The sequence below is a fragment of the Carassius gibelio genome, chromosome B4 (assembly GCF_023724105.1).
Source record: "Carassius gibelio isolate Cgi1373 ecotype wild population from Czech Republic chromosome B4, carGib1.2-hapl.c, whole genome shotgun sequence".
NCBI classification, from domain to species: Eukaryota; Metazoa; Chordata; class Actinopteri; order Cypriniformes; family Cyprinidae; genus Carassius; species Carassius gibelio.
In genome coordinates, this window is record NC_068399.1 from 2,937,464 (window position 1) to 3,009,552 (window position 72,089).

At 37.3% G+C, this 72,089-nt stretch overlaps 3 protein-coding genes across 3 annotated transcripts in view; all 3 read left to right on the forward strand.

The window, feature by feature from the left end:
• The first annotated feature begins 12,108 nt into the window (after positions 1 to 12,108).
• Positions 12,109 to 18,447, forward strand: LOC127955951 (gastrula zinc finger protein XlCGF57.1). The gene is made up of 3 exons (XM_052553645.1): positions 12,109 to 12,187; positions 13,289 to 13,442; positions 16,648 to 18,447. Exons 2-3 carry the CDS (start codon positions 13,358 to 13,360, stop codon positions 18,225 to 18,227), a joined length of 1,665 nt encoding a protein of 554 aa, XP_052409605.1. The 5' UTR covers positions 12,109 to 12,187; positions 13,289 to 13,357; the 3' UTR covers positions 18,228 to 18,447.
• A 14,187-nt stretch (positions 18,448 to 32,634) lies between these two features.
• Positions 32,635 to 35,027, forward strand: LOC127956322 (uncharacterized). Its single transcript, XM_052554162.1, has 9 exons — positions 32,635 to 32,698; positions 32,783 to 32,817; positions 32,969 to 33,313; positions 33,403 to 33,667; positions 33,793 to 34,026; positions 34,115 to 34,206; positions 34,350 to 34,454; positions 34,558 to 34,751; positions 34,846 to 35,027. The coding sequence occupies exons 1-9, from the start codon at positions 32,635 to 32,637 to the stop codon at positions 34,919 to 34,921; spliced, it is 1,410 nt and encodes a 469-aa protein (XP_052410122.1). The 3' UTR covers positions 34,922 to 35,027.
• Positions 35,028 to 70,592: 35,565 nt separating this feature from the next.
• Positions 70,593 to 72,089, forward strand: part of LOC127956028 (gastrula zinc finger protein XlCGF8.2DB-like) — an 8,123-nt gene continuing 6,626 nt past the window's right edge. The window contains exon 1 of the mRNA XM_052553784.1: positions 70,593 to 70,672. The gene's annotated coding sequence lies outside the window, so the exon portion shown is untranslated. The remainder of the gene's footprint in view (positions 70,673 to 72,089) is intronic.

The window sequence follows — 72,089 nt, forward strand, 5'->3', positions numbered from 1 at the left end:
GACAGAATAAATAATCATTAGTTGCAACTCTCTCACGTATGGATCAGCATTTTCTATAATCTCTAAATTTAAATTAAAATACATATCTGATATGACTTAATATATAATTAGTATAAAACAATATAATATACATTCTGAAGGATTAAAGATTAAATGGAAAAAAATAAAAATGATTGCACAGCCATCAGTTAGGTGGCGATATGCACTAAGCATGTAAACAACTAATGAACAGAAGAAGAAGAAAGAAACAGCTTGGCACGCTTTTTCGTAGCGTCCGTTTCTATAGTGATTCGTCGCTTTGTTGAGAATGTCTTGAGTCTTAACCAGGAACATACTCTGAGTTGTTCCTTACTGAACTTACTCCCGGACACGTTTTTGGAACCACATACCTCGAGTCAGCAAGGTTTGGGGTTAATCAACCGAAAGTTCAGGGTTTAGTTCACGGTAAGTTAACCCTGATTTCTGGAATACACCCGTCTTTCTGTCACTGTCTTCTGTGAGTGTTGTGTTTGTTTGGTGGCATGTGCTCTCTCTCTCTCTCCTGTCTTTTTCTGACACTGCCCACCTTGTCACCTCATTATTGTTTAGTTGCTCCACCTGTGTTTCTCCCTTGCTCCCGGACACATTACCTTCACTCCGCACACCTGTTTCACCCACTCACACACACACTCTGTTTGGCTGGATTAATGTTAATTGTTACTCGCAGTTGCTTCTGATTCATATCTTGTCCTGGATGTCTGTTCGGTTTTGTTCTTGTCTTGTTTGCTTTTTGTTTCATTTATATTAAAGTAATTTCTTCCCTGCATTTGGAGCCAGACCCTGTTTTTTCTTTGCCGGCCCGTGACACATATTAGTGCTTCTCAATAAATTAGAATGTCATGAAAAAAATCATTTATTTCAGTAATTCAACTCAAATTGTGAAACTTGTGTATTAAATAAATTTATTGCTAACCGATTTAAGTAGTTTAAGTCTTTGGTTCTTTTCATCGTGATGATTTAGGCTCACATTTAACAAAAACCCATCAAATCACAATCTCAACAATTTAGAATACATCATAAGACCAATAAAAAATAACATTTTATCGAATTGTTGTCCTTCTGGAAAGTATGTTCATTTACTGTACATGTCCTCGATTCTTGGTAGGGGCTCCTTTTGGTTTAATTACTGTCTCAATTCAGCGTGGCATGGAGTTGATCAGTTTGTGCCTCTGCTGAGGTGGTCTGGAAGCCCAAGTTTCTTTGACAGTGGCTTTCAGCTCATCTGTATTGTTTGGTCTCTTTTTTTTTTCCTCTGTCTTAGCAGTAGCCCATAGATTCTCTCTGAGGTTCAGGTCTGGTGAGTTTGCTGGCCAGTCAAGCACACCAACACAATGTTCATTTAGCCAACTTTTGGTGCTTTTGGCAGTGTGGTCAGAGGCCAAATCCTACTGGAAAATGATGTTGGTTGTGCATAATGATTGTGTAGCCTAGTGAACCAAACTGAGAGACCATTTTGAAGGTTCAGGAAACAATTGTCGGTGTTTTGAACTAATTAGTTGATTGACATGTCACCATATTCTAATTTGTTGAGATGTGAATTGTGAATTGGTGGGTTTTTGTTAAATGTGAGCCGAATCATTACAATTAAATGAACCAAAGACTTAGGGGGGTTTCACACTGGCAGTTTAGTGTGGAACTGGGAACAGTTCGCATGAAAATCGGTAATGTGAACGCTGTCATCGGACCCTGGTGCGCACAACTAGACTAGAGAGCCAAGGTTGATTCCACACACTCCTAAAAGTCAAAATTAAATTAAAATGAAATAATTAAAATTAATTATTATGTTGTGCATAATAGCACTAAAATAACAAATTACAACTATGCTCAGTCGCGTTGTGTTCTCCATGCGTTTTACGTGTGCGTTTGCGATGACGTAAGGTGACTGCAAATGCTTCTGGGTTTGAGTGTGAAAAGCAGACCAACATTGTGGGTGGCACAGAGAATAATCACGTTCTGTCTCGGACCGCAGCAAACGAGCACAGTGTAAAAGCACCCTTAAACTACTTCAGTCTGTGTGCAATGAATTTATTTAATACCAGAGTTTCATAATTTGAGTTGATTACTGATATGAACTTTTTCAAGACATCCTAATTTATTGAGAAGCACCTGTAAAAGGAAAAGCTTGAGGATCAATTTGCAACTTATTAGGTAAATTGGTAACGTGATTGGGTATAAAAGAGCCTCTCAGTGTGTGTCTCTCAGAAGTCAAGATGGGCAGAGGATCACCAACTCCCCCAATGCTGCGGCTAAAAATAGTGGAGCAATATCAGAAAGGAGTTTCTCAAAGAAAATTGCAAAGTTTTGTTATCATCATCCAAAGATTCAGAGACCCTGGAACAATCTCTGTGCATAAGGGTCAAGGCCGGAAAACCATATTGGATGCCTTTGAGCTTCAGCCCCTTAGATGACACTGCATCACATACAGGAATGATACTGTAATGGAAATCACAACATGGGCTCAGGAATAATTCCAGAAAACATTCTCGATGAACACAATCCACCGTGCCATACACCGTTGCTGGTTAAACTCTATAGGTCAAAAAAATAATCCCATATCTTAACATGCTCCAGAAGCGCAGGCATTTTCTCTTGGCTAAGGCTCATTTAAAAATGGACTGTGGCAAAGGGGAAAACTGTTCTGTGGTCAGACGAATCAAACTTTGAAGTTCTTTTTGGAAAACTGGGACGCCAAGTCAAGTCAAGTCAGCTTTTGTTTATATAGCGCTTTAAACAAAAACCATTGCATCAAAGCAACTGAACAACATTCATTAGGAAAACGGTGTCAATAATGCAAAATGACAGTTAAAGGCAGTTCATCATTGAATTCAGTGATGTCACCATCTCAGTTCAAGTTTAGTATCCGTGCAATCATTTGCATCAAGTCAACGATATCGCAGTAAACGAAGTGACCCCCACTAAGCAAGCCAGAGGCGACAGCGGCAAGGAACCGAAACTCCATCACTGACAGAATGGAGAAAAAAACCTTGGGAGAAACCAGGCTCAGTTGGGGGCCAGTTCTCCTCTGACCAGACGAAACCAGTAGTTCAATTCCAGGCTGCAGCAAAGTCAGATTGTGCAGAAGAATCATCTGTTTCCTGTGGTCTTGTCCTGGTGCTCCTCTGAGACAAGGTCTTTACAGGGGATCTGTATCTGGGGCTTCACCCATGTCATTCGGTTTAAAGAGGACAAGGACAACCCAAGTTGTTATCAGCGCTCAGTTCAGAAGCCTGCATCTCTGATGGTCTGGGGTTGCATGCGAGCAACTAGAAGCCTGTATTAGACAAGAATGGAACAACATTCCTGTTCCTAAACTTGAGAACCTTGTCTCCTCAGTCCCCAGACATTTGCATACTGTTATAAAAAGAAGAGGGGATGCCACACAGTGGTAAACGTGGCCTTGTCCCAACTTTTTTGAGATGTGTTGATGCCATGAAATTTAAAATCAACTTATGTTTCCCTCAAAATTATACATTTTCTCAGTTTAAACATTTGATATGCCATCCATGTTCAAATTCACTGAAAACAATGCACTGTTACTTTAATTCAGCTCTTGCAGCGCAGCAATAGACTCGGTGCGGAGACGATCTCTACATTACTGCAAATGCACTGTGTACAGTGTGTCCAGTGTGAATGCTTCCAGTTAACAATCAGTTAACATCAGTGCGGAAAAATTATGCACTGCAAATAGATTAATGTGAACCTGGCATGCGCTTTACGAGTGTGCATGAGTGCATGGTCTTCAGAACAAGCGCTAAATGCTTAAACAGTAATTAAGTAAATAAACTTTAGTGAAGATGTGACACTGCCTCAATTTTATGATACTGACAATTCCTGTGTCACTTGTGCAGCTCGCTTATGGACAGACATGATGTGTGGTGATTTGAAGCCATTTGTTAGAGAGAAAGAGAGAGCATGCGGTGATACCCTCCTACTGTTTGTGAAGTTACATCTCACACAAGGTTTTCAAATTACTTTATAATTTATTTAGTAAAAAAACATAGCATTATAATAATTTCACCTGCACCAGATAGCGACTGCGATTGGTTTTTAGAGAACAGCCTTTTCAGTGACCACCGGTCAATCATCCCATCATGATTATCGGCTGATAGTGATCGGTAGCCAGTAAACTGGAGCACCCCTAATTTTGGTAAGCCTTTTCTGCAAGTGTCTGAGAAGTGTTTGGGAACATGCCATGATAGCTTACCGGAACCTATTTTTGTGAAATCATACTCAAAATGTAAAAATACTGCAGGACTTTGAGACCATCTATACTTTATTTTTATGAAATAAAGATATTTTATTATATTTACAATATTTCAATTACACTACATTTGAACAATAACTTTTTTACTTCTTAGCAGTTGGACAAAAACAAGTGTTATATGAGTATACAGATTACATATACAGTAATTTTATACAACATAAATTTTATGGAAATATATCAATAAAACCTAAATCAATGTACTTACACGTTTTTAATATTTTCAAGATCAAAGTGAGATTTTTTTTATCAATTTCCAAACAAACATTTTCGGTTTTCCTTGCAGGCCACAAATCTTTGAGAATTTTTTTTTCTCTCTAATTGATAATTTTTCCTTGTGTAAATGACACACAGCAACACTATTCGGCCTCGTTTGTGTCATGTTTCTACGAAGCCATGTTTTTAGCCTTCTGAGACCACTGAAACTTCTCTCAGCTTCTGCTGAGGACAGGAGAGGGACAAGAAGCATTCCCAATTTAAACAAACCAACACATCTTTCACCACCTTTGCAAGATTCTCTCCTGTATCCACAGATACCTCATAAAAGCCAATAAACTCTTCATGAATCATCAAATCATTATCTACATATTGGAGACAAATTGCTTCTTGCTCTTTGCCTGAAACATCTTGCATTCAGTCCATCATTACAGAAAACTGCAACAGAGGGAGTGATCTTATGTTGTCTGTGATATCTCTGATGATAGAACTGCTCAACAAACTAATGAGCTCATTCTGAATTTGAGCAGAAGTATAGTACTTTCTACCTGACAACCACTTACTGAGACATAGATCTTCTTCTGCCTTGTATTTCAGCACCTGATGAGGATTTCCCTCACTATTATCAGGCTCTCTTAGGGCCAAGCCCTGCCTTGCCAACAGCTGCACAGCACCAATGATTTTTAACAGATTTGCTCTCGAAATTATTGTGATTCCCGAACACTACACAGCTGTGCCTTAACTGATCTGTCTTCATATACATATGTTGTTACTGCTGTCTTGTGACAATCAGATTTTTCATGTGAACTGAATCTTTCAAGAGCTTTCTTCCAGTTCTTTAAACCAGTTGAAACAAATGCTGGTTCTGTATTTTTCGCAACACTACAGGGAACGAGTCAATCGTTCGTTCGTTCGTTATCTGGCTCGGCTCGGTGTTCATCTTCAGTTCTCTCTTCACAGCAGTTCAGTCAGTGTACTGTTTGAGTAAATGAATTACTGATATTGTATTTGTTTGAACTCAGAGGGAGTGTCAGCCACATTAAACAAGTTAACAGCTTAAGTCATTTGTGGATTAATGCTTGTTGGAGATGCGACCATTTGCAACGATCCAGTTCGATTTGGTGAACTGGTTCAAGAAGATCCGGTTACATCAAATGATTCGGTCGCGAACCAGATATGACAAACTGCTTTGTTTTGAACTCTCTCTCACAACAGACACGGAAGAGAAGACAATGATGAATAAAAGCATAGTTTTTGCTATTTTTGAACCAAAATGTATTTTCGATGCTTCAAAACATTCTAACGGACCCTCTGATGTCACATGGACTACTTTGATGATGTTTTTCTTACCTTTCTGGACATGGACAGCAGATCGTATACACAGCTTTAATGGAGGGACTGAGAGCTCTCGGACTAAATCTAAAATATCTTAAACTGTGTTCTGAAGAAAAAAGGTCTTACGGGTTTGGAACGACATGAGGGTAAGTTATTAATGACATGATTTTGATTATTGGGTAAACTAACCCTTTAAAGTCACTACTAGGAAATGTAATCGTAGATCATATAGGCAAACTTGTATGATAACCGTCTTGGGTGAAAGTGCTTTTAAAAGTTTTTGATTGCAGAATCAGCTCAAATTTGATTATTTACCAACAATATCACAATTTAAAATGAGGATAAAAGACTATTTGAGTACTAAATGCACGTGCTGTTACTGAGTGTTACTAACTGTAACCTGACTACCATGCCCAACTTTTTCCTATATCAGTACTATTCAGTTCAAATAATGGCTATTCTTGAGAGGTAAGTAGTTCAACTAAAAACTGTCTGGAAGTAGTATATTTATCCATTAGAAGGAATTCTTAAAAGACCATTATGCTATAAGGATCTCACCTCGATCTAGTTATTTTGCCAGTCAAAGTCAGTGAAATCTCTCATGAAGACAACAACACGTGGGTTCATATATGATGTCTTATAATGTATTTTTTTTTTTCCCACTGTTCCTGCTCGTCTGGACCTTGCTACTGCACTTGCTGGACTCAGGATTAACATTGGATCAACAGAAGACCTATTGTGTGCTGCGATCTCTGCTAGTGTCATATACATTGATAAAATCTTACGTTTGTTTCTGCCAGATCCTAGAGGATTAGCAACTTCAAATTAATCTTGATACAATCTTGATCTGAGGATGGTGATTCCTGTAACAATGTATTGTTTTTGATGACTTTACCATCTCTGAGGTCTTCCGGCACATCTGGGGTTGTTGGTGTGTCTGATTTTGCCAAGAGATATTGCTCTTGAACTGAGGTCTGAGAGAGTAATCCCTTCACTGTGTCTTTAAATGGACACATACTGGCAAAACCTCTCTTTTCCATTTGCACTAATTCCCATATAAACTGAGGTTGGATCAACATAATTGAATTTACACTTGAATAATGATTTTCGTGTCTGATCAGTTCAGAATACTCCCTCATTGCATCTTTTCAGGAGGTCATTTTTTAAAAGATCATCAAGGGGATGCCTGATATTATTTTCAGGGACATTTAACTTTGTTAATTCCTGATCCATTTTAGACCAAAGATGGTTGTGTTGTCACCTCCTGGAACTCTCCAGTTAGCTTCTGAATCATACTAGCTGGCAACAGCATTTTAGCTTGCGTTTGAATATAAAACATGGCCAGGTTGTTCATAAAATCATTCCCATCTGCTAACTCATTACTTGCATGATCTCCATCCAACTCCTCCTATGCTTTCGAAGAGCACATAGCTACTAGGGGTGGCACGGTTCCACTTTTTCACGGTTCGGTTTGTTTCACGGTTTTAGAGTCATGGTTTTAGAGTTATGGTTTTCGGTATGCTATGTTTATGGAGAAACCATACTTTAAAAAAAATCTAACTACAAGCAACAGCACAAATAAATAGAGTAAAGATGAAAAAAAAAACAGTGAATTTCAAGTTTTTTTTTTTTTTTGGGAGGTCTAATATTAGTTTTTAGGTACAGAAATTGAATTAAACAAGCAAATGTAAAACAGCACCGCATATTTTACTGTGTAAATTAAAGATGGTTCTTTATTAAAATGACAAATGCTTTTTAATCAAGGGCAGTGAGTGATTTCTTTGTTGATGCTGTTCGATTAAAATAAGACTGTCACTTTAAGAGAATGCACTGATATAGTTGGTCTACGTTCATCCGGCTATGTCTTCTGTAGGATACTTAACAAGACGGGCATTTTAACATCATTTTTGTGTGAATTTGTCCATCTAAGCAATACTTCAGAGCTTAATATTGGTTCTGCATGTCCACATTGAAATGTAGTGTTTTTGTGAATTTTAAAATGCAAAATGAATGCCGAAATCGAAGCCGTGCTGAATTGGCAAAGCTTACACATTTAAAACATTTTGACCTATTTGCGATCAAGTTTAACAGCTTGACTTCACTACATGTTGATCACTGCAACATAAATGAGCCAACCGGGTAGGATTTAGTTAGAATAGCAATGCCTGTTTGTTTGTTTTTCTTTAGTTTTTTAAAGAACTTACAGATATCGATGCTGTCTGCGCCGTTGTTCTGAAATATTCGGTTTCAGAGATTTTCGTTGACGCTGGGCGGAGCATACATGAAAATTCATGAGTTTCCTGTTTCGCGTTAAAGCGACTCTGAAAATATCAGTGCACTCTAGAATCATCACCGCACAGAAGTTTGTAGTTTGTATTATACGTTGTTTGATTTCATTATTACAGCCATTGATTTGCCTTCCTATCATTAGGATACACTCCTGGTAAATGAGCAGACAGCCATTAAGTAGATATATACAAGCGTTTTAAACCCTTTCCAGGGTCTTTTAAACTTTTGTTTGATAACTTGTATACAAATACCTGTGGTGGCATAAAGATCTAATACAATATCTATTTTTTCTTGTTATGCTGTTTCACATAAGTAACTAAGAAACATACCACATATGTGACCCTGGATCACAAAATCTTAAGTGTCAATTTTTTGAATTTGAGATTTGCTTAGACAGTGTCCAGTGGTCACCCTCATTTACAGAGCCCACCAGCAAAACAGATTTGTCTACAGGTAAACAGACAATTACAGATGAAATATGAACATTATCGATAATCATATCAAAATAAACAAGCTTCTTTACCTTCTTAATTTCATTGGCCTTGCCATTCCACAGATTTGTCGTTTGAAATGAATCAATGACAAATGCATCTCCTGCACACCTGCTTGCCATGCAAGTGAAGTAGGCATTGATAACCTGAACAAGAAAATGGTTCAATCATTTGTCTGTTCCACAAATAAAAAGAAATAAAAAAAAAAAAACATTATGATGAAGTCTAAATTAATGAATTATTAGGAATTGTGTGAAAACTTTCTCACCTTGCTCTCAATTTTCTCTCCAGGTTGGAGGTGCTCAAAATCCCAGGTAAATATTTTATATGGACCTATTTTGCTCCAGTCTTCCTCCTACTTTTCATGCCCACATGTCTTGTTATACTGAAAATATTAAGAAATTAAGAAACACATACACACAACACTAGTGATAATAGAGTGGTGTGGTGTGGTAGCAGAGGAGGGCGCAGACTTGGGGGCAGCAGAGGAGGGTGTGGTTGTGACGGGTGAAGTGACCTGTTAAATACATTCAAAAATGTGCTCCTCTGCAGTCATTTCCTCCACACATTCATTGATCTACAATAAAGAGGAACCTTACTTGTTGGAAAAAAAAATACTGCTAAAGAAAATGTATAGTGCCTACCTCATAGGTGTCTGGTACCTCACATTGGTACTGAGTCTAATGACCAAATAGCAGAAAGTATGGCGAGAATTTGTTTGTTATCTGCTTTTTGGTTCACCGCCCAAACATTGTGGCCTCCAAGTAATCAGCCCACAAGCTTGGCCTGTTCTCTACCAAACTTGCTCAAACATATGTAAATCAGAAAACAAATCAATAAGATTATATTGCCATATACAACTGGTCTCATTGTAAAAATATGGAGTGTGTGTGTTAGCTCTGAATTGTGCCATCGAGTCTCTAAACCAGTCCATTTGTTTGTGGATGGTATAGCACACACAGACTTCTCTTAATGCCCAGAGTTTGGCACACACCCAGATTGATATGTGTACAGATCAACACAAATCTCCTTTACAAATTAGTGAGAATAAGGGATTTCCTTACAGAGAACAATTAATGGAATAAAAGACCAAAGAATTTACAAATTCAGTGCCTTGATCTGTTAGGAGACTTGTAGGGTCACCAAATTTGTAGAACAATTTTATTATGCAGGCCTTTACCTCCTCTGTTGGTTTTCAGTGGGAAAGCCTCACACCACTTTGTAAAGTAATCTACCATGACACAGATGTACTTGTAGCCTTCTTTTGTTGGTGTGAGCTTTCCAATTAAATCCATCCCCACAATATCCCAAGGCTGTGCCACCTAGTAAGCATTCATGTTTAATATAAAATTGCGGTTATAAAATATTCCTTGTGTTTTTCATAAAAAACATGAATTACCATGATGGGGGTATATTCCATAGGGTTCTTCAGAGGACATTGCTTTTTCTGACAAGCGGCACAGTGTTGGACCTAAAATGTATTATCAAAATCAGTTTTGATGGACTTAATTAGAAATGAAAAAGCATTCACATTAAACTCAGACATACCAGGCCAATAAAAGTGCTTCCTTACCTATTGGGCTGCTGTGGAGCTCTTCAAAAATGTCTTGGGCTCTTTTTGTCGTGCTGACCACTTCCTTCCTTCCAAAGTTCATTCTTTTTTAATATAATATAAAGCTTCATCTAAAAAGTATAAAAGTCATTATAAACGACCAGTGAAACCACTAAATCCAGGTATACATTTTACATTACTTACTTTCAAAAACAAAGCTTTTAGCCCTTCTAAGAAAAATGAATTTTTCTTGTCTGGAAAGGCCCCGAGGTATCTTTCCAAGTCTTTTAAAGTCAGTCAGTGCTTTGATTTTAGCCTCATCCATCTTCAGCATAGTGCAAAATCTAATAAATGAGTCTTATGTTGAATTGGTGATTACATGTTATTGTGCACCACTGGTCTCTGTCATCTTGCTATTGAACCATTTACACTGACTGGACTTTATTTTATTATCTATAATTATGGTAACATGGAATTAGATAGATTTTGTTTTTCAATCTGAATGAAAGAAATACAATTTATCTCATGATCACTGTTGCTTAATTTTGAATGAAGGTTGAGAGTTTAATGTAGGTCAACAAAAGGTAAAGAAAAGTTATTAACTTAGCTTATGAATTAAAGCCTGTTATTTACATAAATAGCCCATGAATAATCACAACATTGTGTGCTGTATAAGCGTTTTGCCAGTTATGTTATGTCTTCTCCATACACACATTTAAAAGTAACACCAGCTTATATATTATATATATATATATATATAAGCTGTTTCTTGCTACTGTGGTTCTCTACAGGACATGCCTGTGTACTGTGAATGTTACAATGCTTCTGTTTTTACTGCTACTTAGACTGAATATACAGTATTGTTCAGTATTGTTCTGTGAACTTCTATACAGTGCACTAACACAGTAAATCACTGTAGATTTCACATCAGTTTTTTATGTGTGCTTCATCCTTGTAACACACCGAAAAGATATTTCAAATACTCCAACAAATTTTGAGCTTTTGTGGATTTTCACTCATTGCAGCACCACTGCTCTGTAACTCATCAGGAAATGAAGCAAGTAAAGAACTCACCCTTTTTAATTTCTAAAGACTACGCATCTCCATGTTTTTAACTGCTCATGTTTCCATACGCAGCTGGCGAATAAAACAAAACGCATACATTTATTGTTGGGTCAACTAACTAACTGGTTTTGTGACGATCGATCCAGAGCCACTTAAAAAAAATCATCCTAAATACAAAATCATGTCAGAATGCTATCAACAATACCATAATATAGTATAATAATCAAATAATAGAAATACGTGTGTGTGTATAGAAACACTTTAAATCACACTGAGATTATATATTTTCACTTGTAAATACCACTGTTTGCATTTTAATATTATAGTGTTTTTAACCGTTATCTTAAAGTGTATTAAACTGTATATTTTATAGTATATACAACACTTTGTTAATAAATGCTACAGCATACTGTACAGTGAACTGATAAACTGTAATAAATTCAGTAGTATACTTTTACTATAGCAAACCGTGTTGTATTGTGGTATAATATACCCTATAGTTGTAGAAAACTTGTTAATATTGGTCAGTAATTTGTTTATCTTACTATAGTTGTTATATTACTGCAGCAACAATATAATTAACACAACAGATTAATGAAAGTATTTCCAATACTATGATTCAAAAACACCATAGAATTTCCTATAAATTACTATAGTATTTATCCATTGGGAAACATATTAAAGTTCTGTCTTTAAGACAGAATCTCATATTCTTTCATTTGTAATCCTTAATATGTTCAACACATCATTGGATAACATTTGTTTAAATATCCATTTCACCAATTAATCAATTCTGAAAAACTCTAGAATTTAAATGATAATTTATGTAGTTGAGACAGCTGAGTGATAAGAGGACTTTTATTTTGGTGTCGTAGTGTGACGTCATAAGACTGCGCCGTGCATTGCTCTCTGCGTCTGTTGAGATCGGCCTGAAGAAAGGTTTGTGTGTTTATAAGCTTTGAAAGCATTTAAATCGATGCAAAAAGTAAAGAAAACGTCATAGTTTTTTTTTTTTACAAACAACGTAAAATAGCTTAATTATAGATTAAGTAAAACTGTGATGCTTTATCTTTATAAATAAACCGTATTGTAATGAGTAAACAGCACTCACACACAAGTAACAAAAGCTAGGTCTCATTCTGCTCCCTATGTAGTGAATCAGTTTATCGTGAAGACTAGTTCACTCACTGGGAAGTACTGACGAGAGAAACCAAGCTTGAGGAAACAAAACAGTGTGGATGCTTCACAAAATGATTCAGTGTTTACACTGTTACAAACCAGAAGCAATTATTTTCCTGAAACCGTTACCTATTAAATATAATGTGTTAAATGTGTAGATAATAATAAAAATAATAACATAATAACAACAACTTATATACGGAAATATATAAGGTATGTATAACATATAAGGAAAATAAAAGACGTTACCATTTTTATGTTTTGCTTTTTACACTACGCTTAACCTTTGCTTAATATTTTAGCTATAAAACAGCATTCATCTGATTATTATGATGTGTTTTCGCTGCTTTGACTTTTACATTTTATTAAATGCTTATTTCAGAGATTAAATTCTGTTAATGAAAATGTCAAATTTCATCATTAGAGTAATCTCTCTGCTGGTCATCACTCTGCAATATTTTTATTCCTTTACATGGTTATGAAAATAAAACTAAAAATTACTTGCAGGGAAGGATCTGGGAAGGTTCCTATGATTTGGTTCCCAAAAATAACCAAAAGGGAACCACAGAGGATCGTTCTGCGTTTGTTGAGTATGGTGTTTCACTGAAAATATGGGAAAAACTGCATTTCATATGGCTTTCATAAACGCTTCTGTGATGATTTAAATACGAGACGGTTCAGTATCATAGGGAAAGATTGGCAACACTAATCTAATATCAAATACAAAGCATGCTGATGTTTTTTTGTTTACTTAGATGATTTAAGGCCATTAACTCTGACTTGGGAGCAGAATGAGAGGCAGCCAAAGAGATTTAGTTTGCATTTATTGTTGCGTTTCCTAATTATTCTGATCTTAAACAGGATGGTGTGACCAAACACACAGAAAACTCCTGCTGAAGCAGCTGAGATCCACGTGACACTGTTATAAAGATGGCGTTTATTAAAGAGGAGAGAGAAAACTTGAGGATTGAAGAAACATTTAGTCTGAAACATGACCAAACTGAGGAACAAACAGGTTAGTTTCTATTTTCAAAGCTGAACTCACTCATTTGATCCTTATTACAATGTCCAGCTCTACAGAAATACATGATGTTTCTGAAGAATGTCATATGAGCATTAGGCCTGTGTTATCTCCAGCAAAGTCACCAAATCAATAAATTCATGGCCCTGTGTGAAAAACACTGTGGGTTATCACACCTTACTTCAATTTCTCTAGCCACACGCAGGCCTGATTAGTGCCACACCTTTTTGCAATAAAGAAATCTCTAAAATAGGACCTGCCTGACAAATTGTAGTAGACTAAAAGATCCTCAAAGATGCAAATAAATTCAGAAACAAATTAGAAAGAAAGTAATTGAAATCTATCAGTCTGGGAAAGGTTATAAAGCCATTTCTAAAGCTTTGGGCCTTCAGTGAACCGAAATGAGAGCCATTATTCACAAATGTCAAGAACATGGAACAGTGGAGAACCTTCCTAGGAGTGGCCGGCCGACCTAAATTACCCCAAGAGCACAGCGACAACTCATCCAAGAGGTCACAAAAGACCCACAATAACATCCAAAGAACGGCAGGCCTCACTTGGCTTGGTTAAGATCAGTTTTCATGACTCCACCATAAGAAAGAGACTGGACAAAAATGGTCTGCATGACAGAGTTCCAAGACAAAAACCGCTGCTGAGAAAAAAGGACATAAAAGCTTGTCTCATTTTGCCAGAAAACATCTTGATCCCCAAGACTTTTGGGAAATTACTCTGTGGACTGACCAGACAAAAGAACTTTTGGACTGGTGTCCCATTCGGACTGGTGTAAAAGTAACACCGTATTTCAGAAAAAGAACATTATACCAGCAGTAAAATATGGTGGTGGTTATGTGATGGTCTGGGGCTGTTTTGCTGCTTCAGGACCTGGAAGACTTGCTGTGATTATCTTGCTTTATAATGTGATTGTGCCCTTTGTGAGGCTTGACAATAACACAGTATAGTATATACAAAATATTGGATCTGGATCTGGCAGAAAAGGGCAGTATCAGAGCCAATTTGAATGCTAAGTCTGTGGGATGATGGACGGAGTGGACAAAAGGAAATGGTGCTGATGGGTGAACTGATCAAGGTGGAGGCAAGGAATCCAAGCACCTAGACTGAGCTCATGACGGGAAAGCAGGGTCTATCCAGTGTAAGGAAGGAGCCAGGGAGCTGGATGGAAGGATAATGGGGCTATGTATGACTTCCCACTGCTGGGCAACAGGAATCAGGATGCTGAGCAGAAGCAGTAGAGAAAAAAGACTAGGTGGTACCATTGGAGATTAAACTTTTTTTGGGCAAGACCAGTGGAAATGAAGGAAGGGGGTGGTCCATTCTAGAGTGTGTAGATTCATGAGTGCTAGCTTCGTAGCCACTGGATTTGGGAGCTCTGGGAAAACAGAGGCCTCTTTTCCAACCAGTAGGAAACCTGGTGCTAGTTCAGAGCTAGTGCGAATACTGATTGAGTTGCTTTCACACAGGAAGCGTTTGCAGTCCGCTACTGATCCGCGGCTGTTTAAGCCACAAAACACAAGCTTTGTCCATATGATATCAAATCATGTAAAAAAAAAGCATTGTGGTACTCTTTCATCACAGCACAGTAACAATCTTTCATAAACGTATTTAAATTAAAATATAAACAACGTATTATTCATGCATTTCACTTCTAGGTTTTTATAATAAGTTGCTGAAACAAGCTGCAACACATTTAAACACAACATTAGCCTACTTTTCTTGTTAGGATATCACAAACATTTAAAATTAAAACTTTGCATTTAAATCTTTATTACACGCAATCAAACGGGTCTTAAATAACTTTGTTTTTCTGCCTCTATAAAAGTGCATATATAATGTTGCCTTGTTTCCCTAAAGTTGCTCTTTTTCTTGTTTTAAATCTAGACAAAACCCATGTGTTGCGTGTGAAACACAGTAGGCTTTAATTAGTATACATATATTGTGAAATGACTGCATTTCCGTGTCAATCCATGTTCATTTATACCGCAAACAATGCGTTGTCACTTTAATTCAGCGCATGCAGCACAGCAAAAATAGACTCGGTACGTAAACGATCGCTGTACTGCTGGAGACGTACTACTCCTGGAACGGACTGACCGCAACCGCGTGCAGTGTGAATGCTGGAATCCATTAACAACGGCTATTCTACTAATAGCAGATGCAGTTCTTCTTCATAATGCATTTTATCAATCATTTACGTAAGGTCGTGAAAAAATATTTTGTTGTAGTAAGACTTTGGATAAAAGTGGGGTAAATGGTTACTGAGATTGAAGCCTTTTATGAGCCTTCTCTAAAAACACACAAAATTGTGCACAGTTACAAGAGTAGATTGTGAAATTATATTCTGAAATATCAAAATGAAGTATTAGTAGACTTGTGGCTTTAGCTTCATTAGGTATCTAAAATCATGTCCTACATCATAATTTTAGTTTTATATATGTAAAAAATGTTTTTAATATTTTACATTTTGTTTTAATGTTTGAGCTTATATATCTGTATTATCACAACAGTCGGAGTAATTATGTTTCCTGAACTGTAAACTTTGATATGTCAGTTTTGTGAAAATATTATGTATCTAAAATCAGAGAAAATCACAGGTAGGTGAGTTTGATCAAGGTTGGAGTTAAACTCTGCAGCGCATTGGCTCTCCAGGACAAGATTTTGAGGAACCCTGTACTAAGAGAAAAGCAGAGGACCTAATACTGAGCCCTGATGAACTCCATACTTGTACTTGACAAAATGTCTATTTGTTTAAACATTTTTAGGAGTCGGATAGATTTAAGACCTTATTTGTGCTAGAGCTTATTGTCAAATTTAAATAAAGTTTTAAAAAATGATTGGCAGATACATGATTAGTCTGTAACAGTGGTTTTCAGTCCTAGTTCTGGGGACCCACCACTCTGCACCTTTTTTTATTCAATGTTTCCCTTTTCCGATACACTGAGTTAATGGTGCTCTCACCTAAAGAGCTGGTGATCTGAATCAGGTGTGTCAAAATGGAGACATAAAATGAGCCGAGCAATGGTGTCCCTAAGACCAGGAGTGACTGGTCTATAATATCAACAAATCCCAGTTTTGTTGGACATTTTTTGGTTTTGATGTTTCAATGATTTTATCTTGGTTTTGAGTTCTGTTGCTTCAAGTCTTTGAAGTGCCACTAATCTGTATTTGTGTTTTTTCACTTTAGACCTGATGGTGGTGAAAGAAGAGAGGCAAGATCAATATGAGAGACTTGAATTCAAAACTGGGGAAACATCCATGCAGTCTGAAACAACTTCATCACCAAAAAAAGTTCAGAAAACCGAATCTAGCAGTTGCTTCATCTGCCATCAATGTGAAAAGAGTTTCAAACATAAATATACCCTTCAAATGCACATGAACGTTCATACTGGAGTGAAGCCTTTCAAATGCCATGAGTGTGGAAAGAGATTCTCACGTAAAACAAACCTTAAATGCCACATGAACGTTCATACTGGAATGAAGCCTTTCATATGCCAACTGTGTGGACAATGTTTAGCACATAAACAAAGCCTTGATTTCCACATGAAACGTCACACTGGAGAAAAGTCATTCACATGTGATCAGTGTGGAATGAGTTTCATACAGAAAGTATCCTTCGATTACCACACGAAGAAAAAAAACTCAGGAGATAATGGTTTTACATGTAAACGGTGTGGAGAGAGTTTCAGTTGTAGAGGAAATCTCAAAAATCATACAAGACTTCACGCTGGAGAGAATCCTTTTATCTGTAGTGTGTGTGGGAATAGCTTCACATATAAAACACACTTCGATACCCACATGAGAACTCATACTGGAGAGAAGCCTTTTACCTGCAAACTGTGTGGGAAAAGCTTCTCATGCAACGGATCTCTGAAGACTCACATGATCGTTCACACTCAAGAGAAGCCGTTTCCATGTGTTCAGTGTGGAAAGTGTTTCAGGCATAAAACAACCCTTGATTTACACCTGAAATGTCACACTGGAGAGAGTCCTTACATCTGCACATTTTGTGGGAAGAACTTCTCCGGTAAATCAACCCTTAATGCCCACATTAGAAGTCACACAGGAGAGAAGCCCTTTAACTGCAAACTGTGTGAGAAGAGCTTCACACAAAAGGGACATCTTAAGATTCACATGAAAACTCACACAGGAGAGAAGCCTTTTGTGTGTGGTCAGTGTGGAAAATGTTTTTCATGTGAAACAAACCTTACTTACCACATGAGGATTCACTCAAAAGAGTATAATTGTCAGCATTGTGGACAGAGATTCCCAGACAAGAGACGCCTTAGCTGGCATGAAAAAGTTCATTCTCGAGAGTCTTTCATCTGCACTCACTGTGGAGAGAGTTTCAGACTGAAAGGAAAATTTAAGGCCCATATGAGAATCCACACTGGAGGGAAACCATTTGCCTGTCTTCAGTGTAAGAGGAGCTTCAAATATAAAAGAGACCTGAAACGTCATTTGCAAACACATACTGGAAAGAAGCTGCAGTGCTCTGTGAGCGGAAAGAGGCTTAGAAAAAGGAGCAGTTTGAAAGATCAAAAGCACGATCGCTCTGGAGGAAGGCAGTTTAATTGTGATCAGTGTAATAAAACATTTATTTTGCCATTACACTTACAAATACACCTGAAAAGTCATGCAGATGTGAAACCATATTTGTGTTCTTCGTGTGGAAAGCGTTTTAAATGGCTCAGTAGCTTAAAATGGCACCAGCAAATACGTATCTGTGTGAAATTAAAGCTACGTTCTCACCGCAGCCGAAAGTGACCCAAATCTGATCATCCACCTTTATGACAATTTGCGTTGTTCTCCTCTAGATAGACTCTTCAAAATTTTTAACCGCTGTGTATGTGACCATCTGCTTTGCTAGAAGTCAGTTGTCTTGTATAACTCAGTATAATTCAATTCCTTATTTTGTGGCTGGTCAAGCAAATATTAATGCTTGTTTGTATGTATATCTATTAAAATACTGATATTCTGGTCTACATCTCATCCTCCAACTTCCCTTTGTCATGCCCCTATTCTCTTATTGGCTGTAGGTTGTTCCCAATATAGTTTTCAGTCATCATTGAAATCCAACAAATCATTGCATAGAGCGCGATTGTAAATCGCCAACAGCTCCAGATATTTAAAATGGCAAAAAAATTGTGGGCGTCGGCTACCTGTCTGCAATTCCCTCAGATTTCATCTTTAACAATTCACACTGTGTGATTGTCAGTCGTGTGAAAAAGCACCTATCTGCCTCCGATTTCAGCCATTTGTTTGTGATTTATCAAAACATGTCTGCGAGTGAAAAATTGGGCTAAAATCGTCCAGTATGAACACTGCGTAAGATCGCTACTTTTAATGAAGATGATTGTGTGTTAAGCATCCGCAAGGTATTTTCAGTTTCATTTGCGGAAGTTTTTGTGTTGGCTTGCTTTAGAGATACTCTTGATGCATGTTTAGTTCCAAATAATATGAATTTAGTTTTATGCAAATTCAACATTATTTTCAGAAAGCCAGTCTTTTACCTTACATTAGTTTGTATCCTATCAACCACCTTGTCTGAAATTAATAAAGCTGAATCATAAAATAAAATTACAATCACAAACTGCTAGTATGTCATTAATATATAAAAGAAACAAAAGAGGGTCTGAAACACTTCCTTGAGGGACACCATGTTTAACCATTTTTTCCTCAGAAAGAACCCCATCAATTTACTTACATATTCATACGTCTGTTTATACACAATCTTTTCTAAAATGTTTTAAGCCACGATACAAATGGAGATTGGTCGATAATTTCCAGGATCCTGTTTATTTGCTTTTTTGGATAATGCAATTATTTTGGCTAGCTTCATATCAAAAGGAACTAAACAATTTTCCAAGGAAAGATAAAAAAAATTAATAGTTGAAGCTATAATGTCTGCAGGAATATCAGTCCTTCCCAGTTGACTCTTCTAGCATTTTAATCATTTAATTTACATAAATTTTAGTGAAAGAAGAACCAAAAAATTGTAACACCCCCTGTTTATATATATATATATATATATATAGAATCTCTTAAAATCAATCCCATAACTTCCCTTGGACAGAGGAAGCTTAATCCACTTGATGATAATTTTTTTTTTTTAATTGGTTAGCAAATTTATATTTATCAAATTCTATCTTACCATCAATATATAAATTAGGACTGTCATGATATTAGATTTTCCACACCACCGTTATTAAGGCCATATTGTCTACATCTATATATCGAGATATCTATAGAAACCTTGGGGGTTAAGAAAATAAGTAATCAAATTAATGTTTACTTAGTTTCTTTTCAGTTTCTTTTTATCCAATGAACACAAGGATATTGATAAACCGGTCATAAGGCTCTGGCTTTCTCTGACTTCTTTGAAGTCCACTAAGAAATAACAAGACATGATGATGATGAATAAATATTAACATCAAATCTGATACTTTAACCTGACAGCTTGCAAACCTGGAGTTTAAGCTCTTTAACCTATATTTGCGCTGGCGTTAATGGTAGTCATGAAGTTAACTTGCTGCTAATTCAGTTTTAATGTGCACCTAAAATGGCCGCAGATGAGGCACCTACTGAACCTTTTACAGAGTTTAATGTAGCAATGTGGTTGCTCAGTTTTCTAGATTTGTTTTAATCATGTAATATATTTGAACAAAGAAATCAAGTGCTATGCATAGGCTGTATTGGGCATTACTTGATTACAAATAAAAATACAAAATATACAGTCATGTGAAAAAAATATGGACACCCTATGGAAGCCTGTGTGTTTTTTTTCAATATTTGAATACTAAGATATTATGAAGATTAGACCTTCCAAAACGTTCTTTAAAATCTGTTTAAAAAAAACAACAATTTGTGGTGAGGAAAATTTAGGATAATTATTCCCACTGAAATTGGCTAAAATCACACACAGGTGTATCATATCAGGTGCACATGAATAGAACATTGTTTTAGGAGGAGGCTTGTCCTATTTAAATCTCACACATTTGGTTTGGTGTGCTCTTGGCTATTGAAGTGAGAGTGGACACCATGGTGAAGTCAAATAAGATATCTGGGGCCTTCAGAAAGAAGATTGTGGAAGCTTATGAGAGCGGAAAGGGGTTTAAAAAGATCTCCAAAGATTTTGAAATCAGCCATTCCACTGTCCGGAAAATAGTCTACAAGTGGAGGACATTCATAACAACTGTCAACATGCCCAGGTCTGGCTGTCCAAGCAAGTTCACCCTGAAGTCATCAAAAAAACCTAAAATTCATCACAGGACCTACTGCAAGCTCTTGCTACTGTTGATGTGAAAGTGCATGTCTCTACAATCACAAAGAGACTACGGTAGTTTAACTTTCATGGGAGGTGTGCAAGGAGGAAACCCCTGCTCTCTCTAAAAAAAAAAAAACAAAGGCCAGACTGAAGTTTGCCAGAGAGAATGTAGCCAAAGACCAGGACTTCTGGAATAATGTTATTTGGACAGATGAGTCTAAAATTTGATTTTGAAACCGCAACAGAGGACATGTTTGGTGTAAATCAAATACAGAATTCCAGGAAAGGAACCTCATACCAGCTGCAAAACATGGAGGTGGAAGTGTCCTGGTTTGGGGGTGTTTTGCTGTAGCAGGACCTGGCCAGTTCACCTTCATAGAATTCACCATTAATTCTACTGTGTATCAGGGTGCTTGAGGAACATGTGAGACCATCTGTAAAAATAAACGTAAGCTGAAGCAGAACTGGATCCTGCAACAGGACAATGACTCAAAACATACCAGTAAATAAAGCAAATGGAATAGCAGAGTCAAAGCCTTGATCTGAATCCCATTGAAATGCTGTGGGCTGACTTGAAACGTGCTGTACATGCCACAAACCCATCAAATATCTCACAGCTGAAACAATTTTGCATTGAGGAGTGGGGCAAACTTTCCTCTGACTGATGTCAGAGACTGGTAGATTTTTAGAAATCTTGTCCAACTGAAAACTATGAACATGAAAAGTGTGAGCATGTACAGCACTCAATACTTAGTTTGGGCTACTTTTCCCTGAATTACTGCTGCAATGTGGCGTGGGATGGAGTCGATCGTTCTGTGGCACTGCTCCGGCGTTATGAGAGCCCAGGTTGCTCTGATAGTGGCCTTCAGCTCTTCTGCATTGTTGGGTCTGGCATATCGCATCTTCCTCTTCACAATACCCCATATATTTTCTATAGCTTTGGCACTAGGTGCAGGTGCCAAGTCCTGTTGGAAAATGAAATCTGGATCTCCATAAAGTTGTTCAGCAGCAGGAAACATGAAGTGCTCTTAAACTTCCTGGTATACGGCTACGTTGACCTTGGACCTCAGAAAACAGAGTGGACCAACACCAGCAAATGACATGGCACCCCAAACCATCACTGACTGTGGAAACTTTACACTGGACCTCAAGCAACGTGGATTGTGTGCCTCTCTTCCTACAAACTCTGGGACCCTGATTTCCAAAGGAAATGCAAAATTAACTTTCATCAGAGAACATAATTTTGGACCACTCAACAGCAGTCCAGTCCTTTATGTATTTAGACGCTTCTGACGCTGTCTGTTGTTCAAAAGCGGCTTGACAAAAGGAATGCAACAGCTGACACTCATGTCTTGCATGCGTCTGTGTGTAGTGTTTCTTGAATCACTGACTCCAGCTGCAGTCCACTCTTTGTGAATCTCCCCCACATTTTTGAATGGGTTTTGTTTCACAATCCTCTCCAGGGTGCGGTTATCCGTATTGCTTGTACACTTTTTTTCTACCACATCTTTTCCTTCCCTTCGCCTTTCTATTAATGTGCTTAGACATAGAGCTCTGTGAACAGTTAGCCTCTTTTGCAATTATGTTTTGTGTCTTGCCCTCCTAGTGTAAGGTGTCAATGATTGTCTTTTGGACAACTGTCAAGTCAGCAGTCTTCCCCATGATTGTGTAGCCTACAGAACTAGACTGAGAGACCATTTAAAGGCCTTTGCAGGTGTTTTGAGTTAAGTAACTGATTCGAGTGTGGCACCAGGTGTCTTCATTATTGAACCTTTTCACAATATTGTAATTTTCTGAGATACTAAATTTGAGATTTTCCTTAGTTGTTAGTTATAATCATCATAATTAAAAGAAATAAACATTTGAAATATATCAATCTGTGTGTAATGAATATAATATACAAGTTTCACTTTTTGAATGGAATTAGTGAAAAATACATTTTTATAGATTATTGATATTCTAATTATTTGACCAGCACCTGTATATGATCTTCAGTTCTTGTACTATATGCAAAAACAGATTTCAAGACAATGAAACCAACCGATATGCACTACATATATTCATCATCAGCTAACTTTAAGATCAAAGAGGGTAATAGGAGAGAGCACAGGCATCAGCACGTAAAATCGTTAAGTCTCCTTTTTCATGATGCATGTTGGATTAGTCATTTCTTACTTTATATCATAGCCCAAAAAATGCAGTTTATTACTATAACATTTCGGGGTTTATTACTATAACATTTCTTCTTTTTTAACAAGAAGATGCATTTACACTTATCCAGTTACATCTGGAATGCGGTCCAGACCACCTCCTAAAGTGGTTTGAGCATTCACATTAAAATCTGTCTCGAAAGCATTTCGAATTGCATTTATAAGTAGTCTTTTCACGATTGGATATCTATCCAATCAGAGAAAACACATAAGGTGGCCAGTTGTAAACAGTGTCAGTGCAGCCTAATTGATTATTTCTGAATATAACTTTATGAATATAACTGAGCAGGCCAAAGGTGACAATGGCAGGGAACACAAAATCAGGTGTAGTGGAATAAAAAACTTGAGATACTAGACTTAGTTGGGGGACCAGTTCTCCTCTGGCCTCAATGAAAAAACACTACAATTTAAGATTGAAGGCTGCCTCACGAAAACAATTGTTTCACAAGTAATTTCTATGCAGGGCCGTATTAAGACAGTGTGGTGCCCCTGAGCACTATACCTCAAACCACTATACCACTATATACCACTATACCTAAATCCAGTGCAATGTATGAAATGTGAATTTTATGTTAAAAATTGTGCATGGTCCCTTTATAAATAAATAAATGAATGATGAATGAATGAAGTCGCATCAGTCCAAAAATACGTCATGATGAGGAAAAAAACATATAAGTCACACTGGACTATAAGTCTATTTATTTAGAACCAAGAACCAAGAGAAAACATTACCGTCTACAGCTGCGAGAGGGCGCTCTATGTCTTTAGTGTAGACTACAGGAGCACTGAGCAGCATAGAGCGCCCCCTTGCGGCGGTAATAGACGGTAATGTTTTAACTTTAACGGCAAACAAGGAGAGTGCAGTCAATTGCTTCTGTGTCATTGTAGTCCTGAGCTCATTCTTCACTCGTTTAAAAAAAACTTTCGATCCCTGGAACATTTTGAATTGTATCTAAACATCTAGCGTCCTTGTCTTTCTTTAACTTTCTTTTTGCAAAACCACTCAATTGACGTCAGTCCATTTTGATTAATTTTCTGTAGCTGTTAAAAAAATTACACATTTGAGCGTACTTGTTGTGGACCAACTCAACTCTGACAGATTGGGGACGGAAGGGGGGGACTGATAGTGGTCATGTAATCTTTATTTATTTATAATTTATTATTATTGTTAAGTTAGTGTTCATAAAAGTTATGTATGGTCTTTCAAGAATTTCAAGTTTATATAAATCAATTTACGAAAAATATTTTTAAAGCTTGTGTCATGTGGTACCCCCCTAGTTGTTGTGAATGATTGGTGCCCCTGAGCACTGGCCCAAGTGCCCTTATGGATAATCCAACTCTGTTTCTATGACTGACAGTGATAACTAGCAATAAACGGAACAAAATAACTGACTCGGATTGCGATCGAATTGCGATCGGATCTCAGTGTAATGTAAACGCAGTACAGAATGCGTGTCTGCATTCGCAAAGTCAACATCACGCAAAAAGCCACTCTCTCTCTAGTGAACTATCAGAAAAAAAGATGGAGAACACCCGCGTGGAAACTAGTGAGACTTATACACTTATCTTTGATTTGTATAATGTCCCACAACTGAAAATGGTTTTCAAAAGAAAACCCACTGCTTCAGGTTGACTTTGCACTAGAGGTCTACACAGGTCCAAAAATTTGTACCCTAACCAGAAGAGACAAGTGTAAACATGCTATGTTCTTATTGACTGATGATTCGATCTGCTTGATCAGATCACAGTGATGGCTTGTTAATGCCAAGTGTAAACACAGCCTCTGAGCAACATTATGGTGTTTGTTCCTGAATGAATCAACCATTTAAAAGTTTTGGTTCATTTGCCATGACTTACTTATCAACCTCACTTATTAACCGTAGTTTACATTTTATTCAAAATTAAAAGTATCAAATAACAAAACATTTATGCATTTGAAACTGCAGGTTAAAGCATTCCATGTACCTCTAAGCTACACTGTGTAAATAGCCTACCTCTAAATGCCACTTCATAAGCAACTTCTGCAAAGATTGTGTCGATACTTTTTGTTTAATAACAGGCTTAACTTATTATTATAACTGAGTGTTTAAACTTGAGAATTAGACTCAAGTGATGAAGCACACTGGCTTTATAAAGGTAAAAATCGATTTAAACTTACTGGAAAATATCAATTTCTATCACTGCTGTGAACTGAGCACACAGAATACGAAATATGTCAAAAACGTTAGGAGTCAGCTGTCCACAGTCTTAAGATATCATCACAATAACACACTTAGCAAAGTATTATCAAAATATCTTTAATAATAAATTTCCAGAAAATATTAATGGTCGCTTTGTCACGTTCACCTCAAGCTTTTGGTTTATTTCTGGGTGTTGGCTAGTAGAAGTTATGAATGGCCAGTACCTTAAAAGTTTAGTAGCCAAATTGGCTGGTGAGTGGAAAAGCGAATTTAAATCCCTGGTTGCAGGTAAAACGTTAAAATTGTTGGTTTTAAACTAAAGGCGGGGTAGGTGATCTGGTTCAAAAACATTTGTTGTTATTCATTGGGCTAGGTGCACAAGATGGCGCCAGTGAGCTTCAGCAACGCGAGTCTGTGCATACATACTTTCGGTCTTGCAATGCTTGCATTTCCTGTAAGGGAAACTTACATATTAAACTTGGCTAGATGGATATAATTAATGTTTTTCAAATTTAACAGTGAATAGTGGTATATCGAAGTCACGAGGAAACATCCTCCCTACATTTTTGCGTACCTCTGTGTGGAAATTCATCAAGATACAATGCTGAGATTGCTTTATTCTTCTGTTGATTATGCGGTTCAGCGTCAGGTTAATCAGTCCACAGGGATTTCTTCTTTCAAACACAAACCACTCAAATATGCAATACTTTACATTTTCGGAGAGCTGATTTTGTTCTGACTGTTATCTATAAGATCATAAGGTTTCTGTCAAACGAGACAGATATTTCTGATAACGAATGTATGTTTTATTAACTTTATTTGATAACAGTTTATAACGGTGTACAATTTAACGTAATGCTATTATGGTAGGTTTGCATTAATTAAAAGACCGCTGTTTGCATTCAAGTGTGTTTTTATTAATGTTTATCTGTTTTGTGAAATATCTGCAGCATAAATAATTTTGTCTATGAGCAGCACATGTATTTTGTTACGAATTCTTCAGACAAAACATATTAAATTTAGTCATGTATTAGTTGTATTATTTTACATCGTGTTTTTATTCATTTAAAAATGTTTGATGCAAAGTTAACTATGTAAAATAATAAAGAAATGTTGTGAAAATGATGTTGAAACAAACTAATGTGCACAATTGAGAAATGTGAACATAAATCACAGCCCACATCTCACAAGGTGAATATTTAATTAAACAAAAACAAAAAAATAAATGTAATACAAACATTTTCGAGAAATAAGTAATTTTTACATTTACATAATTGTTAAGGTAAAAATAAATTATGTATCTGTGTGTACACATCATGAGTTAAATTTTCATTTCGTGAACAGTAGGTAACATTAATGTATTTAATTCATTCACCAGACCCAAACATACGCAAGTTTCATATGCACTGGCTAAGTTAACATTTATAGCATAGTAATAATAGCAGTGTAGATCTTATTTGCATTTGAAGTAATATTATAAATCCTGTAAACATACTGAAGGTAATATTTGGATTTCTCCGGTTCTCTGCACTGGCGTTTAACACAACCAGAAGTATCTTTGCACACACTCGCAAGACTGGAAATCCAAGATGGCGGAGATATGTAACTAGCCCATTCAGTTTAAGTTTATATGTATAGCGCTTTTTACGATACAAATCATTACAAAGCAACATTACAGAAAAATTATGTTTCTACAATATTTAGTAGTAGCTTATAAGTGGTGACTTTCAGTTTGTGCGCATATGACAGGATTTTTCAAAAAAATTAATACAAGACATAGTCAGCCAGACGATGAACATTATAACAGCAATTATTATATGATGTAGTCACACTTGTAGCAATATTTGTTAGTTCTGTTTGTTGATTTAGGGATAGCATCATCTGAGGTCCTCTGAGGGTCAGCATCATCTTTTCTCAGGTGTTCTGGATCCAGACTGGAGCTTGTGTAAATCCTAATTACAAAACATAGAAACAAATAGAGTAATCATTAGCATAGCTGCTGTTCAAACAAAGTAAAATTAATTAGTTTAACCCAAGCTAAAGAATATGAATGCGCATTTAATCAGATGCAACCACACTCACAATTTAAGAGATACATTATTCGAATGCTTGGTGAAAGAGATGCATTTTTTATCTAGATTTAAACAGAGAGAGTGTGTCTGAACCCCGAACATTATCAGAAAGGCTATTCCAGAGTTTTTTGACCTTAGGGAGCGTGATGGGTTGTAGCGTGGTAGAAGGCTAGTTAGGTATGCAGGAGCTAAACCATTTAGGGCTTTATAGGTAAGTACTGATAATGTGTTACTGATATGGAACTTAATAGGTAGCCAGTGCAGAGACTGTAAAATTGGGGTAATATGATCATATTTTCTTGACCTGGTAAGGACTCTTCTTTTGGACTATTTGTAGCTTGTTTATTGAAGAAGGACAACCACCTAGAAGTGCATTACAATAGTCCAGTCTAGAGGTCATGAATGCATGAACCAGCTTTTCTGCATCAGAAACAGGTAACATGTTTCTTAGCTTGGCAAAGTTGCTGTCTAATATAACACCCAGATTTTTGACTGAAGAGGAAGTAACAGTACATTCGTCTAGATTGTGTGTACTGTTTTTTTTTTTTTTGTCCTATAATTAATATCTCTATCTTATCCGAATTTAATAGAAGAAAATTATTGGTCATCCAATCTTTTACATTTTTAACACACTCTGTTAGCTTAGATAATTTAGAAGTTTCATCTGGTCTCGTTGATATATATAGCTAAGTATCATCAGCATAACAGTGGAAACTAATCCCATATTTTTTTTTTATATTACCAAGGGGCAACATGTTGTCATGGTTCATGAATGCACTGTCTCCTGCTGTGTTCATGTAACGTCATGTTAATTGTTTCATGTGGGTGTTACCGCTGATCAGGGGCAGCTCATTCCAACAGCCTACTTAATGCCCTGTCTTTCGTCTCTTGTTTGTCAGATCGTTGTTTGAGGTCCTCGTGGTTCATGTCTGTTTGTCCTTCAGTGTTCCTGCTATTGCTGTGTTTCCTGTTTGGTCGATTCTGGATTATCACCACCTTTCACGGATCTACTACCACCATCATCTCTACCATCGTACTCAAATCACCTACTCATCTGTCTGTGCTGCCGTCGAGGTCCCTGCGTCACTCTCCAGCATCCATTCATCACTACCTCCATTCAATAAACATCATTTACTTGCATTTGCCTCCTGTCCTCCATTAATAGCGTCACACATGTATATTGAAAATAGAAGGGGACCTAGGACGGATCCTTGTGGCACTCCACATTCTACTGCTGATAAATGAGATGACTCCCCATTTAAATAAACAAAATGGTAGCAATCGGACAGGTTGGATCTAAATCATCTTAGATTTTGTGCAGGAAGGTACTCAATTGAGCAGACACAACTTTTTCAAAAATTTAAGACATAAATAGAAGATTTGAAATAGGCCTATAATTTGCTAGTTGACTAGCATCTAGTTTTGGTTTCTTAATAACCACCAGGCGTGACCTAAAGATAACGTTGAGTTAATAATATTGAGAAGCGGTTCTTCGGCTACAGGTAACAACTCTTTCAGTAATTTAGTTGGTACAGGATCTAATAAACATGTTGGTTTAGATACAGTGATAAGTTTATTTAGCTCTTCCTGATGGATGAAACTGAAGTGTTAGATGCTGTAGAATCTACATTCGTTATTGTATTTCTAATCTATTTTATCAGTGAAAAAATTAATGAAGTCATTACTATTAATGGCTGATGGAATATTTGAATATTTGGGTTTCCGCGGCGTTGTAAAAGGTAGTAAATTAAATTATGCCAAATTAAGGCCAGAAAAAAGTAGTAAAAAGTAGTGAACGTCATCTGATGAGGTAGTACATTTTCGAAGCTCCATCTAACTGGGTCTATATCAATGGTGTCCAAACTACGGCCCGCGGGCCAACTGTGTGCAGGCTTATTTCCTTACTAAACTTCCATGAATTTATTTTTATTTTGAGTCGGACCCAAAGACAGAGAAAAGAAAGGTCGGACCTGAGTGAACGGAATGACTTCACGCGATGTGTACGTTGGGCGGTTCAAGCTGGTAGCTTGGCGGTAAACCTCTGCTCCGTGCAAGTTTACCAAGTAAATATGGGCAAGTGCATGTTTTCGGACCTCTGGCTGGAGGATGCTCGGTTTAAAGACTGGCTTAGGCCAGTAGTTGGAAACAGCCGAGAAGCTTTTTGCAACGTTTGCAAGAAAACAATAAATATTACTTGGGGATGGGGGTGAAGGCGGTTAATTCCCACAGGGAGTCTACAAGCCACCAAGCCAGGATGCGGGGACGTAACACCCAGCTACCGCTGTCGCTGTTTTGCGCTGGACCAACGGCTACATCGCCATCAACCTTGCTCGCTCCTCGCAGTCCACTGCCAGTAATCCTACCACCAGCATACAGACGATCTGCACCACCACCGCTACGCTACAGGCTGAATCTACAATATACATCTTATTCATATTTTATTCTTATATTTTGTATTGTTTACTTTTATTTCATTCTTACATAGCTATATTTATGTATATTTTCATCTGTGTTGTTTTCTTTAACAATTGCACTGTCCATGGAGCGGACCTGACTCACATTTCACTGCTGGTTATATATGCTATATATAATCTTGTATGTGACAAATAAAAATCTTGAATCTTGAATGTACTATGGTGTTTAGACTTGGCAGTGAAACACCACTCGTTCAAGTCCAATGATGGCATAGGAGAGCTGCTTAGCATGATGTTCCCGGATTTCCAAATCGTCCGCGTTGGCCAAAGACAAGACCAGCTACATGATCAAATTTGGCATCGCCCCAATTTTAAGAAGCAACTGGTTGAAGCTATCAATCATGCCGGACCAAACGTACTTATGTATGATGAGAGTCTGAATGAATCGTCAAAGAAAAAACAAATGGACATACACATTCGTTTTTTGGAGGATGGCTGTGTTCGCTTGAGGTATTTTAGCTCACAATTTCTGGGACATGGAAGAGCTGAGGATCTGTTGCAGCACATCAAAGTATGTTTATTTTTATATACTTACTGGTTAGGGGCAGTGTTGGGCAGTAGCGGCATTCAAAACAGCGCCGTTACTAGTTTACCTACATTTCTCAGTAGCGTCGCTATTTTCTACATCAAGTAGCTTTTCAGACGTGAAACTATTTTACTGATTAAGTATGGTAGCATTCACAGAAGCTACATTTCCCAGCGGAGTTTCTGCTGTGGTTTAGGCTGTAGCCGTAATCATGGTGTTGACAGACGCTGATGCTTGGTAGCTGGGGAGCATGAACAGGAGACAGCAGTGAGAGAGCAGGGGGAGAGAAGTGCGAGTTCAACAGTGAATCTTATCAGACTTCAGGAAAACTCTTTCCTTAAATTCACCTTCAACGTCATTTGTCCTTTTTTTTTTTTTGCCAGGCTGCTACTGTTTGGAGCAGGTCTTAATTTTGCTAATGTGGGTTGAACCACATTAACGTTAGTGATCTTATACAAAGTATCCTCCCAATGTGCCCTAAATGAAGTATACGTCCAAACAGTGTGGCTCTTCTACAATATATACTCTTCCCATTTTTGTAATTGGCTATGTGAGGATGTTTTTGTTGGTTTGTGTTGCTATGGTTTTGTAGCAGTTTAATAAGCTATCTTGACATTTTTGCCTATTAGTTTGTCTTACAGTTTTATTGATCACTAGATAGCCATGGCTTGGAGTGAAATTAGTTAAATGTTTTAATAAAGTAGCTTTGATGTAGTTATGTACTTTTGTCATTTTATTGTAGCTTAACTTGCTACATTTGCTATATTTTCGTTTGGTGGGTAGCTTTTCATTTAGTGATTGATGGAGATTAGCTTAATACATTTTTCCAAGTTGCTTGCCCAACACTGGCCAGGGGACAATGTTTGCATTTGAACAGTTTCATGGATTTGATCATTTTATTTATTTAATCTACTTCTGAATTCTAATGTTGGAAAAATGTATATATGGTAATTAAAAAGTGTTGCAGTCCTTGACATAAGCATAATATCTATCTCTTTCAAATGTATTTCAACATCTTACTTACGTTTTACATTAGGATAATAAAGCTAAATGTTTAATCTGAAGCGTACTGTATACAGTTTTCTTAAAGGGACAATAAGTAACTTTTTTGGCATTTTATTATCCAAAATCAATATTTTTATTCATAAATATGCCCTCAATGGTGTACAAATACCTATGCCAATGTTTAAACTAATCCTCGTAAATGAAGAATTTATTATCTTTATATACATGGGACGGGTAGGTCGATGGAGGCTTCCATGTAGTTCCGCCATCTTGCAAAACTATAATAGCAGAGAGGGACAAAAAGTACTAAGCCAACGCGTTTCCACAACGCGTTTTCGGTCAGAGCCAGAAACGCAGGTGCAGAGCAGTGAGAGGCGCTTGAAACTGCACCGGCAAGTTTAAAAGTCTGGATTGCATTCTTATTATGGACCATACATATGCCGCACCACAGGAGAAGAAAACATCGTCGCCAAAACTGTCAAAAATAGAACGTAAAAGGAAACATGACCGTAGATTACAGAAAACAAGAGTTAATGTCGGGGAAGAGCTAATGCTGGATAAAGATTTTAAAAGAGACGCTGAAGTGGCCTGTTTTCTTCTCGACAGGTAAGTCAGTGTTACAATCTATATTATAATATTTTTTTCTTTGCTTGGTTGTTATTATATAGATAGACGAACATTTATAGTTAAAAGTTAAACAGGCTATTTGATGAATAGCAGCTATTGAGTAACTGTTAATGTAGCGAAGGTGCTAAAAACTAGATTTGTAAGTTTTAGTTTTTGTAACCCAGAAATTCTATAGAAATATTTTAAGAGCATACGATTTTTCTTGCATTGCTTGCACACCTAAGGCTACCAAGTTAATGTTATCTGACATTTTCTGTTATTTATCAGTTATACTGTGTCCTCGCATTGAATAATAAAGAAGCATACCGTAATTCAGTATTTTACGCGTATAGTGTTATTTGTGAACGTTGAAGAGGGTCAAAAACTGCTGGAGTCAATTTTCTTTTGTCTTTTTTTTTTTGTAAGATTAATTGGTCAATAAACCTTGATCTGATTTTCCCATCTGATTTGTCCAGTTATGAGAGTACCCTTTGGATTAGGAACACATCAACCCCCCTCAAGGCAAAACGTTCTCAAGTGGCAAATGCTCCAGCATTGTCAAGCATTTCCAGTGGAACAGATAGGTAAGTAAGTCATTCCATGGAAATTATTCTGTAATTGTTCAGGTTTCATATAAAACTTCTATCTACCTATATTTCAGAGTGTGTTATCATTATTTATTTTAGAGATGAACATATGAGTGCACCGAAAATTGAAACCCTTGAGCAGAGGTGACCCATAAATCTTTTTTTTTTTAGTTCTTTAGTCTGTGTCCCTTCTCAATTGCATGTTTTCATCTGATACATGTTTTAAAATATCCTTTGTTCTCTTAGTATGCATGACATGAGTATTGTTGAAGAGGAGTTGAATGAAAATGCCTTCAATGACCCCATGAACAGTGTGTAAGTGGGCTTCTATTCTATTCTATCTTTGGATTTTTATTGAATTGTTTTTATTCATTCCATTTTTTTTTATCTTACAGGATTGATTGGGAAGAAGAGGGACCCTCACTTCATGGTAACCCGGATGACAGCTCTGATGAGGAATACCTTCCAACAATTTAATTGCGGAGAATTATTTATTACTACTTTTTACTTTGTTTATGTGTTGAGTTTTTACATTTTAAAAAGATTCAGTGCTATTTTGAAATGTTTTTGTATTCTTTTAGTTCACACTGATGTTTCGGGTAATAAATAAGATCATGGTTAATCTGCCAACTATTGGGATTGATGAGACCGTGCATGATCTGCCTGCCCCTGAAGTTCCTCTTGATGAGCCCTTGAGTCATGAGCGGACAATTTTGCCAGGCCCTCAGAAGGTCCTCAGTGAGGATGACATTGTTGGCGTCAGAGCAGCAGTGCTCTATGAGAACTGCTTGAGGCAGCTTGTCACATTTTTAACTTTGCGGGTGAAAAGATGCACTGGTGTCTTGAGGACTGGTTTGGTGTGTGACAGTGTTGCCCCCTTTTCAACAAACATCGCCACCAGGGGCACTGCAATGAGTGTTGAATGGGTAAGCCTTTCACATCACATCAAAATGTATGGTAACAGACAGCACTGTATATGCCTTATGAATTTATACTGCTACCCTTATCTTACCAGATCTGCCCCAATGGACACTCACAGCCTGTGTTGAAGTTTGACATGCAGGCCGGGGACTTTCTTCTTTCCACAAACATTTTATTCTCTGGAAACAACTACACTAAAGTTGCTCTCCTATTTAAATTCATGAACATGCGAATGGTAAACCCTAGCACACACTACACCATCCAGGAAACCTACTGTGTTGACCCTATTAAAGATTTCTGGGAAGAGAAGAGGTCTGAGGCCATCAGCCGACTAAAAGGGAAAGATGTTGTGCTCCTAGGTGTGTTTATTTTTATATTTGACCTTCTTCTACATAAAAAGTTATGGTACTATTCAATTAAACTAATTTTGCAATCATCTATCGTACAGTTGTTGTATTTTTAAATTACCTTTTTTTTTCTTCAGGGGACGGCAGAAATGACTCACCAGGGCATTCTGCCCAATACTGTAGCTACACAACCATGGAGCTTGATTCTAAGGAAATCATCCATGTGGCCACTGTAGACAAGCGGCAGACCAACTGGAACTCCAATATCATGGAGAAAGAGGGTTTTATCCAGACAGTGGACAAGCTTACCCAAGAGATAAAGGTAGTTGAGTTCTGCACGGACGCTCATGTCCAGATTGGAGCCCTTTTGAGTAAGTGGTCATATTATAAAATGTTTGAATAGAAATATTGAATTGCTGATTGAGACACTTGGGACTAAAATTATTACATACTTCACAGACCCAGACAAAGGCAGATATAAGGATCTGAGAATTCACCACAGCCTGGACATGTGGCATGGTGCCAAAAATCTGTGCAAAAAAATAGCAATCGTAAGTTATAACACTAATCTAATTTATTAATAATGAATTGTACCTTCCTGCATGTCGATGGAATAATTTTGTTATGTTAGATCTCCATCAAATTATTTAAAAGGAATAACTTCCATTGTTTGTGTTTTATTAATCATCATAAGGCAGGAAAGGTGAAAGGACAGTCTCTTCTCCTTCACTGGCTGAGGGATATAGTAAACCATTTCTTGTGGTGCTGCAAGACAGCAGAAACATTTCAGCAGTTTCTTGTAAGCAGTAGCAATGTTATAAAAGAAAAAATGGTAATAATGCCATGATTCAAATACTTGTGATATGATAATGTGTTAGTGTTTTTTTTTTTACTTTCCTTAGGCACTTTGGATTGGAGTTCTGCATCATGTTTGCAACAATCACACATGGGAAACAGGAAGCTGCCAACACGACCACCTTGAAGACATTCAGGATAAAGAGTGGATTGAGAGAGATTCCAAGAGCCATAAAGCACTAGTGGAGATTGTCCTCAACAAGCGCTGGCAGAAGGATGTCCACAAGTATCTGCGCTTCAGGTAAAGTGTGGGGACATGACATTTAAAAAGAAATGTAACAGTGCCACAAGTCATGTGTGGGTGGTTGTTTTTAGGGTCTATTTTATTTTTTCAGATCGACATCACATCTGGAGTCATTTCAGAATCACATTCTGATGTATGCCAGCAAGCGCCAGGCCTTCACTCCCTGAGTGTATGACACGAGAGTTGTGCTCGCAGCACTGGACTACAATTTTCACCGCGAACGGCCAACATACAGAACGGCTGAGGGCCATCAAGTGTATGTCAAACTCTCATCCAAATTTGTTGTATTCAAATAATTGCATATTCACAATATAAATTATGTATTCACAAGTTTGACAGTTTGTTTCTCATAATGACTTGTAATAATTTTCTTTTGGGAATTTTAGTTACAGTAAGAAGTACAATAAAAATGCAAGGAGATATAGCCTTTACGCCATAAAGTGTCAAAAATCATATGATTACATCACCGAGTTACAAGCACGCATCTTGCAAGGGAGGGTCACAAGCGGAATTGGGATGCCGCGAAAGAGGTCCCTAAGAGCAGACGACCCAAGGCGGCTTGGTGTTGTGCCACCGATACCACCACCACCGACATCCGAGTTGGTACATACACAGGTCAGCAGAAGTCTGGGTAAGTGTCAAACATCTACTTGCCCTTATTTTAGCCCATTAACTTAGCCTCAAACTGATACTGAATGGCCTGTCTAATTGCACATGTCTTTCACAGGATCAGCCTTCCATGCTGTTTCCAACTTGGAGACAGATTGAGATATTGTTTTGCTGATATTTGAGTTGTAAATGCATAATCAAAATTCATTGTAAATAAATCTATTTTTGTGTTTTCAAACAAACTTCTTTTCAATCTTTTTTTTGTATCAAATAGTATTTGCACATAATTTTGAGTTTTTTTCTCTATCCCTAGTGTAGGGCAAATACAGCACAGAGAATCCCATTAAAAAGTGTTTTATTGTTTAAAATAAAGTTTGAGGTCAACAGAAATTCAAAGAATACAAAATATATAAATCGATATAACCATTTACAATATTTACAAAAATGTTATTAGATCCCTGGAATGTAGCCGGTGTATTGTCCCTGAGGGTCTGGGAATTTTTCCCTAATCCTGCAAACACAGCAGCTGGGAATGACTCTCCTGTTCCCCTGTCCTAATGAGCCATGCTGCCAGAAATTAAAGTGTCTGTAAGCTGCATGTCTGTATTCCCGGTTGTCATCACCGGGCTCCCTTACATTTCCAAAAGCAGTTAGATCCTCCCGGTACTGCCTATGTATCCGCAGATATCCCTCATCCAGGCAGTATTGTGTAAAATGAGGAAGGAGGCTCACACAGTGGGCAGGGTTTTGTCCACAGCATTTCCGCTCCCTGTCGGTCGGCATGTCTCTGCAGTGGCTACAGGTACACCAAGGTACCCCAGGAACCTCCGCAGATGTTGGAGCACCATGTCTTTGCTGATGCTCCATCAATATATCAAAGACCAGACCCGGCTGCCTCTCTAACAATCTACCTGTGAGGCGTATGTGATCGTCAAGGCTCATATCATGCAGAAGTCTCTGATGAAATGAAAGGAAATAAGATGGGGTTAGTCCATTAGATATAGACCTATATAGTCACAAGGCTGAAAAACATGTTTTGCAGTATATTGCACTGGAGGCATTGCAGGGATCTTATGTAACAATGTTGACAAAATAAAATTTTATTTGTGTGCAAAATAAAACAGTACTCTCTATAAAATTTTATATAGCTCTCCTTTTTCAAAAACAATTCATTAGCTCAAGTTGTGAATATTTTGCTACGTGCATATAACTGTACAGACAATGAAAATTCATTGCTATTGCTAGACATAAATTGTACAAACCTCGCTTGCTTCTCTTCTCTGCCTTTGTAAACTTTCAATTCTATCAAGATCGTCTCTCGTAGCTGCCGGGCATCTTTGTCGTCGTGTTATTGACTCTCGCTCTCCTCCTCTTCCTCGTCCACCTCCTCGCCTAGATCCCACTGATCCACTGCCTCTCTGTCCTCTCCCTCTACCTCTTCCTCTCCCTATTGTTGAATCATCTGATGATATCTAACAATGCACATAATTCAGAAAATATAACGAATAAAGAAGACATAACTACTAATTACAATATTTAATGTTTTCCACAGTCAGTAATTCATACTGTAACATTCGTTTGTTAGTTGTCATGTTGTAGTTTGTTTGAAATAACACACCTGTTCACCTGAAGGAAAACTCGACGAAGTGCTATTAGAAGACATCCTGTCAAAGCTTTTTGGTACATATCGCCTACCGTAGATGCAACGCGCATTTGAAAAAGTGAGGCGCTGGAGAGCAAAATTAGTTTGAATGCAAAATACAATTTCACCACTAGATGGGAGTAATTCCTACTTACTGTCCCTTTAACGTAAACTTCAAGCTCCTCCCCATCTGCAATCAAAGGTAGACATTCATCCGCCATTAAAGCAAGTAACGAGTAAAGCAATGGTAATGTGTGTGAATAGAGTATTAGTAATGAAAAAGCCAGTTAGCAGCAACCACGCTGCCAATGCTAACAGGCTGTAAGCTAATAGAGGACCCGGGAGACCAAAATAAAACCAGTGATAACAAGGCGCTCTGATTGTTTTTGTTGTAGAATACGATAGGGGATATATTCACATGTTATGGAGACAATGGTGTATAAAATTTATTTTTAGTAAAAAATAGTCGATGAAAAGAATATAGTGACAGCTCAAATGCGGTACCAACGGCGACAACAAACAGCATATAAATTTTGTTAATATTTAAACAAATCAACATATTTCTTGTTTCAGTGAAACTGCAAAACCAGTGAATGGAGATAAAACTTAACCCCTAGTTAACTTATCACTTAACCCCTAGTTGCTCCAGAGGCGTGCGACCTCTGACATATAGAGCAATTGTAAGTCGCTTTGGATAAAAGCATCAACTAAATGAATAAATGTAAATGTAAAACAATGTAACATTAGCATCCATTTTTAGGCTTAATGTTAGGTCTCTCCATTAACAAGGGTCCTAAAGCTCTTGTCTGATCCCTTCGTTTTCCAGTGATATTCCTCTGATCTTTTCTTTTGTATCGTCTTACCTCTCTGAATTTACTTTTCCTTAAGGTTTATTCATTACATATCTGGTGCAAAAGCCCTTTTACATTTGCTATAAATAGAACTTCTTATATTAAAAATAATCAAGCCCTGCTCATATTTAAAAAGTGACAGGAAAGTAACGTAACGGATCACTTTCCATAAACAGTAATTAGTTACTTTAAGGAGTAGCGCAATATTGTGATACTTTACTTTTAAACGTAACTATCTCCAACAATGCACATAATGAATTACATCTGTAAAAAAATCCCGCAGATCTCACAGAAAAACGAATATGATATTACTATCTTAATATGATCACACATTAGAAATGTTTGGTGAGATAAAATGTGCACGATAACATTATTAAGCAAAAATACATAGTACATCAATTTTTTTCCCCTCCAGTACCGGAAACAGAACCGATACCGTCAGATTTTACTGATACTACGGTCTTTCAAAATGTAGCCCCGGGGCCATTTTAATACCGGGTTTCAGTACCCATCCCTAGACATGACTGAGTGTGGAATCATGGGAGTTGTGGTCTTCATTCCCACAGCCGAAGAAATCTAATGAAACTCATGTTTATAGATGAGCTAATTATTTTTTAATGTAGTAGAATGAAGCAGGGTGAGTCAGCGAAATGAGGCCGCTGAACGTGCATGACACATGGCTCGAAAACATTATAATGTTATAATGCTAGTCTGTGTAATCGTCACCGGTCTATTAAAATGCACAACAGATTAAAGTGTTTGTCACTAGTTAAAACGGTTTCTTTTTTTTTCTTTTAGATTCTTCAAAACATTGGTTTTATATAACACTATTTTAGTGGTTTTTGGATATTTTAATAAAAAAAATCATACATAGTGCCTTTAAATCTAGTCACCTACCTACGAATGAGCCAGATTCAACAACTCAATTAGCCCGTTATTATTGTTATTATTGGTAGTAGTAGAACTGCATGACCAATAACCAATTCTTTTTAATATTATAATTTATGCTAAGGAATATGCTAACCATTAATACTTTTCCATGGTTTATTAAGTCTGCCACAAACATAAATTTTTATTTGGCCTATTATGAATAATCAGAATACAATATCTGAATAAAATAAATAACACAACCAGATTAAATTTTTCCATTCCCTATGTACAATGTAATGATCAACCCTGATTGTTTGAAGTTGTTACTACATAGTTATCAGATTATAAATTAACTATTGGAACTCTTTTAACTGGCACATTTCGATTTCATATAAAGCTGTAACCCATATCTGCCAACCCAACCCCATCTCACTGCGAATGTGTGGCTAAATCGTACGATAGTAATTTGCAAAACTTAATTTATTGGTTAAACAATTTGTTCTTCACGTTCAATAAGCGTGACCCAACTCTCAATAGGAAAACAATGCAATATTTTGCAGTTTACACGTGCCACATCTCGGTAAGTAGACTGTCACGCGGTGTCCCGGTGTTCTGTATAAAGTCCATTATATGCTCTGAAGTAATTCGATTGGCTCCTTCAAGTTTGCTGAATTTGATCAGTCATCTCTACTACTATTTTTGATTTTAAAAAATAACACAGCATATACTGCTAGCTGAGGTAATTAAACATTAGCATTAGCTTGTACTGATTTGTTTCTGTCATGCTGTCTAGTCTCTGTTTCCCTGGGTGCCCACTAGTGGGCTCACTTCCCCTTAGGCACTTCACCATAGGCACTAGAAAACACACGGATGTGGTGGTCTTCTGCGCCGCCCTGGTGGGCATCATGTTATGTCCTTCCTGCACTTGTGTTTTTGTGGTTGTTTTGTTTTGCTCTTCTGTCTGTTTTTCCAACTATGGACCTGGCCCTCCATCCCTCCCCCTGATCCTCCGCCAGTCCACCTCCCTCCTGGGTTTCTTGTCTGTGTCTTTATTTCTGTTTCCCTCTAAGGACCTGGACCTCCGATATTTTGTTTCCTACAGTGTGTATGCATTTTGCCTCGGCTATAGCAAGTAAGTGTAAGCACATCTAGGAATATTTTTACATGCTGTTTTTTCCCCCCAGATAATCTTACCAACCAAAAAAAAAGGCCTTTGACCAACTGATGCTGCTGAACCGTCTTACTGAAGAGGAGCGCATTGTTCTGAAGACATCAGGAATCACTGGAAAAGCCTCACAAGGAGCATTCTCTTCTAAGTGATCTTTTAAGTCATGTTGCTGCATTACATACTTTTCTGTTTATCTTGTGTAGACAAAAGTCTACTTGATTGTGAGGTGTTTAGAAAAAACTAGAGCTGATTATCTCGACATGGATGAGGAGGATAACCAGTATGTTGTGGAGGAGGAAGATCAAAATGAAGTCTCATTTAAAATCTGAACACTGGGCAGAGGTAGATAACGGCGGTCCTGGAGAGCCACTGTCCCACAGAGTTTAGCTCTAACCTCGACAAAACAAACTCAACGACCTGTAGCCTTAGAAATCCTGAAGAGCTTGATTAGCTTGTGTTTGATTACAGGACTAGCATTGTCTTTCACTGCACCAGCCATAATACAGTTCCTGACTTTATAAATCATATCTGTGAAGAACTGAGAAATGTACAGTAAATGACTTTCATTTAATTTCTATAAAATGTTAACTTTTTTGTTACTTAATGAAACATTTCCGAGGTGTTGTGCAGATGTGCAATTCCAAAGTTAAGTTCTTATGTTTAGATAATACATTTAATAACTGACATTGTAAAACCCACTATATGTACAGTTAAAAAGCTTTTTGATGTAAAAAACATGTAATATGTATTTAATTATTCTCTGTACAATATTTTATCAAAGCTTTATTGTGCATTAATATTGTCTGTCACAAATATGACAAAACTGATCTTACATTGTTCTTGAACCAACGTGTAAATAAAATCTAAACAGAAAGTCCTCCTTTGCTTCAGGGAATTCACTCCCAGGGCCTGAGTGCATTTTGTTGCTCTTCACTGTTCATCTGCAGAAAAGCAAGCTTTGTCACCTCTCCACAGAGTAAGTCTCTGTGATTGTGTACGCAGTACCAAGCTGTATGAAGGTCTCTCACATTGGTAGGCTGTTGCACCTAAACATACAAATATATAATGGCACAAACAAATTAAACTATTTTTCCAACTTGCATGCAACTCCATGAAATATGAACTCTAAAATCATTTACCTTATCAGTGTCCTCTTCAACTTTTGCTGGGTGACTGTTTGGTGCTGGTGAATTTTGACACCCTAAAGACGGGATGCTTCTTCTGTCCATTGTGCAAACCTCTGTCCATGCCTTTGTAAAATATACAAATGTATATGTGCTCTATTTGTATAACAATTTTCTAGTATCACTTCCCCAACAGTGAATTAATAGAGCCTAATTCCTGAAACTGTATCTGTACAGTCATGTCCTACCCTTCAATTGAATGCAGCACCACTGGCGAATCACTGACATCTCCAACTAAAAGAGTGCAAAACATTAATAAAATCAAAAAGATACATAAAGTAGTTTGGAAATTTTTTGTGGAAATCTAGCTTACCTCTGTGAATGTTAGTGGGCATGATGTACAGGTTGCTGAGAAATACAAATAACACTGTAAGACTGATTTTATCATTTAACAGCTTTGACAAATGAAACACTCTTACCATCAACATGAAGATCCACAGGAAGATTTCCTGATAATTTACTCACCCCAATGCCATTATAAATGTCCATGTCTTTCTTTCTTCAGTTTATAAGAAATTAAGCAGACCTAAATCACAACCAACAAGTCCAAATAGGAATAGGGTCTAATCTAAACAAAACGATCTGTAATTTTCTAAAAAAACAAAACACATTTATATACTTTTTAACCACAATTGTTCATCTTGTGCTGGTCTGCAACTCGCCAGGCATTACGTCATCATGTTGGAAACATCACAAAAGATTTTTTTTAATAATAATAAATTACAGAACAAAGATGTCTTTAATGAGGGTGAGGCAGAGACTGTGTTAGAATCAATTTGCAGAAGTTTAATGAGCAAAATGTGGGGCAGAAATCACAATCGTTGTCACATGCCAAGAAGTCAAAAATCACAGTAATCACTCCAACCAACGAACAAGTACGAGGGAAATCCAAAAGGCAAAATCTAGAGAAACAGGCAAAAAATCATACACATAGCAATCAGAATAAGACAATGGAAACACTTGGTAAGGCAGTGATACTGGCAATACTTCACAAGGCGTGTTTAGTCTGACCATGCTTCAATGGCTGCCAAACATCTTCTTCTTCTTCTTCTTCTTTTCAAGTTTAATGGCGGTTGGCAAACCAAACTTAAATGGTGCATTCCCGCCACCTACTGGATTGGAGTGTGGATAACGTTATGGTAGTAGTGACCTAAATCCTGTTACTTAAATGAGTGTCTTTTAAGAAATTAAATACTTCTTCATATATTTTAAGTTGCTTTGGGCCATTACCTAATAATGCTTTGATAGAAAAATCTCCCATTTCCATTTCTCTTAATGCTTGAAATAATTTAAATCTTTCTCTTGCATAAGCCTCACATTTTAATAATACATGTTCTACTGTCTCCATATTTTCCGAACTACATTTTTCACAATACCCAGTCTGGTGTTTCCCAATCCTGACCAAACTTTGATTTTGGCTGCCAAACAGGAAGTGATCACAGAAGCAGCAGAGGGAGTGCTACCAGTCACAACTCAGGCGAGGGCTCCCTCTGCTGGCGTGGCGTTACAATGTCAAATGATATTAAGCTACATGATTTTATATTAATCTACATAAATATAAAAATCTAATGAAGGCTAGTCATTGCATATATTAGAATTAGGCTATTACTATTTAAAATGATTCATGAAATTCTCCTTCATCCCACACCTTCTTCGTATTGCATAAAATTACGTGCATTTTTTAATGTTTAATGGCATTTCAATCTTATTTAGACTGTTCTGGATAATATCATATGGCCTGCTGAGAAAGATAATGATGATGATACATACCCACTTCACATCAAATGTCGCATTTCAGAGTACCTTCATTGTTTTATTGAGAGTGTTTGTAAATATATTCTTTAGGTTGAAAAAAAAAAAAGAATACAACAAATGTCTTCACTAGAACTTATTTGCTTTTCTGTCGTAGCATGTGTAGGCAAACTTCAACAACTTCTGAAGTTCTGGGTTGGATGGGAGCTTTGTCAGCTGGCATGAAGTTTAAAGGGATCTGTGCTGATCATCAACATGCTTTCATATCCTCCGACTGCCTGGCCACTACAGGACATTCAGGAGTTTAATATGGACCTGGAAGCCTGTATTACAACATGCGACACAGGATTTGAATGAATTATGATATGATTTAGTTCCTAGTTTGGCAAACATTCATAATGTGCTAGACTGCAGAGTTCAAACTTTGTTTTTTTTTTTTTTTTTTTTTTTTATTGTCAGTTCAATGATCAGAAGTACACAGATACAGTGTCAGACATACAAAATAAGAACAAAGCAAAATACAATGGAAAGGAAGAAGGAAAAAAAAAAAAAAAAAGGTCAAATGATAAAATACATTACAAGTACAGGGAATCACAAATTAGAGAGTCAAGGAAGGTTCTTTATATAATGCCAAAGAGGTGACCATATCCGCCAAAAGTCATCAGATTTTCGGTGCACGTCATATGTAAGTTTCTCAAGCGGGAGTAATATAGATATTTTAGACATCCACATTTTGAAAGAAGGAACCTGAGGAGATGACCATAATAGTAGTATGCATTTCTTTGCCAGATACACCAAAATTAAGAACATATGTTTCACATGAGAATCAAACACTGTCTCAACTCCAACAGATAACATGTACAATTCCAAGGAGAAACAAAACTGTAACCCAAAGAGTTCTTGTAAAAAGTTATGTATTTTGTTCCAAAAAGGGATGATTCTGCTACAGTACCAAAAACAGTGAAGAAATGTTCCCTTATGTTTTTTGCAATTAAAACATAGGCCAGTCGAATTTCTATAGATTTTCTTTAAACGTAATGGTGTGAGATAAATTCTATTGATGAATTTGTAGTTAAGTTCGTGAACTCCCAATGAATTACATTTAAAGTATAAGTTGTTAATTAGGGCGATCCAATCATCATTGTCAATTTCATGACCTAAGTCCTTTTCCCAAACGTTCTTCAAACTATCTAATGAGGAAGTACATGTATCAGAAAGGGCATCATATATCACTGAGATTATTCCCTTGGAAAAATTGTTTGTCACAATTTGTTCAATGGCAGTAAGTTTGAGTCTTAGTTTACAATTATCTGATAAAGGTTTTATAAAGTGACGCAACTGGAGATATTTGAAAAAGTTTGCTTGTGGTATATTATATTGACATGAAAGTTGTTGGAAAGATTTTACTGTATTCTCTAAAAAAAGGCAAGATATAGTTGAGATCCCTAATTTAGACCAGTCTGAAAGACCTATATTATGTAATGAAATAGGAAAATCTGGATTATAGGCAATAGGGGAAAGCAAAGAAAGGTTGGCTGGAATTTTAAGATATGTTCTGACATCTCTCCATACCAAAAGAGTGTTTAGAATAATAGGGTTTGTTGAAATGTTTTTGATTTTTCTAAAATTTTTAATAAAAGGCAGAAATTTTATTGGAAGGGGGGCACAAACCGTTGCTTCTATATTAACCCACATGGAGTCAGTCCGTTCATTATACCAACTGACCATATGTTTCACTTGTGCTGACCAATAATAAAATTGTAAATTTGGTAAAGCGATGCCTCCCTTCTCTTTTGGTTTTGTCAACTTATTAAAATTAATACGGGGCATTTTATTGTTCCAAATGAATTTAGATAAGTGTTTGTTAATGTCTTTGAAAAAAGGATTAGCTAAGTAACAGGGGAGGGACTGAAATAAATATAAAAACTTTGGAAGAATATTCATTCTAATTACATTTATTCTGCCTAAGAAGGATATAGGGAGAGAATGCCAAGTAATAAGATCTTTTTTAATTCTGCCAACAAGAGGCGTATAGTTTATATTAAATAAATCATCCAATTTTGGTGAAATGAAAATACCTAGGTATTTAAAACCAGATGTTGTTATTTTGAAAGGTGAAAGAGGCAAAAGGTCAGAGATATTAGAAATATTAATAGGGAGCGCCACGGATTTGGTAAGATTAATCTTGTATCCAGATAACATGCTGTAATCTGAAATACATTTTAATAATGCAGGGATTGATTTTTCAGGTTCTGAAGAATACAGCAATACATCGTCTGCATACAGGGATATGCGATGTTCATCATTTCCCACTTTTATTCCAAAAAAGTTTTGGCACTGTCTAACAGATTCAGCAAGAGGTTCAATTATGAGGGCAAAGAGCAGGGGTGAAAGGGGACAGCCCTGCCTCGTACCTCTTTGAATATCAAAAGGTTTTGAAATCAAACCATTTGTAGTCACTGTAGCTTGGGGATTAGAGTAAAGTAATTTTATTAATTTGATCAATTTTGAGCCCAAATTGAATTTCTTAAGGGTGGCAAATAGAAATTTCCATTCCACCCTGTCAAACGCTTTTTCTGCGTCCAGGGAAATAATAAGGGCGGGGAGTTTATGTTCTTGAGTTACATTTATCAAATTTAGGAGCCGACGTATGTTATCTGTACCAAAGCGTGCTTTTATGAATCCCGTCTGGTCTGGTTTAATAATATGTGGTAAAACAGTTTCAAGTCTACGAGCAAGAATTTTAGCAAGAATTTTGTAATCTGTATTCAGAAGACTTATTGGCCGATAGGAAGCACACTCCTGGGGATCTTTGTCTTTTTTGGGTATTAAACAAATTGATGCTGTTCTCCATGATTCAGGGGCTACTCCATTATCTAATAAATTTTGAAGGGCAGGCATTAGAATATGAGAAATTTCTGGCCAAAATGACTTATAAAACTCGCAGGGAAAACCGTCCGGACCTGGAGATTTGTTAGAAGGCATGGATTGAATAGCATTAAAGACTTCTTCTGGTGACAAAGGCGAATCTAAAAATATCTTGTCTTCTTCAGAGATGGCTGTAAGTGGAAGTTTATCTAAAAATTCAATGATATCCGATTGTTCAGCAGTGATTTGAGATTTATATAGTTCTTTATAAAAATTTTTAAATAGGTTATTAATCAAATCAAGATTATACGTGACCGAACCATCTGGAGTTTTTAATGATTTAATTGTTCTCTCATTTAATTTTTTTTTTATCTGATGTGCCAATAATTTATCTGATTTGTTAGCATATTCATAATATTTTTGTTTGGAGAAAAAGAGTAGTTTTTTAATGTGATTTGTGTGATCCAAATTAAGTTCAGCTCTAGCTTGGCATAATTGGGCCCAATTTGTTTGATTAGGGGCTTTACTATGTAAACATTCCAATCTTTTTACTTCTCGTTCTAATTCTTGCCTTTTTTTTGACCAAGCCTTTTTGCGTGCTGAGGAGTATGATATAATATGTCCCCGAATTGTGGCTTTAGCAGCGTCCCAAATAGTTGCTGAAGAGACTGGTGAATTTCTATTATCTGACCAATAATTCTTAAAACCTTCTCGGACTAAGTCACAAAATGCTGAATCATTTGGCAATGGAAGAGTTGAATCTCCAGATCCTGGTGGCCCTGCGGTTGTTTATAATCATGTCTAACTGAACTGGGGCATGATCAGACAGAACAATTGAACCAATTTCACTGGAGGATACAGTATGGAGGCAATGAGCTGGGGTAAAGATATAATCTATTCTAGAATAAGAGCAATGAGGATTGGAATAAAATGTATACTCCTTGCTACCCTTATTAAATTCCCTCCAAGCATCAACGATACCGGCCTCGTTACAGAGTTTTTTAAGAACAAGAGAGGATCTAGGATTAGTAAATGTATCAGAAGGGGATTTGTCCATTTTTTGGTCCATGACACAGTTAAAATCTCCGGCACAGACCCCCATACCTTTACAGTATTGACTAAACAGAAGAATTACTTTAGATATAAATTTAGGGGAGTCTTCGTTTGGAGCGTATATATTAATTATGGTAAAAGGTTCCCCATAAACTGTACCAGTAATTAAGATATATCTTCCATCCGGGTCACTAATTTGATCCTCTAAAACAAAAGGAAAGTGTTTATGAATTAAAATAACAGTACCTCTTTTCCTTGTGTTTGCTTTACAAGTTGAGAAAAATAATTGCCCTACCCAATCTCGCTTTAATTTCAAGTGCTCAGAGTCAGACAGGTGTGTCTCTTGAAGCATAGCTATGTTAGCTCTCTGTTTTTTAAGGTGAGTTAGAATTTTTTTCCTTTTGATCACATTGCCTAACCCTTTAACATTCCATGTAATAAGCCTAACCGAATTGTCCATTGTCATCAGTTACAGAAAAATGGAAACGAAAGAGAATTCGATTTAAGACTGAGGCATGTCTGACAAAGTAGCAAAACTGACACAAATATTTTTTGCATTTTAACAACGAAAACATGATATAACGAGAAAAAAAAAAACCCTCCCACCCCCCCTCCCTCAGTCTCGTCCCCAAACGACGAGCCAACCCTAGAGAGAAACTCAGGTTACTGTACCCGATTGGTATTACCCCTAAAGACAAGACAACCCATACCAAATGGTAGTACAGAATTATACCCATAGGGAGGCACACCTTTGTAACCAGCCAGTCCCCCTTTTTGGTCAAGCATCCGAGGTTGATACACTACCGTAGCCACAACAAAATAATCAGTAAAAATTATGCTAATATATTAACTTAAAATAGCCGGCCATATGTCTAACAAAAGTAAAATAAATAAATTGGAAGTAGATTTACCTCTATAAAGTGGCCACAACAGGATAATCGGTAGTGAGGATATTATAATATAAAAATAATTTATGTGTAAGAAAAAGACAACCTAAGATAACCGGCCATGTATTTGAAATTAAATTTACCTCAGAGTTTTCTGTAAAGTTAACAGTGTAAGGCCCTCAAAGTTTTAAGAATAACCACTTGTGATGCATTCATGTCCTTTATGTCCTTTATAGTTACTTATCTTTCAGAGTCTTTAAAAACTCTGTGGCAGCCGCTGGAGTGGAAAAGACGTGCATCTCCGTTTCGTGAAGGCATCTGATTTTTGCAGGGTAAACGAAGCCTCTAAACATGTTACGGCCGGAAAGTATTTTCCTGACATCATCGAACTCTCGGCGTTTCTTCAGCACCTCAGCGGACACGTCCTGGAAGAAGCGCAGTTGACTCCCGTCGTGACTGATGCTGCGTTTTCTCCGCGCTGCCTGCAGGATGAATTCCTTATCCGTGTATCGTAGAAAACGGACCAGGACGCTTCGCGGGGGGCGATTTGCTCCCGGGACCGGGCCGAGAGATCTGTGAGCTCTCTCGATCTCGAAACGTGAATCGGGTGCAAGGTCCAGCCACTCCGGGAGCCTCTTCGAAAGGAACTGTGCCATGGGTTCAGAGCCTTCAGTTTTCTCAGGGAGACCGACGATTCTCAGGTTTTTACGTCTGCTTCGATTCTCCAGGTCATCTACTTTAGCTCTTAATGATGTCAGTTCTTTGTCCAGAGATGCAATTTTACTATCACGAGCCGGCATGCTATCTTCGACATCGGAGATTCTGCGCTCAGCCTCAGTTAAACGCGTTTCGTTCGAGTCCACTCTACCAGACAAATTGGAAATCGTTTCTTGAATTGAAGTAACCGAGGTAGAAATATTGTCCAAACGATTATCGATCGCACTTAGTCTACCTTCGATATTGGCCAAACTGGATCCCAACGAACGGATTTCCATCAGCATAATGTCGGCCTGATCAGACGAGGTCTCCTGCTCCGCCTCAGCGTGCTTTTTCTTTGTATTTCTGGATGAACGGGAATTAAACAGTGGAAACTCCCGTGTTTCTTTACTCTCGGACATTGTTTAATGTTTTTAGGACTAGATACGTCGAATATTGACCAAATGAAACATAGAAAACTTTAAAAAGAAAGGGAACTGGCACGGAGCTAACAAGCTAAGCCGCCATCTTACTCGAGGCCGCTCCCTCCCCCCCAAACTTTGTTTTTGTGATACAAACATCCCAACCTGATAAGACTGTTCCAAAACAAGCACTCATGTTAAATGGCCTAATGTGTTTAAAAATGCAATCATTTTCATGTCAGTGTTATTACTGTGATTCACATCACATAAATGGGCCAGTTCGTCCATGATAATCTTTAGCGTAAATATTGCTTAAGAAGAAATTGATCAAAGATGGATCTACAAAGATAATATGTAAGTACAGGCTCTGGCACCCTGCTCTAACACAAAAGCAAATGAATTATAGGCCATATTTAACGAAATGGAAGAGCAAATCTTTGAACAGAAATTGACTTTAAAATTGACTAAGTAAAACAAAGATTAAAATCGTTTAGGAAGCCAATGTCCAGTATTTTCTGTGCAAATGTTTAAAATGTACTCAATTTTTATATAATTTCAGTTGACAGTTCTATATTGAAATCTATCAAATAATCTTTAGTTTACAGCTATAAACACAAATTAACTACTTTTGTCAATTTATGGCTATGACTATTTAATCCCATAATTAGACAAGGTTACATTTAAGACCCTGACATTTTTAGGAAGTTGGGTCACAAAATATACTTACATACCTTTCTAGAAAAACCATCACAATGTTCACAAAAGATCACAATTTTGTATCTATATTTAGAGAAATGTATATAAAGTTAAAACAATAAAAACATCAAAAGGTCAGATAATAATATTTCTGTTACTGATTAGCATATACTGTATGAGCTTGTGGTTGGTATCAATGTGTATCAATGCTCCTGGGCTGGGCACAGAATATGCCCTACAAACAACACACCCTAACTGTGTCAACCTAGATAATGCCTGCACCATCAACTAGGGATGGGTATCGTTAAGGTTTTAACGGTATTACTTCTCTTACCGATACTGCTTAACGGTCCGGTACTTTAACGGTATTCTTATCGGTACTTTGTGTTGTGTTTAGGCAGTCAAAAACTTTGCATTTCTCTATCTGCACATAATGCACTTTTGAAAGATACTTTGACAGATTGCTTGTTTCCGCCCTTACATGCAAACATTTTGTTGCACTTATGACAACCAGCGTTGTCTGCATCAACTCTAGTAAAGTATAACCACACTTTGAAAATGTTTTGCTGTCTCTGCCATCTTCACTCTTTTTATTAAGCAGGAGTTTTCGTACTGTAAGGGGCCGTTCACATATCTCATCTAAAAACGCGTGGAAAACACTAGGCGCGCCGCTTTCAGATTTTTTTTTTCCCAAATCCTTCGGGCACTTGCACTCCTGAGGAGTCTGCCGTTGCTAAGCAACCATAACGTGCTCTCTCCATGAAGACGCGGAAATTTCTGCAAAGGATAAATGGATTTGCAGCACTAAAAACTGCTTGCAGTAGCACTGCTACTAAATTAATTAAAAAATCCACACACAGCTATCAGCTGTTCCTTCAGCTTTGCTGAGCTTTCAACGTTGTTACGGAAAAGGTGAGGAAGTTACATGACCTGCGGTGGTCTCGCGGCATTCTGAAAAGAAAAAATTAAACGGAAAAACGAGCTTGTTGAACCGCGTGCACGTCGCTTCCATTATGAGCGCGCATACCGCACGCCTACATTTAAAATAACGAACTTGAGTGATATGTGAATGGCCCCTTATGCATCTGTGTGCGCCGCGCTCGTTCTTGTTATGTGTGACTGACAGCCTCCGTGGCGCGCATGAGAGATCTCGCAGATCTCACAGACAAATGTCTGAATATGATCACACATTACAAATGTTTGGTAAGATAAAATGTGCATGATAACTTTATTAAGCAAATCTCTTCGCCATCGTCACTCTTTATTATTAAGCGGGAGTTTTCGTACTGTGTGCGTGCGCCGTGCTCGTTGTGGTGTGTGTGTGTTTGTTTGTGACTGACAGACATCCTCCGCGGCGCGCATGACAGATCTCGCAGATCTCACAGACAAACGTCTTAATATGATCGCACATTAGAAATGATTGGTGAGAAAAGATCTGCACGATAACATTATTAAGGAAAAATCCATAGTACCCAAACCCCCCTCAAACTGTTTGCTGTGGTTAATCTCACCAATAATCTGAATAACCTCTCTAAATCCCTCCATTACAGCATGTAGAAAATTTTCCTGACTTGAAAGAGCATTTAAAAAACTAAATCCTGAGTACAGGTAAACTCCAAAAAGTCCAAATCAATTGGTGGACGATTAAGCAGATGGGACAGCCGAGAATGGAGCCTATCCGATATAGCATCCATCCACACTTCCTTAAACAACTACATTCTCACCTGAAATACTTTTAAAATTAAATTTCATGACACAATAACAGTAGTATTTTGAAAATGATCCGAATAAATGGTGGTTGAAATCACAATGTTGCGTGAACTCAACCAATCAGGATGTTTAGCGCCCAAGTCCCGCCCCCGAAAGTTCCGGAACTTTGAAAAAGTACCACCTCGCCAGCAGGGACTTTCTGAGGGGCATTTTTATTTACCTGGAACTTTATTTAGTTCCTGGTTCCTGCGGTGGAAACACACCGAGTCCCAGCCCAAAGCCCCTTGTTCCTGGGTAAAGTTCCTGCGGTACCCAACGTAAAGACTCTCATGGCTGTATTCTTTGGGAGTCTCAGCCTGTGAATGTGGAAGCACAGATGATAAACAAAAAAAAGAAATGTTCAAGTTAAATGACATGAATGCAAAACAAATAGAACAGTTAATGTCAGATACCTTCGTATCGCTGAGAAATGACATGCAGTCTGGCAAGGACACACAGGTCATTAAAGAAGAATGGCCCTATCTATTTTCACTTGTTGGCATGAAGGCACACTTCAAACTTTTAACTGGTGTCCACATCAATGAGGCATTTGAGGAGGCCATGGTAGCTAAATTTGCTAGAGTTCATCTTCAGAACACAAATGAAGATTTTTTTTTATTATTAAATCTGAGAGATTTCTGTCCCTTCATTGACAGCCTAAGTAACTGAAACTTTCAAGCCCCAGGAATGTAGTAAATGCATCATTAAAGTAGATCATGTGACTCCAGTGCTTCAATCTTCATTTCATGAAGCCATGTGAATAAAACTTTATTCAATTATTTATTTACATCAGCATCAGTCGCTGACTTTATGGCAAGCAGTTTTAACATGTTATTCTTCACAGGATATGAATTATTGATATCAAGAACTCCATTTCAACAAATGTAAATGTAATTCTTGATATCAAAAATAGTAATGTATTATATATATATATATATATATATATATGTATATATTAGTGCTGTCAAAATTAGCGCGTTAACGCATTCGATTAATTTGAAATATTTAACGCGTTAAAAAAAAATAACGCAATTAACGCGGTTGCAGTTTTTTTTATTTCCAGTTGTGGCCTATGTGTGTTCAACATGCAAAGAAATATGGATAAGACCAAGGAAGGACTTTTAGACGGAAAGTTTCAGTATAAAACTCTGCCGGATTACTCTTCAGTCTGCCACAAGAAACATTACTCTTCATTTAGTCTGCCACAAGAAACAGCAACATTAAAATCATGAACTCAAATGTCATTGTTTAAAAAAAAACAAACAATGACTGTAACAGTGCGTAAATCAGACCTTTCTGTAACGCTAACGTTAATAAGCTTAAACGAAAATAAAGAAATAATTGTGTAGCGGAGTATTTTTTGTACACAGTGCCGCGAACTGTCAATCACTCCTGTACGCGTGCATCACTGTCCTCCTCAGCTGCAGCAACTTGCGCTCTCTCTCTTCATCAAGCTTTAAAACAAAAAGGGGACAAAAAGATCATATTGTCTTTGTGCATAGGCTATAGATTAATTAGATAAATGAATATCTAAATTTGTGCCTTGCCGTCTACGGTATTTTTTTAGAACTTAGAAAAAAGATGCTGCAGCCAATGAACAGCCAGCGGGGGCTGCAGGACGACTCAACCTCCGCAGACAGTTTTTAATGTTTATCAGACAATAAATACTCAAGATTTTGCTTTAGTATAACTCACAACGAGTTTCACACACCTTATCCGGCCACGTTGAGTTGTTGACACTTAACAGTGGGAAAAGCGACACATGCGCTATTCACTTGTATAACTTACGGGTGAATGGGTAATGTAGTTTCTGCTCTGGGTGGGATGAATTAGGAAGCTTGCATTGTGAAGGGCGCTCTGAAAATCAAAAGATTAAAACCTCTATTAAAACAGATATCCAAATGAGCGTACCGGTACGCTAAAAGCACGTTCTGGGCGCACGGAGAGGTGGCGGTACGCTCAAGAGCTATATTTGGAAGTGGCGGTACTGAGTACCTGTGCTTACTGGCCCACTTAAAGCACTGGCAATGACTATACTTTGGAATTTTTTTGCAGTCCACTTAGAATTCAACGTGGAAATCATTTTTGTTTTTTATTGGCATTGATTGTTTTGAAATTCAAATGGTACTTACATGCCTGTGTTTTTATTTCTGTAATAAATATGGCTTTCAAGCCAACAGTTAATTTGGAGGATATTGATGGTTTATTGCAGGTATGTTGTTTACATGAGAAAATCTGTGTTACAAGTTAAACAAAAATTCCAATAAACAATCATATTTTGAATTTAAATAGTTTCTTTGTCTTGAGTTTACATTAATTATTTACATTTTACATTTACATATCCAAAAAGTTTCAGTCTTTTAATTGCGATTAATCGCGATTAATTTAAAAAAATTGTGCGATTAATTAGTTAATTTTTTTTAATCGATTGACAGCACTAATATATATATATATATATATATATATATATATATAAAGATGCTCAGGACAGTTGATGGGTCACTGCTGCGCATTGTCACGAAAGCTTATCTTTCTCACGTGTTTTTCAGCCTTGTCGATTTAAACATTAAAGCATCCAAACACAAGACGCGGAAAAGCTGAAGACACGCTATGTTCGGTCACGCAGCGAGAGAACCGCGTATCACAGACAGCAACACTGAACCGAGCTCTCTTCTGCGAAGTTCTCCTCGAAGTCCTGCACCTGAACGAACAAATACAAATCGCAGTTTGAACAAACAAAAAGGTGTGAAAGAGCTCAATTCAGTACTCTAGGTGTTCTGGTGTTCAGGGCTCGCGCAGAGAAAGGCGTCTCAAAACACTTGAACATCGAATTTGCTTATTTTTGCTCTTGTGCCGACAGATACATACAAAATATGTCAAAATATCCACCTTGGAAATTATGCTAGAAAAAAACTGTCAGTTATTTCTTAAGTGAAAGTAAACAGTTGAGGAAAAAAATGGGATGTGTATTATATTGGATGCGTTCATCGTCTCTTAACCCTTGTGTTATGTTGCGGGCCAATTTGATCCGTTTCGATTTTCTAGTTGTTGGAAAGACTGGTTAACCTATGTTTTTTTTCTTGATATTTTGTGACTTTTTCTCATTTATCATCATGAACATGCATGCAAAGTTTCAACATGCTGGTGTTTTTTGACATATACAAACAAAATTACTATTACGTTCGTGATGTTCGAGGGTCAATTTGACCCGCATATTTTAACGCTCTAAGGAAACTCTACTGAACCAAAATAATAACATTTCTTTGGTTATATTTTGTTATTTTATTATTTTACTACTTTATGAAGCTAAAAAATTAGGATTTCCACACTTATTTCAATACAGAAAATATTTTGTAAGCCACAGATGGTAAAAATTACCTATCATTTATTTTTCAAGCTACCTGAAATAATATTAAACCTTTTTTTCTTTTATTGATATTTTGTGACTTTTTCTCATTTATCATCATGGATATGCATGCAAAGTTTCAACATGCTGTTTTTTTTTTTACATATACATGCTAAATTAAAAGTATATGTGTGATGTTCGTAGGTCAGTTTGACCCTCATAGACAGCCATTCAAAAGAAACTGTACAGACACAAAAAATAAAAATATTTAATGTATGTCAGGCATCAGCTCCAGTTCTAAAGTGTACGTCTATCTAAAAGTGCTCTAACCCTAACCAAACACACTTCGAAAAGCTAAATCATGGTGTTCAAAATTAATGGCAAATTACAAATGATAAACCTGAGCTACCCAAAGAGATTCTGAACATGGAGGGCAGAAACATGCATCTGGAGTCAGACCCACAGAAAATAAAGGAGTGAACACAGATGATAGGGGAAAAAAAGCGCGACAGCAAAACCAGCACCATGTGTGTGAAGTGCAAGAAATTCATATGCCAAAAGCACACATTTGCTGTGTGCTCATCATGTCAAAAGTAACTTCATGACTTTATGAAATGAGTTTACAAAACAGCCAACTAAAGAAAATAAATATTTTCATTATACAGCTACATTTAATTGTTCAGTTATGATGTTCTATGAAAAAAAATGCAAAAAAAAATGTATATGCAAAACAAGTCAGCATACTGTTTATTTTAAAATTTTGTCAAAACAAAATATATTTAAAAATGGTTAAAAAACTTTTTCATTAAATCATACCTTCAGATATATTTTTGGGGGACTATTTGACAAATGTTGATAATAAAAGTTTTCAGTTTGTACCTGAATCTTTGTTGTTTTCCATAGTGTGATTTTTGAGGAATTGTATTGAATCCAATTAGGGTCAATTTGACCCACTCCATATAGGGTTTACACAGAAATCGAACAGTGCACAAGGGTTAAAGTGACCGCGCCTAATTTAGCTACTGGCTGCTCTAATGTTAATACCAAAAAAATGAAAGAAAATCACTCACTGCTCTTGACTGAATTACTTTGAATAATTTTTGATTTGACCGTTATCAGATATCATTTTTGATATATATAGCAAAACTGTAATAATGTGAGAAATGTTGAAGGTGTCTGAATAAATTAAGGTTTGATTGTATATTTCATTTTTACATTGAAGACTATCCAGTGCTATTTTACATTTTATTATTTGGTTTCTGTACCTTGACATCTACAAACTTGAAAAAAAACTTAAACTTTGTGTAAATAGCACAAATAAATAAAAATAAACTAACATACAAATTAAACAATTTCAAACAGGGCCCACTGGTACAACCTTCACCGGGTCCCCGCTGACCCCAGCTACAGCTTTGCTCACGCCTGCTTCACACATACTCCATCTGCAGTGCGTATGCAGTCCGTGTGCGTTACGTATGTGGTTTTCTCAAACAGTTTGTGATGCATTTTGGAAACAGGAGATGAGGCCCTTTTCTAATGCACCACCTACAGTAGCTTGATAAACCCCTTCTCAAAGACTTACTGTTTGTCAAATTTATTTCGGTAACACACGTTCTGAATGCCTCAGAATTTGAATGAGCAATTTTAATCTACATTAATCTAGATTAATTTCAAGATTACAGTGAGATTAATCTAGATTTTAAAAAATAATCTATGGCCACCACTAAATATATATAGAGTGAAGTTGTGGCCTAATGGTTAGAGAGTCGGACTCACAATCGAAGGGTTGTGAGTTCGAGTCTCGGGCCAGCAGGAATTGTGGGTGGGGGGAGTGCATGTACAGTTCTCTCTCCACCCTCAATATGACGACTTAGGTGCCTCTCTGTGTGAAAAGTTTTTTGTTGACAAATTAGTAGGAATATAGGCCATCAGATGGCCTATATTACCCTCATCTGTTGATCCAGCAGATCCTGTTATAGCCACCAGGTTTTTAAACTCTTTTGAGCCAATTTCCATGTCTTGTCAAACAGATATAGTCAACAATTTGAACCCTATAATTCATTTACTCAAACAGTACACTGACTGAACTGCTGTGAAGAGAGAACTGAAGATGAACACTGAGCCGAGCCAGATGATGACTCGTTCTCGAATCAAGAACTGGTTGCATCGTTTTCGGTTCACCAGTAGTGATGGGAAGCTCAGTTCTTTTCTGCGAACCGATTCTTCCGGACATTTCGATTCAATAAACTGGTTGAAGAAAACGGTTCACCGGTTCTTTTGCGCTCAGCGTAATGGCGTTATTTACGATGATTGCCCTCCATTCAAGCCTTCGGTTTACCCGCGCTCATAACACTAGCACAGAATCTGTTCAGAATCAATCACCAAAAGAATCAGTTCAGTTCAGACGCTCTGTGTGTCGGTCTGCTTCACACTGAATCACACATGCGCAGTATCATCAGCTCCTCGGTTCACGAATCGTACGCGTCTGACAGAAACGGTTCTTGACTCGAGAACGAGTCAGTCTTTCGTTCGTTATCTGGCTCGGCTCGGTGTTCATCTTCAGTTCTCTATTCACAGCAGTTCAGTCAGTGTACTGTTTGAGTAAATGAATTACTGATATTGTATTTGTTTGAACTCAGAGGGAGTGTCAGCCACATTAAAAAAGTTAACAGCTTAAGTCATTTGTGGATTAATGCGTGTTAGAGATGCAAACTGTTTCAAATGATTCAATTCGATTTGATGAACTAGTTCTAGAAGATCCGGTTACATCGAATGATTTGTTCGCGAACCGGATATCATTGAACTGTGTTTTGAACTCGCTCACAACAGACACAGAAGAGAAGACAATGCTGAATAAAGTCATAGTTTTTGCTATTTTGGGACCAAAAACGATGCTTCAAAAAATTCTAACTGACCCTCTGATGTCAGAATAAACATGCTTTCCCTGGATAAACGCACTGCTTTGGTGATATGCAATTCTGTACGCTGAAACGTCCCAAAAAAAAAACAGAAGAAAAAAAGGCATCGGTGTATCTAGACGCGCAGGTGGCTGGGAAGACGTGGCCAAAATGGTCAATCCATTTTGCAACGCGAACTGGAGGTAAGCAGGCGTTTTTTTCCCCTCTTTTATTTTTTTTTCTTTGCCATAACTCCACAAATTATCCCTCCATCACTTCAGTCAACACTACATGCCGTGTCAGGTGTCACCATGGTTTCATTTATGGTTTCGCGCACGCGCAGTGAGCGAAACGCGGAAAATCAGTTCGTAGCCCTGCTTCAATAGTGCGATACCTCACGAGAGGCGACCAAAATTTCTGACATGTCAGAAATCCATCCAACCAACCGATTACCGGTCGGGAGAGGCTTATCGCCTCTCGTTTCCCCCGTGTACACTGCACGAACACTGCACGACAAATGACGCACGAAAATGCTGAAATTCGGCCCCGACCCGAAAAAGAGTCGGAATTCGGCTCAAAATCGGATGAAAATCGCAGTTTATGACCGGCCTAAGTTATTAATCATTGTTTTATTTTTCGGTGAACTAACCCTTTAAATCTGAACACATCAGTCAGGTGCCTGTGATCCGCAAACTATTACTCTCTAGCTCAGCCTCGAACACAACTAAAGTCAAGAGGGGAGCGTGCATTTGCCATTGTTGGACTTAGGTTCTTGAACAGTCTAACTTTTTGTATCTGAGATCCCGGTCCTTTGTGCATGAGTTTAAATATCTTCTGGCTCAAGCTTTTAGTATTCCTTAATTATGTTTTATTTACTTTGCCATGTCCTATTGCTTTCTTTCCTGTATCTGTATCTTAGTTTTATATTCTGTAAAGCACTGTGGTCAACTCCTGTTGTGTTTATTTGTGCTATATGAATAAATTAAATTAATGAAACTCTGTTGACTGACTGCAGTTTTCAACCAACATAAATATCGATGATGGAAGGTGAGGGCGAGGTGATTCTTCTTTACATTTAAGTATGAATTTTGAAAGAATCAAAACGCTAAAACACATTACGTCGACAATGTACAATTTAGGCCAGCAACTTTGTGTCAACACGATTAGTAAAGTACGTCAGAACTACAGCAGCATCTGTTTAGTATTCATTAACATGGATCCTATGGGTTTTATGCATCTTTTGAGGTTTTATGCATCATATTAGTTTGAGGTATAGGACCCAGTTAACTATGTATTGCATGGAATTGATAAATAATGTTATTGTTCTTCACAGGTTTACATCTGGGGTCCGTTTTTCGTATGTCACTTAATACATCCGAGATGAAATCGTCCTGCAAATGAGGATCTGGCTAATTCGGTTCTTCGAACGCACCTGTTGGTCATGATTGGTACGGCTGGATTGAGTTATCTGAGATAATTGCACATTCATGGGTTCGTTTAAAAGGGGCTATGTCACGCAATTACAATCATTTGCTGACAGCCACAGCAACATCACACTATATAATAAAATAAAAAAAGACCCAAAAGAAGACAAAAAAAAGAGAACAAATTTCTGGACTTTCATAAGGAAAAAGCCAAGGGAACAAAACTACATAGATTTTATAATAGATAAATGAAAATGTAGACCTATTTTACTTTATCTTTTTTATTTTGTTCTCAGAGTAAATTAAGTAAAGTATCCCACGCATGCGTAACACTGTCCATATCAGTTTCCTCAACACATGAGAGAGCCGAGGTTGAAAAGTCAAAACTAAATTAACTAAAACTTAATTCTTAAAGTTAATTATTATGCACGGCATAATAGATCCAAAATAAATAAAACATTACAACTATGCTCAGTCGCGTTGTGTTCTCCAGGCTATTTTTCCATGTGTGTTTGCGATGACATAAGGTGACCTCAAACACACCTAGGTTTGATGCAACTATTTAGTGTGAAAACAGACCAACGTTGCGAGCTGCGCCGGGAACAATCGCACTTGGGCTCAGACCGTAGCAAACGAGCCCAGTGTAAAAGCCCTCTGAGTTAGGGAAGTACGAAGAATGGGACCCTGTTATGGTTTAGTTTTCTGTGATTCCCTTTCTGCCCCTTTTTTTTTTCTATGGTTTTTGATTAATTTGCTCATTAGTCCACTCTCTCCACCTGTATTCCCCTCGTCAGCTGCCCTATTTAAAGTCTTCTTCCTGTTTGGTAGTTGGTCCATTTTTTTGTTGTTTATTCATTGATCTAATGTGGATTTATTTGTCTGTCTCCTTGATCTTCTAATTAAGACACCTTTTTTGTTGATCACCTTTAACCAAAAAAAGAGACATCAGAGCCAGTGTCAAATGTCAGAAGGACTAGCCGAGTCGAGACTGCTCTCGTCATTAACATGTTCACTGAGCTCCCGCTGATCACGTGGAGCTGACCGTCTCTGAAATCAGTGAAACACATTTTTAAATAGGCACTGTCTTCATAAATAAACTGCATGAGTTTAAAACAACTACATTCTTGCCCGAAATACTTTATAAAACTACATTTCATGACAAGATATCATAATATTTTAAAAGTTTAAAAGTTGTCCCAATAAATGGTTGAAATCACAATGCTGCATGACCTCAAATGGCAGAAGCCCCTCCCATGACACGAATTCATGTCTGTTGTAAAGTGAGTTTCACGTGAGCATGAAGAGAGTACAGTCAGTGTTCAAGTATCCAACTACATTATGATCGACTGATATTGATTTATTTGTATTTGTTTTTTATTACTGATATTAATTATTTGCATGTTTATATACCCGATAACTGATATGCAGAGCAGATATTTAATAACTGTTATAAAGTAAATAAATGACTGCGTGAAGAAGGAACATACTTTTTGTTTTTTCCTCTAAGGTATTAAATATAATTTAAGTATTAAATTTAGTTTTTCATGCAAATTGTATTTTTATATTACAAAAAAAACAAACATTTGTTGCTTTTTATAAATGAAAACTAATATTAGCAAGCAAAATAAATGTAGAACATCTAATGTTTTCAAATGGAGAAAATAAAGGACAGTTGTTATATCAACTTACCGTTTTAGTAAGTTTATAAACCGTTTGATAGCTACAGAGTCAAGAATATTTCACAGGATAATGTTAATTCACTGAATAATATTCTACGAAATATTGGAATATAACAAACAAAAAATCGCATTTCATTGCATTTCCCAACTGGAATGTTATATCAAAATTATTCATGTTTTTTTTGTGCTTTTAGATTATGAAATGCCTGCTGACAGTGTGGTTTATCTGTGCAGTTAGACAGAACTATAAGCTCAAACTGTGATCGCTTGCGGCGATAATTTAATTTCCATAGAGTTGTATTTATTTCGATGATTATTAGCAAAATATTTAATATATAATAAATGTTAATGCAATTTAGGGCGTTTTAAACCAGTGAATCTTGTTAAAAGTTACATGTGGTGTCCGTGCTTGGATCATTTCCTGAGCATCAACCCGCTGAGTGAACATCAACATGAAAATTTCATGAGACTAATGATGGAGCAAATTTACGAGAGAGAGAATTAAATTCAGCGCTTTATTTTTTTTCCAACATGCGCTCATTCATTGCTGTATTATTTAACTCAGCGGATCTCAATTCCAGTCCTCATGCCCCCGCTATACACATTTTGTATGTGTCTCTTATCGTTTCAGACTTTTGTTCTATTTGAACACAAGTGTCCTGCAAAGTGGACGTCAAAGGACATTCCATCTTTGATTCCGAAGTTAATTTATAAGTTCCATTCAAAGTGCATTGAAGTGAGCGAGATGTGAATTTAAATTGTATTTATTTACAGAGATATATATTAATGTCACACTTGTCTGTGTCTGAAGATGTTGCACAGCATAAATCCTTGAATGAATGTTCCGAAGTGAAGTAGACTTCAACAGATGTTCCCTGCTCAGGAAGCAGAGAGCATTGAACACTGTGTAGGGACCGTGTCAATGGGAACACAGTTCATTCACGGAGCTCACGTCAACAAGCTGATTATCTTAATCAGGTGTAACGGAAACAGGTCAATTTAGCTCAAAGGGAATCATTTAAGATTTTAAAGGGAATTTGAACAGAACTGTTTCTCCTGTTTCATGGCTGGTCACGGAGACGCGCCTGCGGTTCAGTGAATGAGCCATTTAACATCAAATCTGCGCTGGATACTAATATCCAAACTATAGTGAAAACACTATCAATTAGCACAGTAACAAGATCGGCAGTTTAAGACATTAACTTGTAAGCACAAAACACAAGATACTTCTCTTTTCAATATGAATAAGGCTTTATTAGATAAATCTAAGACATATAAACTAATCTAACACATAAACGCACGCACTCACACATTCACACAAGTTGCAGGAAGATCGAAAGTTAGGAAAAGATGAGTTTAAGAGAATGGAAATATGGAATTCCAAGTTTACAGCAATACGTTAAACTGCATAGACATGAACAACCATCAATCATGTAATTAGCCCTTGCATTGAGTTCCTCAATGTGACTAAAATTATATTAGATACACCAGCACAACAAATATCTGGGGATACGTTGCCTTCCTTTCCTGTGAAAGGGACTCCCGTTGAAAGGGGTATCCCGGTGTCGCTGATTGGCTGGAAGTTCAGTATTGAAGTGACGTCTTGGGAAGCCCGTGGTTGTTGGGCATTGGCTGAAAGTGCAGAGTCGTGTGCGCTGGTCGAAGTTGAACGGGCATCTGAGGTCAGGCTTCGGAGACTCGACGTTACAAAACTTAACTCAGAACACGAAACTCTCAAACGGAAAAGAAAAGAAATAAAGTTTGACGTGACTAGGTTGTGTTCCTTCTCATCGTGGCATAGTAGCAGCAGGCAGGCCGAAGCACGCAGGAACCGCGCTCAAACAGTGATGACTAAAACGCATGGCTAGAAGCTACAAGCTAGCAGAAGCATAGCTAGAGACTAGAAACAGACATGGCTAATAGCAGCAGCAAGGGACTAAAAGCAAAATTTCATGGTGTCCAAAGTATTTAAACTTCCTTGTTGGCCACCCCTCAAATGTTGCCTTGACCAATCAGATATGGTCTTGGGGTGGGTATCATAAATCATTTGTTTATCTTACCAAGCATGTGGTTCTTGCCTCACAGGGTCTAATTTTGGACATGATTCCTATAACATGATTATGATATATTTTACAAATAAATGATTGTCAGGATAACATCAAGCAAGAAAATGCGATTATTTCAATACTAGACATGACTATGTATCCCATAGTTATCAAAAGACATACACAATAAGTGATTATACATGATAGTCAAATGTGTGGGTTACACATAAATGAATATGGAGTTAAGCAATGGATCGATTCATTTATACGTCTTTTTGAGTTCATTCTGGTCCATATATAATGTACAAAAAGCAGTTTCTTTGCCATTCTCTGGCAAAGGGACTTTCCTGTGAAGACAAAGGTTTAAAGCCCTTCCCCTTAGGAATTTCAGTCTGGTTCTGCTGGGTGGGGGAAGTCAATGCAAGTATTTAACTTGATCTCCTGGGTTTACATGTGATGTCCAGCGTTGCATTTCAATCACGAACAATAAATTTGACAATCTCTTCTTCGAATTAAAATTGTTAATAATTGTTCTATTGGTGTTAATGTTGAAAGCTGTTGTGTGAACAAGTTGGTTGGTTGGTTATCTTGCTTGGTTCTTGTGGCACTAGAACTGATTTATGACTTCCTGAGGAGTTCGGCTCTCGTTTCAATGCACACAGCTCTGATAGACTCTTTGATTTGTCTGGTTCAACTCATTTCTGCTACACAGGCGTGTTAAAGAGACAAGCAAAATATGCAGACCTGGGGGGCACGAGGACTGGAATTGAGAACCGCTGATTTAACTAAAGTTACTTCCTTATTGGGAGAGGATCTTGACAGGTTAACTGTGTGACTCCATCTTCACGAGACTAACGATGAGCATAGACAACAGAGAGAGAATAAAATTCAGTGCTTTTATTTCCAACATGCGCTCAATCATGGCTGCATATTAATTCAGGAAAAGTTAAGTCTTTGTTGGGACAAGCTGCATAAACTATATATATATATCTGGTATTTATGTAATGCATCTAATTTGTAGTGGTCGGCAGATATATATATATATATATATCTGAAGAGTGTCTGAGCGTCACAACAGTTGTTCACTTTATTGTGGTAGTATGATGTTTTAGTAGTGAAGACATTTGCTGGGAAAGAAGTTAGAGACTAATACACACTGAGGTCTGTAAGAGTTTCTTGATTTATGCCGCATTAACTCTCCCAGAAGCAATGACGAGGAGAAGCTTGCGCTCCTTCACATTCCACACCTGGTGCATGATGTGCAGGTGTTGGCTTAGCTGGTGATAGCCACGACAGCAAAGGGGCAGTAGGAAAAAGGCATTTCTGCTTTTATTAAAACACTACAGAACTGGTTAGCAAGAAGATGAATGCCAGGGACACTGCCCATGCAGGGGTTACTTATAACTCTTTAGGTCCCATTTGCAGTCCGTTTATCCAACTTTGAGTCTAATACACCCCAGATGGCGTGGTCCACACTTGAAATGGTGCAGTCCACATCGCCTGGGCTGGGTGAGGCTCCACCAACATGCAAGGTTGGCCCCAGACTTGAGTGGGTGTGGGCCGGAACTGAAGAAGTCCCACAGGGGCCTCCGGCGGTGCTGGTGAAGGCTCTGGTCTATCTGGACAGTGGTTTTCTGCTGCAGAGGGTGAGGCTACAGGCTCCTGAGGGTGTTGAGGGCCTCCATTCTTTTGTCCTTCTGCAAAAAAAATTAAGGTTAAAATACTTACATGTAAATCTTTTTCATATTTAATATGGTTAACTTAAAGTATAACTGTTTAAAACTTACTGACAAGTCTTTGTGTGGTTTACACACATGCCGGGCGGTATGGATGCACTTTGCACATATTGGGCACATCCAATGTGAAACCTGCAGCATCCTGTTTGGCCATAGCCCTTCCTTCTATGTCAAGGTGTGACATTGGTGGTTCAAGAAAATTGGCTAAACTAATAGCAAATCATAAATTTCTTCCAACATTGGACAAAATAAATGCATCTTTTTCCTCTTAATCACATCATCATGGGCAATATCAGTAATCTTCCTACAAACCCCATCGCTCTTCTGGCTATCGATACATGTGATTGTAAAGAATAATCAGCCATAACACCTTCATTACAGCTTCAAACTGGTCTCAAATTTCTCTCAGATTTACCATTAAAATGGGGCCTTGGTACTACAGTGTATCCTCCTACAACACGATCATCTCAAACAAGTCTGTCAACATCATTCGGACTTAGATTCCACAGTTCCCTTTACAGGTTTGTCATTACAGAATCTTATAACCCAGTACCTATGCTATTGATGCTAACTCGGACATGTCATTGTTTAAATTCATCCCATCCTGTTAGTTATTAGACATTTGTGTTTGTACAAGGCTCTCTAATCTGTCTACTAGATTTCCATAGTCTGGGCCAAAAACCTCAATCTATACAGATAGTAATTAACCAAAAATTAAAATAATTACCCATCACAAAACCCCATCATTTACTCAATGTTATAATACCAAGCAATGTGAATTAAAACTAATTTAACCTAACAAACACTCCAGCAGTACAACACTACACAAATACAGTTGCAGTACAAAGCTTATCAAAAAGCAATTAACACATGGAATCCATCAGCTCGGAGAAAAAAAGACCTGCGCATATTTCTTCACGTGTAATCAAAAATGCTCAGGAATGGCCACCACCTAAAACAGCATTATTAATATTCGAAAGCAGTGTTACCGTGAGTGGATGTTCTCTGAATTCCTCCCAACGTCCGCTGTCAATCTTCTTCACTTGTTCAGCAGTAAAGTCTGTACGTTCATGAACCAGTCTGTATATTTGTCCTTGTTCAACAGAGTTTGTCAGTAACGTATCAATGTGGCTGTTAAATCTTCGAAGGTGTTCAACTTGTTTGTTCAGTCTTTCCTCTACATGTCAGTTATGTTCAGCTTGTTCTTTCAATTTCTTCTCGACACGTTGATCTTGCTCACGGGCCTCCAGCAGTAGTTCATGAATGAAGTCAGTCGATGTAGAAGGTTCAGCAGGAGCCTCAACAGTGTTAAGTTCAACAGTCTGATGATTTTTAACCACCTCAGTCAGCTCTGCATTATTTGTAACAGTTGTGGGACGCCTGTGATGATGCTGTGGTGCCAAATGCTTCAAAGCATTGTCCCAGTTAGCAACATTATCCTGAGAGCTCAGCAAGTTCTAGTACCAAGTCTTGAGGTAGTACACCTTGTTGCTGATTTGTCTGGCCAGGGTGGTTTAGCTCCCCTGTTAGCTTTTAACAAAAGCCGCGTTTCCACCGCAGGAACTTTACCCAGGAACTAGGGACTTGGTCCGGTACTTGGTGTGTTTCCACCGCAGGAACCAGGAACTAAATAAAAGTTCCGGGTAAAAAAATGCCCCCCAGAAAGTCCCTGCTGGCGAGGTGGTACTTTTTTAAAGTTCAGGAACTTTCGGGGGCGGGACTTTGGCGCTAAACATCCTGATTGGTTGAGTTGACGCAGCATTAGTTGAGTTCAACCACCATTTATTCGGATCAACATTTTCAAAATATTACTGTTATTGTGTCATGAAATGTAATTTTAAAAGTATTTCAGGCGAGAATGTAGTTGTTTAAAACTCAAATCTGTTGTTTATTTATAAAGACAGCGCCTATTTAAAAATGTGTTTCGCCGATCTCTGCGACGGTGAGCTCCACTCGATCAGCGGGAGCTCAGTCCTCATGTATCCGCCGAGATGCAGCCTCAAATCGGCTAGACCTTCTGATATGTGCCGCTGGCTCTGATGTGTCTTTAGTGGTTAAACATAACATATAATTCAGCTGCGGGGTAAATCTAACAGGTTTTCTTTGGTCTGTATTCAATTTATCTATATGTTAAAATGAAAATAAAAAAGGCAAATTTATATAATATTTCGTTTCATTGTAATGGCTGCATATACACATATCCCTGAACTAAGTACATTTCTGCAGCTGTTATTATGCTTAAATGAAAACCAAAGGAGGCAGTGGTATTTTATATCCCATTTCGTTTTATTGTAAATAGGAAAATTGCAGTAGCCAAGACGAGCTGACTGAAGTTATCAAGTACGCTGCTGTTTATAGATTTACCGGACTTGCGTCGTCGCGGACATCACACTCCCGAGTCCAATGCACAAAGTCTGAACTAACTACCGAGGATGCACGTCCAAAATCAGCGTACTTTTAAAAAACAAACAAATCAGCAGTACTTTGTATTGAGAAACGCGCGCAGACCTACGTCACCAGTCTATTTGCCTAATCTACCCGGTACTTTACACCGCGGTGGAAACGCAGAAAGCAACAGGTCTGGGGGGAAAAAAGTTCCTGGGAAAAAAAGTTCCTGGTAAAAATGTTCCGGGTAATTTCGGTGGAAACGCGGCAAAAGATAGTCTCTGATCTGAACTGGTCGATGCAGATGGCTCTGAGGGTCCAGCAACTCTTTTGGATATCAGGTCCAGACTGAGAAACTAATCCAGCTACATCATGAGCAAAAGAATCTGTAAACAGTAAGATTTAAGATTTTGTTTTAAAAGTTGTAACCACATATAACAAAAAACATTATTTCAGCAGAATCAAGTTCTAACGTGAACTGGTTGATGCAGATGGCTCTGAGGGTCCTGCAACTCTAGTTTCTCAGCCTAGGCCTAATATCCAGAATGATCCAGCTATGTCAAGAACTAAAGAATCTGCAAACAGTAAAAGAAAAGACTTTTGTTTTTAAAAGTTTTAACCACATATAACAAAAACAGATATATCAGAGGTAGAAGTATGTAAATCCTAATAAAATGCAACATACCGTTCAAGGAACTACTGCTGTTGTTGACAGACCGTTGATCCAAGTTGTTAATCAATGGAGCGCTAACTAACCACAAATAAGTATAGTTAACATAAAATAACAGGATAAAACATGAAAAACCCACAAATGTATTCACTATAATATACTCACCTAAAGGATTATTAGGGACACCATACTAATACTGTGTTTGACCTCCCTGTCACCTTCAGAACGGCCTTAATTATACGTGGCATTGATTTAACAAGGTGCTGAAAGCGTTCTTTAGAAATGTTGGCTCATATTGAGAGGATAGCATCTTGCAGTTGATGGAGATTTGTGGGATGCACATCCAGGGCACGAAGCTCCCGTTCCACCACATACCAAAGATGCTCTATTGCCCTTACGAAAAATAACCATGGTTTTATTATAGTAAAACTGTAGTAACCCATGGTTTTTTGGCGTGTTGACCACCATTTGTATAACCACAGATTTACTACAAATACCATGGTTATACTATGGTTAATTTAGCAAAACCATGGTTAATTTGTGGTTACCATGGATTAACTATAGTAACTGTACTAAAATGGCCCCCACAGTCACCAGATCTCAACCCACCCTTACGAAAATTAACCATGGTTTTACTACAAATAAAACCAAAAAACCATGGTTAATTTTCGTAAGGGTGGGTTGAGATCTGGTGACTGTGGGGGCCATTTTAGTACAGTGAACTCATTGTCATGTTCAAAAAACCAATCTGGAATGATTCAAGCTTTGTGACATGGTGTGGGGGATGTTTTCTTGGCACCATTACACCACCACCAGCAGCCTGCACAGTGGTAACAAAGCATGATGGATCCATGTTCTCATTCTGTTTATCGCAAACTCTGACTCTACCATCTGAATATCTCAACAGAAATCTAGACTCATCAGACCAGACAACATTTTTCCAGTCTTCAACTGTCCAATTTTGGTGATCTCGTGCAAATTGTAGCCTCTTTTTCCTATTGGTAGTAGAGATGAGTGGGACCCGGTGGGGTCTTCTGCTGTTGTAGCCCATCCGCCTCAAGGTTGTGTTTGTTGTGGCTTCACAAATGCTTAGCTGCATACCTCGGTTTAACGAGTGGTTATTTCAGTCAAAGTTGCTCTTCTATCAGCTTGAATCAGTCGACCCATTCTCCTCTGACCTCTAGCATCAACAAGGCATTTTCTCCCACAGGACTGCCGCATACTGGATGTGTTTCCCTTTTCACACCATTCTTTGTAAACCCTAGAAATGGTTGTGTGTGTGAAAATCCCAGTAACTCAGACCGGCCCGTCTGGCACCAACAACCATGCCACGCTCAAAATTGCTTAAATCACCTTTATTTCCCATTCTGACATTGAGTTTGGAGTTCAGGAGATTATCTTGACCAGGACCACACACCTAAATGCATTGAATGTGATTGGTTGATTAGATAATTGCATTAATGAGAAATTGAACAGGTGTTCCTAATAATCCTTTAGGTGAGTGTAAATATAAAACAATATACAAAGAATTACTTACATAGTTGGTCTAGATGATCAAATGCATTCTGCACCTTAAAGTATTCTGAATTGGACACGCATAAGATTTAAAAATCCTGTAAGAAACCTCACTGACAAAGAGACCATCTTATATATAAATTAAATGTACTCACAATTTTTTGTAAGCCATTGTAAAAAAAAACAAAAAGTCTTTCTCAGAGAATTCACAGCAACAAATCTTGGCTAGCAGACTAGCTAGTAAGTGGCTTTTTGTGAAACTGATCAAGGTAGAGCGGACACCCTTTGAATGTGTTAAGGTGTGATGTCAGCTGTAGGCGTAACATGAAAATTTACATTAAAAAAAACCACACCTCCCCAATGTTCCGCCCAATGGGGATGGATGTTTTAATTTCCTTCTAGCCTATAAATACACTTCGAAGATCTACAAATAGATCTACTAGTAAATGCATAGCACTGCGTAAAAATAAAACCATGTCTGCATTTTTGTTCTGAGAAACAAACAACAATCGCTGCTCTACACTGCTCAAAACTTATGTTTGAATCATCAGTAGCAAATTAATTATGTAAACGTACTTACAGACTGAGAGTCAGAACAGAAGGCACTGTAGTCTCTCCTCCGAAAAAAGTGCTGTACACATCTGAATACTTCGAGGTCGAACTGTTCTGGAACAAGTGTTGTAAATAAAACTTAACCATTGTTTCTAATCGTGTCCTCTTTTGGAAGGCCAAACAAAGTCCTTTGCTTTCAAAATGAAATGCACAGCATCTCCACGGCATGGCAGCAGCGGCAGTAACAATACTACAGCGAGTATGAAATTTTCTACTTTCTTTGCGTGAAAATTTGTGTGGCATTATGCAAATCTTCCCATATGGGGCTGTCTTTAAATGCCACTTTATAAAGAATATCTCTTTGGATTTGCAACTTTAGTGATCTTATCGATTCACGAACAGCTTATAACACTACCAAGAGAAAGGAAAACTTGAAATCGGATCATTTGACCCCTTTTACTAACAAATAACAAGTAGCCCAGCTGGCTAAATAAAACACGGTCATAACTTTTAAATTCCTCCTATGACCTCTTTACACCAAGATTTACATAAATATTAATGATCCTTTTTTTTTTACATTGTGGTATAGTTCTATGTGGAAAAACTAAAACCTCTATAAACTAAGTGAAAATGTAAGTATTTCAGTGATATGCGGTTTAGATATACAAATACTGATACTCAAATACTGATCACTAAAAGGTAACACATTATGTAACATTAAGTGTTAATTATGATTTTATTAATTGGAGCTGGTTTGAGACAATATAGCCCTACCTACACTTACACTATCCTTAAACTTATTTGAAACTTTTCAATAATTTCCATAATTTTTATTGGAAATAAATGCCTTTATGATTTGACAGATGCTGATTTTGCTGGCAAAGAAAGGTCTAAATAAATAAATGTCAACATAATAGATAGATAAATACAAATTGAGTTAATGTATGAATAAACATGAACCGAAGTAATTGTGGAAATGTCCTAAATACGTGAATGGATGAATATATTTGTAGTTTTTTTTTTTTTTCAATATGTATTTCACCAAAAATAAAACCGAATACTGCTGACATAGCCTGTGTTGTACTTATTCGTATGTGTTTCCTTTATGTAAATAGCGAATGACTTTTCTGTATTGAAGACGACGGGACTTTTATTTTGCTCTGGTGGCATGACGTCATAAGGCTGCGCCGCTCTCCTGCGTCCGTCTTTCATCTGAAGAAAGGTTCGTGGTCTTTAATCATTTGAAGTGTTTGAAATAATACAAACGCGTTCAGTCTGTTTTACAGTGTTAACAAGTGAGGTAAAGTGCATGAATGATCGAGTGTAACGTTGTGAACTAGTTTATAGTGAAGCAGCGAGTCTTTCTCCTCAACTGTATCGTAAACAGATTCAGTGTTTGAAGCTTGTCATCATTGTTTTGAACAATATATGAATACATTAATTTGTGGAAAAATAGGCAATATCTGCAGTGTTGGGGAGTAACTAATTTGTGTTTTAGTTACACGTTACTAATTAAAAAGTGATTTGTAATTTGTTACTGGGAATAAAAAAAATGTGTAATGAAATTAGTTACTTATGGAAATGTTAATGATTTTCACACAAACACAATTGATATATTTCCCAAATTTCATTTACTGCTTTAAAATATGAGACCCCAATGTTTCATGAGTTTAGGACACATGCTTATTAGATAAGTTTTGTTTCCTATTAGGATTTATGTATATGCTTTTGTTTCTTCTTTCTTTCAGTGTTACCTGTCAGCAATCCAAATATTTGATTTCAATCATGTGATTTCATCATATCTATTAAACTATATGTTATGATTTTAAGTCTATATTTCACTTCAAAGTAAAAAGAGGTGTTAAAGTGTGCTTTTTAAATTGATTATAATCTTAATTCAAGTGAAGAAGTACTTCGAGAAGTCTGACAGTAATCTACTGTATGGTTAACCCGGCCTGCTTTTAATATTTTACAATTATTCACAGTTGAAAACATTCATTAGAATATAGAAAACTATTCAAACATTAATCAAATGGTAATCAGTTACATTACTTTGTAACAGTTATTGTGAAATAGTAACGCCACTTATTATACTTATTATAGGTATGAGTTTGTGACGGTAAACACACCTTATAGCCAGCAGGATTTTGAACAGATGTACAGTGGATATAATAAATCTACATCTCCCCTGTTAAAATGCCAGGTTTCTGTGAAAAAAAAAAAATATATATATGAAACAAACGATTGCTTGCGGACAGACTTTAAAGATGTAGAGACCGTATTTAATTCCTAAAAAGAAATGCCAACGAAGCTTGGTGTTGACGACCCGGAGTTATGCAAAAAGCGACACAGAGAAACATCCAAGTTTTCCAAAGACATGAAAAGAATGAAAGTAAAGATATAAAGTAGCAAGTACCAAATACATGTTTCAAATAAATGTTACACCACACTGCTGCTGTTGTTCTTTCAATAAGTGAATTTAAAGGGTATACAGTAAATGAAATCCCAAACAAATATACAATAATAAACCTTTGTTTTTATCAAAACCATTTATCCAGTTTAATATAATAAAGCAATTATGTTTATGGTTCTTTTGTATTGCAAACCGACTCTGAACTGCTGCTAATCATTATTCTGAC

What these genes read in the sequence shown, in the direction of transcription:
- LOC127955951 (XM_052553645.1), top strand. Translation starts at nt 13,358, where the DNA reads ATGGCGTTTATTAAAGAGGAGAGAGAAAACTTGAGGATTGAAGAAACA. An exon ending in CCAAACTGAGGAACAAACAG is followed by an intron (nt 13,443 to 16,647) that starts GTTAGTTTCTAT and finishes TTTTCACTTTAG; the next exon opens with ACCTGATGGTGGTGAAAGAA.
- LOC127956322 (XM_052554162.1), top strand. Translation starts at nt 32,635, where the DNA reads ATGCATGACATGAGTATTGTTGAAGAGGAGTTGAATGAAAATGCCTTC. An exon ending in GAAAGATGTTGTGCTCCTAG is followed by an intron (nt 33,668 to 33,792) that starts GTGTGTTTATTT and finishes TTTTTTCTTCAG; the next exon opens with GGGACGGCAGAAATGACTCA. An exon ending in CACAAGTATCTGCGCTTCAG is followed by an intron (nt 34,752 to 34,845) that starts GTAAAGTGTGGG and finishes TTATTTTTTCAG; the next exon opens with ATCGACATCACATCTGGAGT.